The sequence below is a fragment of the Humulus lupulus genome, chromosome 2, assembly GCF_963169125.1.
Source record: "Humulus lupulus chromosome 2, drHumLupu1.1, whole genome shotgun sequence".
In the NCBI taxonomy this organism is placed as follows: domain Eukaryota; kingdom Viridiplantae; phylum Streptophyta; class Magnoliopsida; order Rosales; family Cannabaceae; genus Humulus; species Humulus lupulus.
In genome coordinates this window covers 236067139-236138793 of record NC_084794.1, presented here as the reverse complement: position 1 = coordinate 236138793, position 71655 = coordinate 236067139, and the positions used below count along the sequence as shown (strand labels likewise).

At 39.2% G+C, this 71655-nt stretch overlaps 4 protein-coding genes across 5 annotated transcripts in view; all 4 read left to right on the top strand.

The window, feature by feature from the left end:
* The window catches only part of LOC133819073 (putative ion channel POLLUX-like 2), a 15872-nt gene extending 3882 nt beyond the window's left edge, over positions 1-11990 (top strand). The window contains exons 6-24 of one of the 2 annotated variants that reach the window (XM_062252232.1): positions 1-6; positions 5517-5615; positions 5693-5847; positions 5950-6054; positions 6458-6544; positions 7414-7498; positions 7584-7731; positions 7903-7979; positions 8053-8133; positions 8373-8567; positions 8665-8778; positions 9926-10018; positions 10161-10287; positions 10379-10455; positions 10582-10629; positions 10728-10797; positions 10903-10976; positions 11415-11525; positions 11602-11990. The exon at positions 1-6 is cut by the window's left edge and continues 70 nt beyond it. In XM_062252232.1, the coding sequence (XP_062108216.1) occupies positions 1-6; positions 5517-5615; positions 5693-5847; positions 5950-6054; positions 6458-6544; positions 7414-7498; positions 7584-7731; positions 7903-7979; positions 8053-8133; positions 8373-8567; positions 8665-8778; positions 9926-10018; positions 10161-10287; positions 10379-10455; positions 10582-10629; positions 10728-10797; positions 10903-10976; positions 11415-11525; positions 11602-11703 (1854 nt within the window). In that variant the 3' untranslated portion in view covers positions 11704-11990. Of the gene's footprint in view, positions 7-5516; positions 5616-5692; positions 5848-5949; positions 6055-6457; positions 6545-7413; positions 7499-7583; positions 7732-7902; positions 7980-8052; positions 8134-8372; positions 8568-8664; positions 8779-9925; positions 10019-10160; positions 10288-10368; positions 10456-10581; positions 10630-10727; positions 10798-10902; positions 10977-11414; positions 11526-11601 lie in introns of those variants that run through there. The other variant, XR_009886264.1, reaches the window with a different exon arrangement.
* A 1425-nt stretch (positions 11991-13415) lies between these two features.
* On the top strand, positions 13416-17707 carry LOC133819072 (rRNA-processing protein EFG1). Its single transcript, XM_062252231.1, has 8 exons — positions 13416-13789; positions 14233-14362; positions 14505-14623; positions 14894-15032; positions 15552-15666; positions 16169-16301; positions 16400-16687; positions 17314-17707. Exons 1-8 carry the CDS (start codon positions 13652-13654, stop codon positions 17317-17319), a joined length of 1068 nt encoding a protein of 355 aa, XP_062108215.1. The 5' UTR covers positions 13416-13651; the 3' UTR covers positions 17320-17707.
* A 25841-nt stretch (positions 17708-43548) lies between these two features.
* Positions 43549-65607, top strand: LOC133819071 (alpha-mannosidase I MNS4). The gene is made up of 17 exons (XM_062252230.1): positions 43549-43785; positions 44321-44440; positions 44546-44638; positions 45209-45295; positions 45648-45738; positions 45865-45920; positions 46085-46157; positions 60147-60256; positions 60366-60416; positions 61318-61406; positions 61508-61589; positions 61688-61801; positions 62296-62375; positions 62581-62716; positions 63918-63988; positions 64102-64345; positions 64654-65607. Exons 1-17 carry the CDS (start codon positions 43645-43647, stop codon positions 64897-64899), a joined length of 1884 nt encoding a protein of 627 aa, XP_062108214.1. The 5' UTR covers positions 43549-43644; the 3' UTR covers positions 64900-65607.
* Positions 46171-49520, top strand: LOC133819070 (uncharacterized). Its single transcript, XM_062252228.1, has one exon. The coding sequence runs from the start codon at positions 46756-46758 to the stop codon at positions 49405-49407; it is 2652 nt and encodes an 883-aa protein (XP_062108212.1). The 5' UTR covers positions 46171-46755; the 3' UTR covers positions 49408-49520.
* Positions 65608-71655: the final 6048 nt, after the last annotated feature.

The window sequence follows — 71655 nt, the reverse complement described above, 5'->3', positions numbered from 1 at the left end:
TTAAAGGTGAAATCTATCTGGTGAACTGATAACCTGATTGATATGTGTAATAAGAGGTGAAGAGAATTGTATTCACTTGTATTTCAATGAGAAATAAACATATATTTATATACAAACATAGGGAAGCTATTCTAGGAAACTATGAGAGAATAAGAAACTAATTAGTCCTAATTTATAGCTAATTTACAATTAATATGAACAACTAATATATATAGCTAACATTCCCCCTCAAGCTGGAGCATATATGTTAATCATGCCCAGCTTGTTACAAAAATAATCAACCCGCACCCCATTTAATGCTTTTGTAAAGATATTCCCTAGTTGTTCGCCGGTCTTCACATATCCTTTGGAGATCAAGCCTTGCTGAATTTTCTCACGAACAAAATGACAATCAATTTCGATGTGCTTAATCCGGTCATGGAACACAAGATTAGATGCAATATGAAGAGCAGTTTGGTTATCACACCATAATTTTGCTGGTACTGAAGTCTTAAGTCCTACTTCAGTCATAAGTGAGGGCTCTCAATTTAATTGGGAGGAGGTCAACCTTCATTGACCTCTGTCTCTTTTTCAAAAAAAAGTCCTACTTCAGTCAATAACTGATAGATCCACATTATCTCACACACAAACTGTGCCATAGCCCTATATTCTGATTCTGCGCTTGATCGTGACACAACATTTTGCTTCTTACTCTTCCAAGAGACCAAATTCCCTCCAACAAAAATACAATAACCTGAAGTGGATCTTCTATCCACTTTAGAACCTGCCCAATCTGCATCTGAGAAACACTCAATATGAGTGTGCCATGATCTACGTACACGATACCTCATTCTGGTGCTTTTTTAAGTAACACAAAATTTGCTCTAACGCTGCCCAATGATGAATTATTGGAGATGACATGAACTGACTGACAACACTAACTGAGAATGCAATGTCTGGATGTAAGATAATTCAACTTTCCAACCAACTTGCGATATCTTTCAGGATCTTCAAATGGTTCCCCATCTTTTGTAAGGTGCACATTAGGACTCATTGGAGTACTACAAGGCTTTGCTCCCAATTTTCCTTTCCCAGTCAAAAAATCAACAACATACTTTCTTTGAGATAGAAAAATACCTTGTTTACTCCGAGTTACCTCAACTCCCAAGAAATACTTGAGTACCCCCAAATCTTTCGTGTGAAACTGAGTATGAATGAAAGACTTAAGAGATGAGATTCCTCTAGTATCATTTCCAGTAATAATAATATCATCCACATACACAACCAATAAAATGATACCGGCAGTTGATCGTTTATAAAACACAAAATGATCGGACTTACTTTTCAGCATACCGAATTTCTCAACAGCCTGACTAAATTTACCAAACCAAGCACGAGGACTTTGTTTCAAACCATATAAAGATTTTCAAAGACGACAGACTTGCCTTGACTCCCCCTGAGCAACAAAGCTAGGAGGTTGCTCCATATACACCTCCTCCTGAAGATCTCCATAAAGAAAAACATTCTTGATATCTAGTTGATGTAGAGGCCAATGATGAGTAGCTGCCATTAAAATAAACAATTGAACAGATGTCAACTTAGCAACATGAGAAAAAGTATCACAATAGTCCACTCCATAGGTTTGAGCATAACCCTTAGCAACAAGACGGGTCTTTAATCGAGCAATTGATCCATCTAGATTGACCTTAACAGTGAATACCTATTTGCACCTTATGGCTCGTTTTCCTGAAGGTAAATTGACCAAGTTCCAAGTACCATTGTCATCTAAAACATTCATCTATTCTATCATTGCATCATGCTAACCAGGATGCGATATAGCTTCACGAACAGTATTAGGAATCGAAATAGAATCAAGGGAAGCAATAAAAGAACAAGAAGAAGATGACAAGTGATTATAAGAAACAAAAGAAGAAATAGGATAAGTGCACTGACGTTTACCTTTGCATAGCGCAATGGGAAGATCATCACTTGGGATCGGATCTGATAACGAAGAAGCAGGTGCAGGACATGAAACAGGAGGCAGACACCTAGTGTACACTTTAATAGGAGGCGGAGGCATGCCAGGAGCTGTGGCTGAGACAGGGTGTGTAATAGGAGACTCATAGTGAGTAGTGTTTGAGATAGGTTCAGAAATAAGAGATTCCTCAGGAAGTGGGTCAGGGGCAGAAGAGGTGATAGAATATACCAACAAATCATCATCATCCTCCCCCTGACGAGTAGGAATAGAGGAAGATGAAAAATAGGGTGTGTTTTCCATGAAGGTAACATCAATGAAGACAAGATACTTGTTGAGATTTGGACAATAACACCTATACCCTTTTTGAAGACGAGAATAGCCAAGGAATACACACTTCAACGACTTAGGATCTAATTTTGTGACATTTGGACGAACATCTCGAGCAAAACAAGTACTACCAAATATCCTAGGATTATCAGGAAATAATGACTTGTCGGGAAAAAGAATTTTATATGGGATCTCACCATTAAGAACAGAAGATGGCATGCGATTGATAAGAAAACATGTTGTAGAAACGGCATTGGCCCAAAAATGTGATAAGGTCTTACTGCTAATTCAGATTAGATCACGTAAACAATAACAGATAGTAATGAAAGAATGAATGGAAGAAAAAAGGAAATTCGTTTGTATTGAACAAAATGGCCAGGTATTCCACAGCCTGCCTCTCTCCCAAGGAATACAATTCCACTCCAATTCTTTACACCCATAAAATGAATCTTCCTTAGCTAATAAACCTTTCACTAAACATCCTCCTCAGCTAGACAACTCAGCACACCCATCACCACCCCCACTAACTAACTCTCCCCTGCTGACTTGGCATTCTTATTTCCCCTTCTTGTATACACATAGGTGAGGGGAGGCCTATCAAAATGTTTAGGACCATGCATTTGAAATAAGAGGGCTCGTGCAGTTTCAAGAAGATGTCTGTTTTTACGTTTTGCTATACCATTTTGGGATGTAGTATCAACAGAAGAGGTTTCATGAAGCATGCCATTAGAGACCATATAAGAATGAAATAAAGCAGATGTATATTCGTTGGCATTATCACTTCAAAAAGTACGAATAGAAACATTAAATTGATTCTTAATCTCAGCACAAAATGCAAAATATAGAAAACAACTCAGAACGATTTTTCATTAAATATAACCAAGTTACACGAGAATAATCATCAACAAAAGTAACAAAATACTTGAATCTAGGTTTAGACAAAATAGGACCCCAAACATCATAACGAACTAATTCAAAAGGAACACTAACACGTTTATTGACTCGTGGACTCGAACTAAGACGATGGTGTTTGGCAAATTGACACGACTCACAATCTAATGAAGACACCTTATGATATTGCGGACAAAGTTTCTTGAGCAAAGGAAGAGACGGATGACCCAATTGATAGTGAGCCTCAAAAGCGGAAGTGACACTCGAACAAGCAAAAGAAGTTGGTGGCGGTATGTCAAGAACATAGAGGCCTCTAGATTCATGTTCTTTACCAATAATCTTCTTCGTCATAAGATCCTGAAATAAACAATGATCGGGAAAGAATGAGATGCAACAATTAAGATTAAGAGTGAGTTGACTAACAGAGAGCAAATTGAAGGATAAACTAGGTAAATGCAAGATAGATGACAAAGTAAGCAGGGGTGTAGGAGTAATAGTGCCAGACCCACGAACACAAGATGGTGACCCATCAGCTAAGGTAACAGTAGAAGTTGAAGTGTGAGAATGAAAAGTGGAAAAGAGATGGGAATTACCTGTTATGTGATCTGTGGCACCAGAATCAATGACCTATTTGGAGAATGAAGAGAGAAGACATGTATTAGATTTACCTGAATCGGCAATAGCAGTGACAGAAGGAGATGACGACTTGAGTGATTCCTGATATCGTGAGAACTTGGCAAATTCATCAGCAGAAATAAGGACGGATTTATCAGTGGCATCAATAGTATTTGCAACATTAACAGAGTGTTGTTGCTGATTTTTAAACTGTAGCTTGCTACACTCAAACTTGGTGTGACCTGACTTTTTACAGTAGTTGCAAATAATGCCTCCAGAATCCAGTGTTTAAGTTTTAACTCCTTGTGAATGACCTCCTTTGTGCCCAGTTAGAATAGAAGATTTCCTAGGCGCATAATTATTACGACTTACCAAAGCACTATTAAGAGGAACAAAAGGAGTAATTTCCGTGCGAAGAATACGACTAAAGACATCTTGTAAAGAGGAAACATCAGAACCAGAAAGAACCTGTGCTTTTGCAGAATCAAATTCAGGTGAGAGCCCTGCTAGAAAGCTCATAATAGCCATCTACTCTCGTTGGCGTTGTGGAACCTTCACATCAGTGCTAAATGCAACAACATATTAAGTTCCTCATACGTCTTCTTAAAGGACATAAAGTAGTTCATAAGGGACTGATCTTGTTTCTCCACACGGTAGAATGCTTTGCACACCTCATACATACGGGAGAGATTGCCTTTTCCAGAATACAAAAATTCCAAATAATCCATTTGTTCTTTAACAAACTCATAATGATTGATCAAACCAATTACCTCACTGCCAATAGAATTCCGGATTTGAAGGAATAAGCGAGCATCCTCCCTGAGCCACGTCCGTCTTGAATCATCTTTTTCTTTAGGAGGATCATCAGTCAAGTGGTCATCTTTGTCAATACTTTGTAGATAAAGTCAAATAGTCTTACACCATTCCAAATAATTCGAACCAATCAGTTTATGGTTCGTGATTTTAGACATCACAAGAACCACATCAGATGAAACCACAGATTTTGTCTCTGATTTATTCTCAGCCATAACTCCTTAAAGAAACACAACAGAAAACACGAAAAACCAATGTAGAATCACAACAAAGATCCTAGAACAAACCTTGACAGTTGTAACTACGGAAACTAGGTGTGCAAAAACGAAGCACTGATCAACCAGAAACGCAGTGGAGACCAAACGGAACAAAAAGGGCCGTCGGAGACGATGCCACACGCTCTCACGCGCCGGCGCGTGGGCCCACGCGCAGGGGATCTGGCGGTCGGACTTCTGGGGAATGGAGATCGGCGGTTGGGGAATCCTTTGGTGTGGGCGGTGAGAATAGTAGACCAACAGAACTAGGGTTTCCGAAATAAACCCTAAAATAAACTAAACCCTAATTTGTGTTTATGGAAAACCCCAAAAGAAAAAATCCTAATTTTGTAGCAAAATTAGAATTTTATAAACCTTGACTCTGATACCATGTAATAAAAGGTGAAGAGAATTGTATTCACTTGTATTTCAATGAGAAATAAACATATATTTATATACAAACTAGGGAAGCTATTCTAAGAAACTATGAGGGAATGAGAAACTAATTAGTCCTAATTTATAGCTAATTTACAGTTAATATGAACAATTAATATATATAGCTAACAATATGTGATGATAATTTCTTGGTTCTTATTATGCTTAGATGACTTAATGTCATATGGAATGTTCTAACAGAATGTCTCTCTGGTGAAATGCAGCAAAAAACACGCGTTGAACGTGTTATTGGCTTTATTCTTGCTATATGGGGCATATTGTTTTACTCTCGTCTACTTAGCACAATGACTGAAGAGTTCAGGGTAAGCCTCCTTTAAACAAGAAACATTAGCATAAATGCTTTACATACATGGCATCCTGTTGACCATCAGCTGGACAGAATAATATGTACAAGCTCAGAGAAGGGGCACAAATACAAGTTATGGAGTCTGATCATATCATAGTTTGTGGAGTCAACAGTCACTTGACTTTCATACTGAAGCAATTAAACAAATATCATGAATTCGCTGTCCGCTTAGGTTCTGCTACAGCTAGGTAATTTGTTCTTGTTCTGCACAACCTCATATTAGTTTTTATATTAGTCTTCTGAGGCTAACTTACTGGTTTCTACGACTTTTCTTATTTATGTAAACATAGGAAGCAGAGAATTCTTCTTATGTCAGATCTTCCAAGAAAGCAGATTGACAAGCTAGCTGAAAATATTGCTAAAGATCTGCACCATATTGATGTCCTTTCAAAGAGGTATGACTACTAGGTAATTTTCTTTCTGCTTATTTCAACTGTACTCTCTAGTAAGTAGTAAATACCTACTTTTATCTTCTTTCAAACAATGCATGGAGTTTAATGAGTTATTTCTTTATCATTATTATCTTATTATATATGTATATATATATATTTGTGTCACAATGTGTTTCGGTCATTTTTTTTATAGAAGCTGATTCTGATAATTAAAAACAAAGAAAAGGGCAAAATTTGTGGGGTGAATGTAAGAAGTAGGGCCTATAACTTTAGAACTTGTTACTTTTTAAGTATATTATTTCTCTGGATTAAGACTTTTTGCATTCTACAAATTGTAATTGGATTTATAAGGATTCTTGTGCATAGAATACTGCCATTTTGATATATTGAGGTTCTTTTGTTACAGTTGCAGCCTTACCATGACAAAATCATTTGAGAGAGCTGCTGCCAATAAGGCACGTGCCATAATTATATTGCCAACAAAGGGAGATCGGTGAGAACTTGATAGGAGAATTGTAACAAATTAACATCTTCTATCTTTTAGCATTCCCTACTATTGTAATGTACTGCTGTCTATTTGAGAAATTATCTATAGCATATGAGGGTGTATTGAAGTTGCTTCATAGCGTAGTGATTGGTTAGTTCTTATCATCGGTGTGCTGGGTTTATTTCTTCAACACATGTTTGCTAGGAACCTTAGAGAAACTCTGATATCTGATACATAGACACGAGTTCATGGTTCAGTTTACTTTGTCAATGCAGTCATAGGTTATGCCGATTACTATGCTCAAGGAATTTCTGGCTGTCTTTCTTCATATTAGCTTATATTATCTTGTCTAATCCACAGTTTTCTGTGTAAACATTCCCTTGCACAGTCAGTTGCCTTGGATGTCGTCAATCTTGATTTGTAAAAATCTGAATACAAAATAGTTGACTGTAATTTTAAAAGAGATTGTTCATAAAAATGTAGCTAAGGATATGAAATGAAGAATACAACTAGGATTTGTTTTTGATATTTTTTATTAAGAGATGATACTATAGATAAAGATTACAGAACAGGAGGATGAGAAGTCCACCATAACAAAAAATAGTTATGAATGGTTTGTCACAACCAATTACAGCACTTTGCAAGAAATATGCAAGGTCAAATCTAGGGTAGACATATATGAAAAGGAAGAATGAGAAGGATTGTTGGCTCCAACAGCAAGAAAAATCCTCTTTCTCTGAGTCTGACACTATTCTGATTAGAGAATGAAGGAATATTGTTTTTCTGTCTTTCTTTTTTAAGGTGTACAAGAACAACGATCAGTAATTATTTATTTATTTCAGTCGATGTGTGATTTGAGATCCTAAATTTCTTAGGTACGAAGTCGATACAGATGCGTTTTTATCCGTGCTAGCTCTTCAGCCTATTCCAAACATGGAAGTAGTTCCTACTATTGTTGAGGTATGGTCTTCCTAAATTTTTATAGAAGTCTGTAAAATGTTTGCTGTGTAAAAGAATGAAGTGAACATATCCTCTATAAATGCAGGTTTCAAGCGTGAATACATGTGACCTCTTGAAGTCAATCTCCGGATTGAAAGTTGAGCCAGTAGAAAATGTCGCATCAAAACTATTTGTTCAATGCTCTCGTCAAAAGGGTCTCATAAAGATTTACAGACACTTACTTAATTACCGGAGTAATGTACTAACTTCACTCAGAAAGAAAATTTTCTGACCCAATATGAAGTTCACAATATCAGTAGCGCTTTCAATGAGTCAACTGGGAGAAGATTTATTATAGTTTGATCTATATTTCACTAGTAGTTTCTTCTTAAGCACTAATTGATAATAATATATATCCATTGCAGAAAACGTCTTTAATCTTTTTAGATTTCCTAATTTAGCTGGAATAAGATATAGACAACTACGACGTGGATTCCAAGAGGTAACACAATTGATGAAATATAGATCTTATAGTAGAGTAGTTTAATACAGTTCTGATTTGGATGTTCTTCCAGGCTGTTGTATGTGGCCTCCATCGTGGTGGGAAGATATACTTCCATCCAAATGACGATGAAATCTTGCAGGAAACTGACAAAGTATGTTTTTTCCTTAACATAATTTAACATTAGTACTTTGAATTAAAGTAAGCAACTTAAATTTTGAGAACTCTAATGTCTTATAAATTTGAGTTCCCAGTTATTTACTCTTTAAGTATTGTGCTTATTTTTACCAGATGCTAATGTTTGACCAAACATGGTTCAGAATCAGATTACACAAAACACAAGTACTATTATATTGTCCTATACCTTTCAACAGTGTTCCCTTTCTCATGCAGATATTATTCATTGCACCTGTTCATAGGAGTAAGAAACTGAATATTGCTTTTACAAGTTTTATCCAAGAAGCTAGTAATGCTGTTCAGAGTTTGGACACTATAGAAAGACACAGTGACGATACAAATGGTGCGTTGGCAGCTACAAAAGTACGACTTGAAAATATAGTTAAGCGTCCTACCAAATCAGGTTCCAAGGTACACACTTCTGAAGCTGAACCTCCTAAAATGACATTACAGCTAGGGATATTTGGTTCTCCCAATAATGTTTTTTTTTTCTCTTATGTGAATGCAGGCTTCCGATTGGACTGTAGGACCAACTGAATATATACTTTTGCTCGGTTGGCGCCCAGATGTTGTACAGATGATTGAAGAATATGATAATTATCTTGGACCCGACAGTGTAGTGGTATGCCTTACTTTTCTTTAAGGAGCCCTTGTACAAGAGTCTTCTCTATGCTTTGAGATCATTGTTTAACTAGGATTTTATTAAGCATTGTATCTCCCAAGATGCAATAAGTCATTGGTTGGTTCGGTCGGGTTATAACATATTTTAATCAACCCAATGTAAAATTCGGGTTGCAAAAATCCAACTCTAACCCGTCCAATTAAGAGAAAAAAAACTAACTCGTCCAATGTTTTAGTTGGTTTGGTCGGGTTAACCTGCTCAAATCAATCTTAAGTATGTTTTTTAAATGTTCAAATAACTAGATTCAACTAGCTAAAAGTATAGTATAAATCTTCAAAACTTAGACATATTATTCTAAATTGAAACTTTAAAACATTATTCTAAATTCATTGTTAAAAATTTAAAAACAATATTTAATATTTGAAATAATATATGTAAATATAAATGAAAAAAAAACTCTTATTCGGGTTATATTGGGCGAGTTGGTATAATTTTCAAACCGATCAATATAAAAATTGGGCGGTTTGAATTTTTGTCGGGTTATTCGGGTTATATTTTTTGTCAATTTTTTCGGTTTGGTTTGGGCGGTTTATTCGGGTTAGGAGGTTTGCAAAGTTTTTTGCACAACCATAAATATAACTCAGAAATACCAAATTAATTTATTCTTAATCTAATCAATTATCCCACCAATTTTTAATAAAATAATTTGGAATACTAAGTTAAAATTTTGAATTAGATTATGTGTTAAATAATTATTTAATTGACATTATAATTAGTGAAACACTATTTTTTGTAAACATTACCAGCAGTTAGTACACTATAAGCATAATAACTTTAAGTTTTGGAAGGAAAGAGAAGGTATCTAATATTTTTTAATACGAAGTTTGGCATTACTTTTCTTTTGCTTTGTTGTTTATACACACGTTTGCACATCCAGGTCTTAATGCACAAGGGCATGAATGCATCTGAAAACACCATTAATCTGACATTTTTTTTTTTACTGAAATTGAGAGTTAGTAATACATCATTGTTTATTGAATGGAGTATTGTTTAATGCATATTGACTAAAACTAAAAGATATTGTAAATGCATTTTCTCCCACTCTATAATATATGCATCAAATACACGTATATACATTTATGTGCAGGAAATATTATCAGATGTACCAGTAGAAGACAGGAACCGGGCTAATAAAGTTTCTGGTCAAGGGAAATTAAAAAATGTCCATGTTTCTCATAGGGTAAATTCTCACGTAGACAACCAACATATAATTTTTCTCTTATTTTGCTCTGTTTTTTGCTGGTCTAATATCTTGTACTTTCATCTATTTCTGTCATAAAGTCCACTATTTATTAATTTTTTGGGTGTTCTGCATTCTGCAGATTGGAAATCCCATGAACTATGACACTCTACAGGATACCATAATGCATATTCAGAATTTTGTAAAGACTGACAAAGATCTTCCCTTGTCCATTGTTGTAATATCCGATAGAGAATGGCTTCTTGGAGGTGGCTGTGCTTTGATTTTCTTCTTTTCTCACTTGCGTTTACAATATTTCGTTTAGCTTGAAGTAGTTTTGCATTAACTAGCTTTCTTCAGATCCATCCAAGGCAGACAAGCATGCTGCATATTCTCTTCTCCTTGCTGAAAATATATGCAGCAAACTTGGAGTGAAGGCAAGTTTTTGCAATCCATATATCAGTCCAATTTGAGCTTTAAGTAATTAAATAAATCATTACAACTTTTTATATCTTCATTAAAGGAAGAAAGCAAGGTAAAATAAATGGTTTTGTTCACTACAGGTTCAAAATCTGGTTGCGGAAATTGTCAACTCAAAATTGGGCAAACAAGTAAGCCTCCCTTTTCTGTTTTGAAATGCCTGTGATTTTGTCTGGGCATTTTTCCGCATAAATCAAGCTTAACACAATCATATGCACAATGTCTGCAGATTTCAAGAATAAAGCCATCTTTGACATACATTGCGGCAGAAGAAGTAATGAGTCTTGTAACCGCTCAAGGTCTTAACTTTCTGTCACAATATATAATGTATTGATCTTTTTCTTTTTATATACAAATTCCATGTGTTTGTACTGATAAATAGTTATTCTGTCTTTGCGTGTCAGTTGCTGAGAGCAGTGAACTAAATGAGGTCTGGAAAGACATTCTAGATGCAGATGGAGATGAAATATATGTCAAGGTAATCACACCTGTTGTTTTTCTTCATTTTCTTATAATTGGAAAACAAGGTAATTTGGTCACCAAAACTTGATGAGGTATGAGTCATTGTGTTTGGTTACTTACAAACTAAAGATTTTGTCATGTCATACTCGTCGTAGCACTACTAAAAGTAAGTAAATCTTTATCGTCTGTTACAGGGCTGGTTTTGTGGTAAGTGAGGTCCAATACAAAAATATATAGTTTTAATTATTATATACAAAATGATAATTTTTTCTAAAAATTGAAGATTTTTTGTATATAAAAAAAGTATTTTTCTATAAGTTGGGGTCCTTTTGATCCAGGATGGATTCCAGAGTCGTGGGTAGTTGAGTCCTAGAAATTTCTATAATGACTATTCCGATCTTAATCCATTTATGCCAACCGAAGGAGTTATTTACCTGTTCGCTTCTTCTAACAGGATATAAGCCTCTATATGAAAGAAGGAGAGATGCCATCATTCTCCGAGCTTAGCGAAAGAGCATTTTTACGGCGAGAAGTCGCCATTGGTTATGTGAAAGACAACAAGAAGGTTGCACACCATATTCTATTTTAGATAAAATAAACTGTTTTTGACATTAAATTAACAAATCATGGTTGCTGAACAGGTTATTAATCCGATTCCCAAGTCAGAACCCCTCTCCCTCCAAATGACGGATTCGCTAATAGTGATATCTGAGTTAGAAGGAGAACAACCTATTGTTCTGTAAAAATGCTAACACCTAATTTTACTTAGTTCCATGTTTTGTGATCATGTGAACTGACGCTGAAAAAAAAGTGTTTGCAACACTAGTTGTTTTCCTTCTTTTATTTATTCACTCTAGCTCTTTTACTTAACCACGTGAATAATCAGTTTTGGAAGCAAAGAAACTGACTAGGGGGCACATTTTGTGCCTCCTAGTCACATTTTATGATGCCTAGTATGAATAATGCTAAGAGGCACATTTTGTGTTAAGCATTACACTGATATAGGTGTGAGTTTCGTGTTATAATTTAATATTGTAGAGCTCATATATATATATATATTAGTGTGTATTATGATGCCTTATAGCATTGCTGAAAGTGTTCTAAGATTAATTTGTGAAGCTAGAAAATAAGCTACTTTAAAGCTCTAGTATCTACTTTGACGTCACCCTTACTTTGGTAAAATGATTCCAGTTCTTTGAAATTATTTCCAGCTCTTCAAAATAGATTTTGACATAAAAGCAATAATGTTTTTCATGACAAATTTTTTAAAGATGAAATTGATTATGATACTTACTAATTAGTGTTTTCTTTGGACGAAGAATCTCTATCTCTCTCTCTCTCCAATTATTGTTTGTATTTTATTACAAAACATGATTTGCATGTGGGACCAAGACTACTAATGATTTTTTTTTTCAAATTTTCTCATGACATCAGACAACAAATTTCTTAACGCTGATCTTTATTCTACCAAAAGTTCAACTTTGTATTTATGAAAAAGTAATTTCACGTGTGTTATAATATAAATTTTCGATGGTCAATTTTCTCCTAGTTTATAATTGAATTAATTAAATTTTTGTTTGTAAAATGATTTAATTATTAAGAAATTGAAAATTCTATGATTGAATGGTTAAAATTAAAATTTTAGGATGTAACTAATTGTATAACTAATGGTAATGTCATTAAAATCCCTAAGTTATGTAAACACTCAAAATTACAAGACCAAAATAAATTACAATTGTTGAATATTACATGAACTTTTCTTTTAGTTAAATTTGATTAAAACGGTGCTTTAATTATCTGTTTTCATTTATAAAAAATATATATTTAATATAATGTTGTTGTTTGGTAACACTTAAAAAAAATAGTTTTTTAATTTATTAATTAAAAATTTGACAATTAAACAAAAAATGTGTTTGGTATCTCTATTTTTATTTATTTAAATTTTAATTAAAATTTATTAAATTTTGAAAATAGAATTTTTTCACTTTCAAAATTTTTTTAAACAGTTTTTCATTTTTTTTTCTTTTTGTTCTTCTCTTCTTCAAATCAATGTCTCGTATTGTTAAATAAAAAATAAAAATAAAAATTATCAAACGTGTTTATTATTTTTTATTTTTAAAAATAAAACACAAAAATAGTTACCAAATATATTTTTTATTTTTTAAAAATAAAGAAATAAAAATAAAATAATATTTCTATTTTTGTGTAAAATTTTATTAAAGGGGCAATGTCTTTTCTTTGAACATTCTAATTTGAAAGACTTCCTTAGAAAATCTAAGAGGAAAAAAAATCTAATATGAAAATAAATTTACTTTTTTTTAAAAAAAAAATAGAACTCCCGAACCAAGAAAAGAAAAAAAAGAAAAAGAAAGCAGGGCCCAATTGAAATAAGCCATCTGGCAAAAGCTCACAGCTTAGGTGGCAAGAATTTAGGGTCGAAGACAGAAGGGAAAAATAATAAAAAAAACACAGAAAGAGTAAAGAGGGAAGTGAGAGGTAGAAGAAGAAGAAGAAGAAGAAGCCGTTTCTTTTGGGGGTTTTGTGTTTTCAACACTCCAAAACCCAAACCCTGCTTTTCACCTCACACCAATTACGCCTTCATCTATACATATATATACACAGATATATAGCGAGTTTGAGTCTCTGGTCTCCATAGTCGCTTTTTGTATCTTTAGCGATTTTGGATAAAGCATGGCTCATGGAGGCTACGCCAACCGCAGGGCCAAACCCGCGGGCCGTCGATCCAAGTCTTTGGCCGCAGAGAAAAAGAAACCTAAGCCCGTCTCTCTCAAGAACCAGATTCGCTCCGTTGAGCGCATGCTTCGTAAGGTATGTTTTGCTTGTTTATTTTTATATAAATTTATTTTCTTGCTCTCTCTTGTCTGTCTGGTTTCATTCCATGACGTTTTTTGCGGCCAGGGTTAGGTTGTATGCACAAGGGTTTTAAGACATTATAGCCGTTTTTGTTTTCTATGCATTTGAGTGATGGTTCTGATTATATGAAGTTCTGTATTATTGGTTTCTGTGGTTATGATGATTTGGGATTTAGCACCTGCTTTACTAATTCGTAATGGGCATGGGAATGGAATTAAGGAAACTGTTGTTCCATTTTTTGTCCATTTTTTGTGTGTGATTGAATGCAATGGCTGGTTGGTTGAAGAGATAAGTTTCCTAGTCTGGTTGTATATTTGATATGTGATCAACCATGTTACTGTATGGTTCATTTCTTACTAAGTCTTATTTTTTGTTCTTTTTGGGTTTTCTTTGAAAAGGATCTTCCGGCCGAAGTTAGGGAAGCTCAGCAAAAGAAATTAGAAGGGCTCAGAAAACAGCAGGAAATTCATTCCCGCCTTGCTATTGAACGAAAAATATTCTTGAGGGATAGGAAAATAAAGTTTTTTGGTAATAATTGAGAGTTTAGTTTCTTTACTGTTAATTTATGATTGCATTTTGGTCCATATGTTATGTAACTTGTTGCTTTAAGGGGTAGCTGGGAGGTTTTTGTTTTCTTGAATTGATAGTAAAATGTGTATGTCTTGTTCAGAGAGAAGAAAGATAGAGAGAAGAATCAGGCGTTTAGAGAAACTCCAACGTGCTTCATCTGGTCAGGCACAAGATGCTGAGCAGCTTTCTAAATTGAAAGAAGATCTTGAATATGTCCGGGTAAGCTATTTCAATATTTTATTTTAGATGTGTTTATTGTATTGTGAAAAGATATATAACGAAGTTGGAAATAGTTAGTTACTGAAAAAAGGTACGTTTTATTCAAATTTAAAGAGCTTGTATGTACTGGACTTGAGAATTTGAACTGTTATAAATTTGAACACTACTCTTCTTGAGGAGAAGCTATGTGTGCCTAATGTTATGTATAATACATGTCTACTGTTTATTAAAATTATCACTCTAGCTAATGGTTTTTGTTGGTTGTGGCAGTTCTTTCCAAAGACTGAGAAATACGTCGCTCTGTTTATTGGAAGTGATGATGCAGAACTGATTGGTAAAAGAAATAGGCTGCGTGAGCTGATTAAGGCCAATTTAGTTGCTGCTGCAGCTAGTGGAAAGGATTTAGAAGGTACTTCACTCATGCTGAAAAAATATATTTATGTGTGTGTGTGTATTTATAGTTTTTTTGAGTGTTTGGACGTTCTGTGTAATTCATCCAATGTGGGGGTAAGGTAGTGCTTGCTGGATGATGAGGTGATAAACTATATGGAGAGGAAGGTGTCACTAATGAGATGCATTATGGATATGTTCTATTTATTCACTCTAGCTCTTAAGTTATTCATCTGGAGGGTTTCCAAGAGGTAAAAGTTATACATCTAGGAGGCATCACTGCCTCCTATTCCACTTGTGTGGTCAGATGAAAATTTTATTTTTGAGGTAGACTGCAATACTCTTCTTTTATAATGTCTCTTCATTTCTGAATGCTTGATAAAATTTTGTTTGATGTCAGTGTTGACTGAAAGGAGTGCTTAATTTTTCTTGTTCACTCCTTTTCATTTTGGCTGTACATCAACAGTTAAACCTTTTGATTTACTTTACAATATAATTCAATTTACCGGAAAAATTCTCGTTCTTTTATTCTCAACAGAAACGGGGAGCGAGGATGATGGACTATTGGATATGAGTGAAGATGATTTCTTCCTAGCTGGAAGCTCTAGTGATGAAGCAGATGCAGATGATGAATGGACAGATAAAAGTACAAGGTATTTATTTTCCTTTGCAAATGATGATGGTATTTTTCAGAATTTTGGTTCGTTAGGATTAGAAGGGTTGTATTCACTCATGAGAACCATATTCAAGTTTCATTTTTTAATTTCCTACCATTCGTAAAAGTTTAACTTGGTGACAAGAAAGATGATGTATGCGGAAACTATTTTGTAGTTTTTTTTTCCGTATTATTTTGTGATAACTTTAAAGCATTCCAATTTACATTTAATTTTTTTTCACTTTTCCTAAACTTTTTTCCTTTTTTTTTTCTCTCTTTTTTAATAGAATCTAATTTCAAACACTTCTTTAATGACTCGGAAGTCGGAATATTGTAGGTAGTGTATTTCTTTAAAGCAAGCTAATTTGTAGTATTTAAACCGAGGGAATTGAATTTAAAATGCCTTTCTGAATTAATGTAAAGTATGTAATTTTAAGTTTTAAATGGATAACAAAAAGTTGTTTATAACGAAAAAGCTGCATCTTTAAATCTGTTTGCAGGGAGCAGGCTTCTAGTGCTTCTGGAAAAGCAGCATCTGCATCGGGCATGTCTAGTGATGAAAGAAAGGCTTCTAGTGCTTCTGGAAAAGCAGCATCTGCATCTGGCGTGTCTAGCGATGAAAGAAATCATCAGGTTTCTCATTTATATTGACTTTGTTCTGCTGTTTTTGTATGAAAATTTACGACAAGACATGGAAGTTGTGTTTATTTTTCTTGATCGGTTTATTATAGAGACATATCTCTGCAAGAGCCTTAATGCCTCCTCCACGACCATCGACTAAGTCTTTCTCAAACTCAGTTCGTGGCAAGTCAAAATTTGCTCCTTCATCAAGCAAAAATTTCTCTACACATAGAGGTGACGTGTCTACATCCAGTGCTACTTCAAATAGCCTAAGCGGTTCCTCCTTCAAGTCTAGGGGATCCTCAAACTCTGGAACAACTCAGGGAAGTAATTTAAGCTCCAACTCTGATGCTCATAAACCGCGAAGAAAGAGGAGGCCAAAGAAGAAAAAGCAGCAGGTTTGTGTTACATTACATTCTACAAGAATATAATAATGCTTTCATCTGTTTTCTTTTATATTCTAGCCTCTTTGACAATTTGTTAGAGACCTGATCTAACCTAGCACATTCACAATGCTTTCAGTGACCTCTAAAGCTGTGTTGTTAACAAAAATGGACTAAATTTTTTTTTTTTTGCTGAACCGAAAAATTCATTCAAAAGCTAAAATTGGCAGCCAAAACAGGGGGCGCCTCCCTTGGCAACAGAGCACCATTAAACTTAGAAATTATGCTCCATTTGGCCATTGCATCGGCTACAATATTCATAGATCCTTTAACAAAATAAAAGCTAGACACAAAGCAATCAAGCAGATCTAAAATAGAGTAATAGGTCTCAAAGAAAAGAAGATGAACATTTACATTTCAGTTTGACCTTTTAGGAGCATAGCATAGTCTAAAATTTCCAATGCAATTATTACCTATGCTGTATATGATTACATCTAGCCTTTAGTTAGCATAGAGCCTATACTAGAGGGCATTCCACAACTAATTCTATTTATGATTGTACTATGTTATATTTTTCTCTTATTCCAAAGTAATGGCTTTTTTCTTTTTTCTTTTTTCTTTTTTCTTTTTAATTTTGACAGGCATGATGATACAACCAGATGCTCATTTTGTGAGACCAGAGATCTTTATGCCCATTTTTAGAGATCAATTTTAACAATTCACGTTGTCTTAATTTATTGGGTAACAATCAGGAATGTATGGTTATACTGCTCTTGTAATAACTATAAAAAAATCGAATTATTTTCACCCCACAACGAGGCTTATTGGGTATAAGAATTGATCTGTAATTATGCAAGGTATGGTTGATCACGTTAGAACCCTACCCTGGGATTATTCTTAGTGCTGGTTACAGATTACATGTGATAGAGAATTATAATTTTGAAGGAATTTTTCGGTGTTTAGTGCAAGTATGAAGTATGATGATATTTTGTGTAATATATTATATTCAAAGAGTACAAATTTATTTTCATCTCATACATATTTATAGATATATAAACATATATATATATTTGTGGGGAGATGTATGAACATATTGGGTTCCTTTCAATCTGAATCATCTAAACGAAAATGATAAGATCATTTCATTTTAAAGGTTTGGGATGAATTATTTTACTTTTTTCTTCAATAAACTTGAATTCCCATGAAATGAAATTTATAATCATCAAGCTTAGTATCACTTATTGTCAAAAAAATCCTCTTCAAATTAAATAACTTTATACATGTATAAAATTTATTAATATTTTAGAGTATTGCTAAGGAGCACACCACAAGGAGGTATGCTGTTATCGATGAGTGATATCATTAACCAAGCTCGAAAATGTTTTAACATGTTAAATTTTTGAAATTTTCCAAATAAAAATATGACTCAATTTTGTATTTTAGATCCAAATTAGGTTACTTTGCATCAAACTTCCTAAAATTGTATTATTAATTAGTAAAAAAAATCTTAGTTATTATGTACCTTTTTTTTTTGTGCACAATAATTTCTATACTATAAAAAATAACAATCTAGACAGTTGAATTTGTTCCTTTTCCTTTATTTCCTTGCGTATTTCTTCTTGGTCAACATTATAAAAGGAAAATTTGACTTTTGATGCATTAAGTCACACTGTATTTAAAAAATACCCAATCACTATATGAGTCATTTTGGTTCTACTAATTACTTTACTACCCAAAATACCCCTAGCATTTTTTCTCACGGACTCTCCGTATTCTCTCGGTCTCTCCCAAAATACCTTAGTCCCGAAGGAAAAAAATACTCAAACCCAATTGAATTCGTCAGAACCCAAGCATTGTCTTCCATGACCACGAACAAGGGCTCGGATATTGTCGAAGTTTTTAATCGGAGAAGGCGAAGGAGAAAACGTCGAGCAAATAGACCAAACTTTGAGGAAACAACCCCAAAGAAAGCGAAGGTGAGGGATTTCATTTTTAATCTACAATATGTGTATGTGTCTGGTTTTTTTGTTGATTTTTGTTTATAGGATAGATCGGGGCTGGGGAATGAAGAAATCTGGATTTTTTTTCGAGATTTTTTATGCACCTCGATAGAAATCGATAGTGTATGTTAGGGTCTGGATTTGATTGTGCCTCGATAGGACTCGATGATATTTTAGGCATATAGAAAATTTTAGCATATACCTCGATAGGACTCGATGCTATTGCCCAAATGGCTGATTTAGTCTTTGCCTCGATAGGACTCGATGCTATTGGCCAAATGGTTGATCTAGTCTTTGCCTCAATAGTCCTCGATTGGACTCGATGATATGGGTACATGGCTGATTGGAGCACTTGCCTCGATAGGACTCGATGCTATTGGCCATATGGCTTATGCAGCCTTTGCCTCGATAAGAATCGATAGGCCTCGTTAGGACTCGATGATATGGGTTACATGGCTGATTTAGCACCTTATTCGATAGGCCTCGATAGGACTCGATAGTAACCAGATGATATCATGCTTTGGGATTGTTTAGCACCTACCTCGATAGGCCTCGATGGGACTCAATAGGCCTTGATAGTAACTGCCTCGATGGGACTCGATAGTAACTGCCTCAATAGTTACCAGATTGTTTTACATTTTTAACATTTTTTTTTGTTTTTTTTTTCCAGATGCCTGACCTTATTGTGCCATTGGAGAAGCACTATCCTGGTCGTGTCACTTATAGGGGTAGTAGTGCCTACTTGGATACCCTTATACAGCAGTTTCAAAGGCATGGTCTTATGGAAAGGGCACAGACATGTCCGTTGGGACAGTTCTTTAAGGCGAAGCCGTTTAATTTTTCTGGGGTTCTGCTGCATCAGCTAATGTTGCGTAAGGTAGAAAGCAAGAAGCCTGAAGAGGGTCAGTTCTACATGGGAAACACTCTGTGTAGATTTGGTATTGCAGAGTTTGCCCTAGTTATCGGGCTAAATTTTGGGAAATCACCGTCCCCAGATGAGTTGAAAGAGCATCTTGATCATTCAGGAATATTTTAATGGTGATTCGAAGGTTAGTTTTGGTCAGTTTGAAGATGCTTTGAAGGCCTCGACTAACCCAGGAGATGCATTTAAGCTGGGTTTGTGCTATTTGATAGAGGGAGTACTGAATGCCCCAGAGAAGACAACGACGATGTAACATCCCGAATTTCCTAATATGGCTTAGTGCATGGATTAGGGGGCCGAGAGGCAATAATTGAATTATTATGTGAATTATATTATAATATAATCATGCTTGTATGTTAAAGGTATTGAATATGTGTATGTGGGCTCGTTTCTTATAAGAAGAGTATATTAGTAATTTGACCCGTTTGGGGTATAAATGCAAATATGAGTTTGTGTGATTGAGACCACATTATTATGTGGATATATTTGGGTTACTCGACGAGAGGCGGTCCCGATGAGCAAGTTAGCGAAAAAGTCACAACGGGGTTTAAATACCCGGTTCAGGGTATTTTAGTAATTTAGTACATTACCGGGAATTAGTGGGTAATGGGAATTTATTGGTAATTGTGTGAGAATAATGGAAGTAGCGGGAATTATAGGATGCAAATTGCGGATAGCGGGATTTAAGGCAAATGACAAAATTGCCCTTGTGAACACTTTAGGAATAAGATAAGGGCAAGGGGGCAACTTAGTCATTTCCACTGTGGTTTAAGACTTAGATGGCTGGGATATACTTAGAAAGTTTGAGAAATTACATGAAAAAGAATTCAGCAGCTCCCTTTCTCTCTTTCACATTCTCTAGGTGCCATAGAAGCTTGAGGAGGTTTTTGGAAAATTGAGGAGTAAAGCTTGGGAAATCAAGGTGTTAGGCTTGGGGGAAAATCAGAGGCTGGGTTCAAGGGTTTCATCACAGTTAAGGTAAGAGTTATGAACTGAAATTACTTGGTTAGCTTTGTTGAATATTTAGAGAAAATATGTTTATGCATGCTTGATAATTGAAGGGATAGGTTTGGGTAAATTTGATGTGTTTCACTATGATAATTGGCTGGGTTTGATTGATGAAAATGATTATATGAGTTTGGGAATTGAATTGGAGGAGTGGGATGGAATTGGATAAGTTTTAGTTGGATTCGGTTGAAGAAAAACCCAGAAAATTCTGGGTTCGTGATGTTGAGCCGCGGCCTGCGAAGAGGATTTTGGAGCCAGTAGGGTTCGGATGCAGGGGCGGGCCGCGGCACGCGTTGGTTTTCAGAGAGGCCGAGCCTCTGGAATTAGAGGCAGGCCGCGGCTTGGATTTTTGGGGCCATGGCCCATAAGGGGAAAATTGACCTTAATGGGATTTTTAGGTTGGAAACTTAACCATTTGGGCTCGGGATCGATCCTACTTCCTTGTTAAGTCGAATTCGATGTCCCGGAGGCTAAGAGTTGGTCTGGAAGTTGTTACTTACTTGTTATTGATGGGAACTTCCTTATCGTGGTTGTGACTAGGTTTTCGCTAAGGGCTTGAATCAGGGATCGTGCTCGGAGGGTTGTCGCTAGTAACCCGCATACGGACCAAAGGTAAGAAAACTGCACATGTTATGTGAATGCATGATTAGAGCATAGTGAAGGTGATGAACATGATTATAATTATGTTATGAATGTCTGATTAGATACGCTGTAACGTGCATGATTATGATTATGATTATGCTTATGACTGTTGAGTGAATGTATTATAATGCATTGTGTGATTATCTGTTAATTATGCTATATGAAACATGTGGTTGTCTGTTATGTCCGTGAGGCTTAGTTTATAAACTAGGGTATCATTAGAGTGTTAAATGGGGATCAACTTATTAGTTGAGAATATGATGGGCTCTGGGAGATTCTTAATAGTTAAGAATCCCAAGGCTTCAACTTATAAGTTGGAGGCACGTGGTGGCTTGACTTATAAGTCAAGGACATAAGGAACTTAGTTTATGAACTAAGAATGGCATAATGCACGTGGAGTGCAGGCCACCATGGCTGGGCCACCCTGGGAGTGCGACATGCACTTGACTGGCTCGGATGCCAACAACTTGAAAGAAAGTGTGACATGCACTTGTGTGACTCTATGGTCTCCAATTGGGTTTAATGAATGCACTGGATTCAGTTATTACTGTTTGATGGTTGTTTTATTCACTGAACTATTGATTAAGTTTTCTTGCTGAGTCTTCTGGCTCACAGGTGCTTTGTGATGCAGGAAAAGGTAAAGAGAAGCTCAACCAGCCATGAGTCGGAGGGCATTAGCAGTGGTATGTACATATGCAGTCCGCTCGACCACCACGACCGAGATGCTCAGAGGAACTAGGATTAAACCCAGCTTTTGCCGCTTAGGACGGCTTAATGTGTAATTTGAGTTTTGTAACAGGCTTTTAAACCAATGTTTTTGGGATCCCATGTAAAGAACTGGTTGTTAACTTAATGGAAATGTTTAGGAAATGATCAAAAGTTTTTAATATCCAAACCTTAGTGGCTTAATCACATGTTTAGTCCAAATGATTTGTTAATAAGTCCAACACTGGTTTCAAAACACACCTGGTAATGGACCCTAATTAGCAGGGCGTTACAGACGATATGGGGTGATTCCCTAAGGATGGTTGAGGATCTTGATTACTTTTTCAAGCATCCATGGGGAAAGTTTTCATTTAAGAAGGTTAGCAAATGAGTTCAGAAGGACATGAAGAAGCAATTGAAACACTACGAGGAGAAGAAGAAAGAGGGGTCAAGCAAAAAACAGAAGGAGGCGAAGTATAGTTTCTATGGCTATGCACCCGCGCTTCTTTATTGGGCTTTTGAGGCCATGCCATCTCTCGGGAGTATGTTTGGTGAGAACAGTGGGAACCAGATACCGAGGATGCTTAGCTGGGCTACGAAGACTGATATCACTATTTCGACAGCTCAGTTGGTTCCTATATTCGCCAACCATCGAGTAAGTTCCATTTTATCTTGTTAAATGTCACAAATTAATTGATTAACAATTTATTTTATTAAAGTTTTCCTGACACATGTTATTCAACCATGCAGTTAGTTGTATTTTCCATGCTGATGCCACGTCCCAGTGAGGTAGTCTACTACAATAGCCTCCCAGAAGTTGATTCCAGGTTATTCCCTGAGTTGGAATCAACTGTGGGGGAGGCTGGGACTGCAGCAGAGGAAGTAGTAGTACCTGAGAAGGAGGCGGAGAAGCTAGCAAAAGTTGCAAAGGAAGCCTCTATTTTTTATGAGGATGTCCTGAGGGTTGAGGAGGGCACTTCACAAGCCTGTGCAGCTTCCTCTAGTCAGGTTGCCCAGCCTGATTATGAGCAATTGATGCAGAGGCTCAAGAGGGTTGAGGAGGGCTAGGCAACCTTACTTCAAAATCAGACTACGATCATGGCTTAGTTGGCGCAGCTGCTTTCAGTGGTCTCAGGTCGATCCACCGACGTAAAATCAGATATAAAGTCTGATATCTTGCCTGTAGACTACGAGCTCGGTGATCAACCCTCCACTCCGCTGGCCTAGGCATCTGTAGTTGCCAGTGATGCTGACAGTCCCAGTGTACGAGTACTGTAGCCTGAGGAGGCAGCTGGCCTTGAAGTTTTCAGGAAGAAATGTAGGGCCAAGCGTTTTGATGACTTCATCGACCCAACGAAGAGGATGAGACAAGATAAACAGGGGCTAGTTGCAGAACCTTTGAGGAAGTGCGACCTGCAGCAGGAGAAGAGCTTCCATAAGTGGATCATCGGGAAGATCGACAACAAGAGAGATCGAAACGTCCATACTGGAACGCATGGTGTGGCATGATTCTTGCAGTTGCACACAGTCCAGACTTGGCTTTGGGATTCTGTATGTTAATTACATTTATGTTTTCAATTCAATCTTAAAATATATTGATGGTACTAACAAATTTTCATGTTTTTTCAGCATATTGATGCCGCTTTTCACATGCTACGTCGCCGATGCCACTTTTATCATGCTGCATTTTGGCAGGATGCTGCGATCATGAACACCACATTCCCCTAAGTGTGCCTAGGTCGTTGGAATCATTTCAGAGAGACCGGCACTAAGTATACATGGGATGATGATGTGCTGAAAATGTTTAAGGGCGATGATAATCAATTCCTCGTATCATGGCAAAATATGAGTGAAGTATATTTTGCCTTGCACGTCGAGAAAGTCGCACATTGGATCGCCATTGAAGTCTCCATTCCAACGTGACGCATTAACATTTATGATTCCAACCATAGCGTGCTTAGTCAGACTCTGTTGGAGGAAGTGATCAAGTCTTGGTGCTTATTATTGCCTTCGTTGTTATGGTGTTCTGGCATGTTTGACGACCATGAGGACCTCCAGGTATTTTCTACGCAGAACGCAAAACCTTTTTCATATTGTCGTATTCCTTCGGAGGAGTGTCCTCAGACTAAGACAAGGTATTCCCCTATTTAATTAGTGTATTTTGAAATATCAAAGTTATTTTTATCTTGTATTGACACAAAATCGATTATATGCAGTGGGGATTGTGGTATGTTTGCCATCAAACATATCGAGCATTTGGTTGCCAGGCTACCACTCGATACCGTTATCGATGAGAACATCCAACATTTTAGGACTAAGTGGTGTGTGGACCTATTCTATCAGAATTTGTCCCCGTGATGCTCCTTACATTTTCTTGATACACATCTTGTATAGTATAGCATATTGTTAGTTTTGTATATTATTTTTTATGAAACAATATTTTTTGAAAAAGTTATTAAATAAAAAACTACTAAATTCACATAATGTGTTTGCCTCGACAAAACGCAATGGGTCAAACCAAATCTGCCTTGATAGCTAAATAATAATAAATGCATATATTTAGATCAAAACCAACAAAGTATCAAAATCAATTGAATAATTACATAACACAAATTTTTAAATCCTAGCCTTACATGACTTCCTATTGTGCCCACTACTACCACATCTGCTACACTTACGTGGCTTGACGATCTTTTCCTCCCATGAAGCATAGCGGTTTGTCTTTTGCCTACCCACTTTCTGCTTCCTGGGCCTTCCTACAGGGGTTTTCTCAATGGGGACGCCGACAACCGTATCTCTGATGTGATCAGGGATTACCCATTCCTCCTCGTTCCCAACAGGGTAAATAGTATATTTATAAGTGTCCCTCAATGCCTCGATTGTATAGTAAGGGGAACACAATGAGTAAATGTTTATGCTTCTTTTTCTGGCTGCAGCAAAAGCATGTACACAAGGTATCCCAATGGTTTGGAACATGCCATAAGAGCATGATTTTGTGGCCAAGTTCACCTCACCATCACCATTACCATTGACCACAAGAAATTCGTGATGACTAAGGACTTGGACATCCAGGAAAATTGCTTTATCACCTATTTGCTTCAAATCCTTTTCCATCTCAGGTGATAACACAGTTGTTGCTTTTGCAGCTCTTTCACGTCTATCTGTAAACTAAGACTGAAGAGTGAATCTTATGAATTCAAGAAAAGTGGCGACTGGAAAGCTCCTTGCTTCCTTGGTTTTATTGTTAAAGCTTTCTGCGTAGTTACTCGTCATGATATTGTATCGGTTACCAGGAAAATAAGTGCTACTCCACCTTTCAAAGCCAATTCCCTCTAGATATTGAGCAATGGGCGGATCAATTACCTTAATCTTTTCAAAGAACTTGTGAAATTTCATTCTTCAAAATGCGTACGATGCACACCCCATGATGTCTTGCACGTGGTCAGTTTTAAATTTTGCCACCACATTCATACAGATGTGATGGTAACATGCACCGTGATAGGCATCTGGGAACACAAGCTCCAAAGCATGATTAATGCTTTTATGCCTGTCTGATACAAAAGCAAGGTTCTCAACGTCCCCTATGGCTTCGTTCAATTTTCTCATGAAATAAGTCTAAGAGTTATGATTCTCACTGTCCACCAATGCAAACGCAATTGGAAATAAGTGGTTGTTTGCATCCAATGCAACAGTACAGAGCATGTGCCCACCATACTTATTCTTCAAGAATGTGCCATCCACACAAATTACAGGACGACAGTATTGGAAACCACGCCTAGAAACACCGAGGGAAAAGAAGCAATACAAGAAACGACCATCTTCTGCTACAAAATCAGTAATTGTACCTGGGTTCTTATGCTCCAACTGACAAAGGTATCCAGGTAACTTGGAGTATGATTCCTCAGGTGTCCCTCTGACATACATAAGAGCCTTTTCTCTGCATCTCCACGCCTTCTCATAGCTCATTTCAACCCCAAAATGGTGCTTCATGTCCTCCCTTATGTTGTTTGCCATGTACCGAGTACCATCGACAACAAATTTCCTCTTGATTAGGTGCCCAACAACCTACGGTGATGCTTGACGGTAGTCCTTATCTCGAATTTCTTGTGAGCAAGTGTGTACTTCGTTGTATACAGTAATCTCGAACATTTCAGATCACATTTTTTTCTTACCCCTCAATCTCCAACCACAATCAGGATCCTTGCAGGTAATGTACCACACATCAGTCCCAGATTTCTTCACCATAAACTCAAAATTATTCTTCATCGCAAATATGGATGCTTTGGTTTTCAATTAAAGCTTGTTCTGAAAGAACTTCCCAAGGTGCAATTCTCCTGAAGCTTTGCTGGTTGAGGAATCATGTTGATGTGAGGCCTATATATCCTCTTTGGTGAACATGGGAGCACTCCATGTTCTACGATCTTCACCTAAGTCCAATGGAGAACTCCATCTAAAACTATCATCGGTTCTACTTGGACCTGGACGATTACTGCTGGTCCCAGGTGTTTGCCGATCTTCTATTCTGCGCTCCTCATCTACCATAACATCTGAACTCGTTGTTGGCAAATTTGCCCTAACATCTGGCTCACCAAGATCTGTTGCATCAGCAACAGGATCATCGTTGACATAAGGATCGTAGCCATAGGGATCGTACTCCGCCGTGTCATGCAAATATGGCGGATCTCTAACCGGGATATCATCATGGACTATGACGTCTGGATTTGTCTCGGGAACACATGTTCCAATGTCACCTTGAGTTCCTTTGAAACCATGACATGGAGGAGAAATGTTCTCTTCAAATCTAACTTCTTTATTAACGTTGGCAGAAGCCGGTGCATTTCTTATACCTCCATTCTTAATCAATGTCACACATAGAAGAATCAACTTCTCTACAGATTTCGATGCTAACCCAATGAATGCACGCACATGCCTATCATTTTTTATAATGGTAGGTTTGATGGATTGTGATAGGCATGTGTACGGGACCTCAATTTTCAAGTCATGCACACATTTATCCACTTCAAGCTCATCGTACAGAATTTCAAGCAGTTGCTCATAAGTCACACCCTTCTCCACGGGCAGAACTTGATTTTCAGCATCCCTGAAAATCCAATCCCTATTTTCGAGTTCCCAAACACCATTGAATGCAACAAATATGGAAACAATTGAATCTGCAAAAAAAAAAAGGGTCAAAAAGTTAAACTACAACATAAAACAGCAAAATATCGATTCATATTGAGGTCAAACTATCAAACTATAGAGGCCAACCCATCGAGGCCCATCGAGTCCCATCGAGGCATACACTGCATAAATTAAGTTTTATGCCTCTATCGAGGTCCATCGAGGACCATCGAGTCTCATTGAGGTACCCATTGTTCCTAAAGTCTGAGGTTTTTATCGAGATCAATCGAGGACCATCGAGTCTCATTGAGGTAGCCATTTCCCCCTTATGTGATGGTTTTATCGAGGTCCATCGATGACCATTGAGGTAGCCATTTCCCCCTTATGTGATGGTTTTATCGAGGTCCATCGAGGCTCATCGAGGCATATAAATATGTGAGGGTTTATCGAGGTCCATCGAGGCATATCGAGGTAGACAAATGATATAAAAAAATGAGGGGTTTATCGAGGTCCATCGATGACTATCGAGGCAGACAAAAAACCTAGAAAAAAAAACTAAGAAAGGAACGAAAATCCATTCCGACAGTGAAAAATTACAATGAAACATGAAGGCATACACAGATTTGTTCGAAATAGCAAAAGCAATGTTGATAAACAAGTTTCCTCACTACATATAACAAACATATACTTACCCATACGATTTTTGATCCAAAATCCAAAATGAAGTCCTTGCCTTCAAAGGATTCACAACTTGCTCTGAAATAAGCTCAAAAATTTGTATAGATTAAGCTGCCTTATTTTTTTTGTATACAAGAGCTTGAGAGATAGAGAGGGAAAATGTGAGAGATAGAGAGAGAGAAGACAATGGGAGAAAAAGAGAGGGAAATTTATAATAGGGGCATTTTTGGGAATCCAAATAATACTAGAATAAAAATGTGAGGTTTTTTTCGGTTGGTATAATTTTATTATACAGTGTGACTTAATGCATTAAAAGTCAAATTTCTCTTATAAAATAAAACTAATCAATAAAAAAATAATAATACAAATTTACTTGTTTTTTTTTTTTGGTAGAAATAATTTTACTTGAATATGAATAACCAAATATTTGATAATTTATATCATATTCACTACTTAAAGATGATAAATTTGGATATTCTCTTCACCCAATAATTTTCCTTTTAATAATGAGATTTTTACATAATACACTATGCTTTAGTCAAAATTAACTTTTATATTGTTGAACAAATTTTTTTTCTTTTTTACTTTTTTTAGTTATTTAATTTCATTTATACGGTTTTACCTTACACACCCCCAACTAAATTACTATAACTTAGACTTTGGTTAACCACCGCCGCCTCTCTCTCTTATTTTATTTGTCTTTCCTTCAATCTCTCTCTCTCTCTTTCTCTCTCCAAAATGCCATCACCGAAGTCTAGAGAGCATGCAAGCTTGAAGTAAGCAGTACAAATCTCATAATTCTCTCTGACAAACTCTACTTTTCCACCTCACTACTGTGTATATATATATACACACATATTGAAATTAACTTCTACATGGACATTATTTCTCCTTCAATAATATTTCTTTTAAAAAAACACTTTATAGTAATTACTTCATTTATAATAAGCGTTAATAAACATGTATGCTTATATATATATATATATATATTTGTAAATGATTCTATGATAAATGAATATGTATGATTTCTCTGTTTATTAATCCTCATCATCATCATCTGATTTTTATATTAGGGAGATATTTGATGAGATGAAAAAGTAGATAAAGAGATAATCGTCAACATATGTCTTTGGAGAGTCAAAAAGTGGATGCGGCCAATAGTCTTATTTATGAAGATAACGTGAGGCCAATATATATACACTAGGCTTGTGGAAAACAAAGTACATTACAATAATTGATATTGCTGATATGTTTTCCAAAAAAATAGAACACTGAACAATCTGAACTAGAAGTCTCTTTGCTCTTTGCTTTTTGCTGGGATTGATTAGCATCAATGGTGGAAGGAAGCACATGAGAATAACAAGAAGAGAAATATAAATAATATATAATTTATATATTAACAAATGTTAGTATGTTGTAATTCGCGTTTGAAATTTAACAGATTTTAGTCTTTAGACTACATTGCTACAGATTGGAAAATCCAAGAATCTAATTGCTGGCCAAAAAATAATTTCAGGGACTAGTTCGTCCATCTAAGAGGAATTCATGGGTATTCATGTGAAAAACCCTTATATTTTTTTAAAGTTTTAGTATGTCGTGGATTGAAATCTAGTAGATTTGTAGTATCTTTTTTGACACCGTGTTGTTTTGGGTTGATTTTTAGTTATTTCTTAGTTTATTTTGGGTATAATTTTAGTTAATTTGAGATATATTTTTATTTTATTTTTAAAACATGTTAAAACGCAGGGGTTAGTTCTTCGATGTTGATTTTTTATTTTTATTTTGGGGTAATGTCATAGTTTGATAAATAGTTGATTTATATTTGATTTTGCGACACTGTGTTGCAGTGAGGTTGTGTACGCCCTGCTTTTCCCACGGGCTGATTAGCAGGCCGAGCTTCGGACTAATCATGGTTAGTCCATAAACATCCCCCAGGTCGGAGATCCTGTCTTGAGGTTGTACCCCCTTAGCTCGAGGAATCCTCAAGGACTCGCCAAGACTCCCAAGACGAGCAAGGAATCGAAAGGCCGAAGGTCGGGTCAGATGCACAGCTCGTGGTACGAGCTGGATATGGAGGCCATGGCCCTTTGTAAAGTCAACACACGCAAGGTAAACGTGCATATATCTGACATCACGTGTCCGATATCTCCCTGACTTCTCGGACACGCTGCAGGAACGTGCGTGTTCAGACACCCACAGCTGGGTTGGGCCGTGCGGCCCATTACCTCCTTATCTATCGATTTGACCATACTTATGTGTCAGGTTTAGGAATTAATCATGAATGTCACAGAGTTGATATGACAAATAAGAAGGTCACGGGATGACCTCCTTACCAACTTCCAGGTGCCTTCTCCTATAAATATGGAGACCCTGGGAGTTGATAAGGGTTGGAAAAAATAGTCTCTGGAGAGATATACTTTGTAACCAAATACCCAGAATATATCAATAATATTGACTAGTGGAGTAGAAGGATTTTAACCTTTGAACCACTTAAAAACGTGTCTTGAGTCACATATTTCATTCACTAAGATCTTATATCTGTTACGGTTCTACATTCAGCACTAATCCCTTCCTCTCTTTCTCTTAATTACCTGTTGCCGAAGAACCGCGTCAACAGGTTGATATCTAGTTTATTTTAAGTTGCTTTTTCTAGGTGATTTGTAGTTGCTTTTTCGAACTGTATATATTACAATGGATAAATATCTAGCTGATTTTCAGTTATTTTTTTAGTTGATTTAAGGTTTATGTATAGTTGTCTAATATCATTTTGTTTTTGAGTTGTTTAGATTTATGTTTAGTTGTTTTCATGTTATTTAAGTTTATATATAGAGTTGTTGTGTTGATGTCTAATTGATGTTTAATTATTTTCCGATATATTTTGAATCTTTTTTTTAAACGTGTTAGTATGCAATGAGTTGAATTCTAGTTGTTCAATTGTTGTTTTTTAGTTTTTTTTTAATGCAATGGGTCTGTTAACCGAGATTTTCGGCAACTATATTAATAACTATTATTTAATGATAATTATAATGAAAGCAGAAAATTAACACAAGGTTTTTACGTGGTTGGGGAGTTAACTAGCCTTAGTCCACGAGTCTATATTATTAGAGCTTGAAGAACCTTTTACAATGAAGTTTCCCTCTATATTTTGACAGAGTCCCTGTATCTTAGATGAAGAGAGAGAGATCTTTACAGTGTTCAGTAGCTTGTATTTATAGGCTTATGGGAACACTGGATCTGGGCCGGGTACGACCCGGGCCCACCAGAGAAATGGATATTCTTGGCCTTTTCAGCGGAGACCCAATACAAAAAGTTACGACGTACACGAATTCCAGACCAGCTAAGGCCCAATAGGTTGACTCAAGAACTATATCTCGCCCGACAAAACAGTGCTTTTGGTCTGGACAGTTCGAGTTACGAGGCAGATTTAGGAGACAAGACCAGTCAGGGTACTTGACAGCGCAGACCTGAAACAACGGCGTGCAATCCCGAGGTGGCCTTTTCTGCAGGTGAAAAGTGGGGACAGCACCCACGCGGAGTGAGGCGGCTTCAGGATCCCGGACGCTTGATCCCTTCAACCGGGGGTGAGGTGATCCGGGTCCGTTTACCTTTGTCCCTCTTCATTTACCACAGGCCCGGACCGTGCCAGGGTCCGGGAACAGGACGCGTAGGCTGAGGGGTCCGAATGATCTGCACATTACCCGAATGACCGTCCCGGAGGACTGACCCCGGAGAACCATTCCGAACCCCTCAAATGGGCCCAGACGTGCACTCCCGGTCCATGCCCCTCCTCTCGGACATTCCCGTACCAGGAGGCCTTGGGCCGGGCCCGCAAGCTCACACGACCCCTGACTGTGGGCCTGGACGAAGGCCTTGAGTCCATGCAGGAAATGGGGATAACATTTACCACCCAAGCCTTCACCTAGGCCTGCCAGGAGGAGGGTTGCATTGTTTCCAGGACGCCCGCACGGTTGCCTCCCCAGTTCCTGCCCGGGATTGAGGGTCCGTGACAGTGGGCCGAGGCGTTGGCCGCATGTTTGGCCCGGATCGTTTACCATTATCCGGGGACGTTTACCGTTGTCCCGCTTTGTGGCAGGGACACACGTGTCATCAGGCGATTGCTACACAGATCTTGAAAGATCGCCTAGCCCTCCCAAGGGTCGCTAGGCCTAGGCTAAGGTGTCAGCGCACGTCACGAAGCGTCCCCTCCGCACGGGGGTCCATCATTAATGTCCCTGGGACGAGGTGGACCGCAGGATGAGGCGACCTTTGGCCTCCACCCCTCCTGGGTCGTTGGATCTGAGATGGTGTGGATCCAACCTGAAAGGACTCATAAATGTCCCTGCGTGACTCCTGACCGTCCGATGATGAGACACCTGTTCGTTGGATCGGGGGCTAGGACTTGGGGCCATTATAAATACCCCACGAAAACCAAATTTGGCACTTTTACACCATTGAACCAGTTTAAGAACCGACAAACACTACTCGAGCCTTGCATGTCCGATATCGCCAACGACATATATCCCCATCTGTTGACTCTGCGCCATCGCCTGTTCCCCAGAACCCCGACTTCTGCTCTTCCACCTGAAGACGCATCTCGGGTTTGTCTTGTCGACGAACTACTACACCGGCTGCACCACTTCAAGAACGAGGTTCTGCCGTCCTTATAGTCGGACAACCATCATCTTCTACAGCCGACACCTCATAGTAAGTCCTCTTGACTCTCTTGACAACTTTATGAGCCTATGTTCTTTTGATGCGTGCGTTTAGGTTTTATGCTTAGAAGTTGTTAGGAAGGCCGCCCAGTTTGGGTTGCTCTGTATCCGGATGCTTCCCGGACAGAGGGTGGGTCATAGTAGTCTCCTCTCCCGATCAGGGTCCCGGGGCTCTCCAGAGTCCTGGACCTGATCCGACGGGGCTCCAACCAGTCCTTAGGAGACTCCCCGTACCTTGACCGACTTCCTTGGGTTTAGGTACTGACTGCTCGGTTTTCTTTCTTTGTTCCCAGATCGTCAGCTATGGCAACGGGCATTACGCTCCATTCTGAAGAAGAGGTCAATAGGGCCCCTGTCGTCGTTCCCAAATCCCAGACGCCTAAAGGCAACAGGTGGGAAATGGACGTGACGCCCAACTCGTTCCGGAATTACCGGATGATGCTGCTCATGGAACAGCGTCTGGGCATCGAATCAACTCCGGGCCTCTTTCACAACCGCTTGGCCAGGATCGACGAGTGGGCGCATACGTCCGTGGAAGGATTCAGAGCCTGGAGTGCTGGCCATATTAGCGCGGGAGCTATGCTCCCGCTTCACGACTATTTCGTGCGGTTCTTGACGTACGTGGGAATCGCACCGTTCCAGCTTCTGCCTCAAGCGTACCGTCTACTCGCTGGATGGCGGGTGTTTTGCGCCGCGAAGGAGATTGCGGAGCCCACCCCTGCAGGGGTCTTGTACTTCTACAAGCTGGAGCCGCAGGTTTACGTCAAGGACAAGACCATGGAAGGCTTTTATAGGCTGAAGCTGCGGAGTAGCTATCCCGCTCCTACTAGCTCCTGGAGGCATCCCCCGGACGTCAGGCATTACTGGTTCATGACGTCCGGGTTCCTCGTGGACAAGAACCCCACACTGTTGCTGGACTTCCAGCGAGTGGGTAAGTATTTTTCTGGACCTCTCTTTTATTCCTCATCTTTTCGACCCGTCTCTTATCATATCTTCCGGGTGGCAGGCCCTTCGCTCAAACTCCCCTTACCGAGTTCATTCTGGAATGGAGGAGATTTTACTCCAAGTTGAGCGTGGAGGATCTGGACGTCGGGGGCTACGTCACGGACGACAATCTTCGACTGGTTGGGATGCTCGCGGCCACCCAGACCATTGTTATCCCGAACCTTCGGGGCATCCCCTACGAGAAGAACGTCGACGTCCGGGAGCAGATGGCCCTGGATCACATTGCCACTATGGTAAGAGCGGCGCGAGCCGACGCGGCCCGGCGCAAGAAGGACCAGGCCTCGGCAGAAGCGGCCACCTCAGAAGAGCTGGAGGAGCTCTTCGAAGATGCCCTACCAAACGTCGGGACCCCCGGGGCTAGCGTATCGGGGCGAGGTAACTCCCCTTTAATCTTAACTTATGCTCCCCGAGTCGGGGACTTAGCTAGGGATAGGCTAGTACCCCCGGACCCCGCGCTTGGGGCCGACGGGGAGATGAGACCTTCAATTCCCATCCCCGTAGGCTCGGAGGTCCTCATGTTCTTATCCGGGTTCCTCCAGTACGGGGGGCTTCTTGAATCCGGACGACATAGGGGATCGGGTCCATTCGTTTGCTTTAGAGGAATTGAGTCATGCCCAGGGCATAGACGAGGGTTCGTCCCGGGTCATTTATAACTTTGATTTGTGTCTTTATCTGATTGGTTTATCGTCCTAACTCCCTTTTTTTCTGTACTTTTGCAGGGGACTCCGATATGTCAACCCCTGCCAGCGAAATGAGGCGGCTCATCAAGGAAAGGGTGGCCAAGAAGGTGGCCAGGAAGAACAGCGAGGCGACGGGCCCGAAGCTCCACCTTGCCAAGGAATTGTCCGGGACGGAGCTCCGCCCCGGTGAAGATGCCCTGGCCGTGGTCCCCTTCCGGGCCGTGGAGCCTGCCGCAAACTCCGCCTCCACCCCGCCCCCCGTGATTGAATTGGAGGCGGGCGCGACTGTCAGCCGAAGCTCCGGGAAGAGGGGCCCGGATGCTGGCTCCGAAGAGGGCAACACCGGGAAGAGGACCTGGACGAGGCGGGCCGGCTCGACTGAAGAGTCACATGGGGAGAGCCGGCTGGCCGCGAAGGAAATCCCTGCACTGCCAGTTCTCCCCCTACGCCCGACTCTTCTCGAGGAGGGGGAGTCAGCCCTGCGGGATGAGCAGTCCCGACTGATCAACCGGACCTAGGAAAATGGCCGGTGCTGGAGGGACGAAACTTACAAGGCCCTGACGATCCGTCGTCAGGTTGAATTCGCGGAGCGTCCTACCGAGTTCAGCGCTTCTCAACCGATCGTGGACCGGCTAGCCGCCGAAGCGGGCTTCCGCCCTAAACTCGGCCAGGACACGGCCCCCTGGCGGCTGATCTGCTGGACTAGGTTGGGAGCACCATGTCCAACCTTCAGCTCAAGAGGTACGCCACGATAGCCAACCCGGACGTATTGTGCATCTCCCAGGCTCTCCGACACCAGGCCACCGCGGTAACTTTCACTTCTCTTACACTCCTTCCCTTACTTGTTGATGAGGGCTTTATTTTCTAACTTTTCTTTGCTCCAGGTTGACCTATTGTCCCAACGGAGTGCCGATCTGGTGGCCGAGCTTGCCATAAAGATGGAGACGACCAAGCTGGAGTTGGAGGCGGCCGTGAATCAGAGGGAGGCCGCCAAGGAGGCTCTTGGCCGAGAGACGGCCCATGTCCAAGTAGAGGTGGCCCGTGTAAAGACAGAGCGCAAGGAGCTCGGCCGCGCCAAGGCCGGGTTGGAAGAGGAGTTGTCTCGGATGACAAAAGAGGCCGATGAACAGGCGACGCTCTTGGAGACGGCTGCGGCTCAGTCCGTCCTGGACAAGGAGGAGATCCAGGCCTTGAAAACCCGAGTCTGCGAACTGGGCGATTCTCTGCTTCAGGAGAAGGTGGCGCACGAAACGACTCGTTGTGAAAAGGAGGAGGCCGAGGGCCTGCTGGATGTCACCTTTGATGAGGCCATCTACATGGCCTGGTGTAAGGATAAAAGTATGAATCTCCTTGTCTTCCTTGACCCTGAGTCAAAGCGGGTCGAGTACGAGGCCAAGGAGAGGGAGGATGCGGACCTCCGGGCGGATGCGTTGTAGGCCCGAACCCTGGCCTTGTAGTTTTATTAGTGTTTATGGCTTGTAATTAAATTTAAAACACTGCTGCCTTCTTTGGTTTTTATGAAGGCTTCCTTTCGTTGTTCCAAGTAGAAATTTCATTTTGTTGCCGTGATTAACTGATTGCAAGGGTTTAGTTCCGGTTCCAACGGCCTGGACTAGACCCAACGACTTAACTTTCCAAGTTTTTAATCCTGGCACCCAGTCCAGGGCCCTCGGGGCTTGGTTTAACTTGGAGTTCTGTTCTCCTTTTATCAGTTTTAGGCCCTGGCTTTGCCCTGGGGCAAACCGGATGCTTCTGTCTCTCGGACATCAATTGTCCGAACTAGACGAGCCTTGGGCTCCGTCCTCTTTACTTTACTTCCCCGGACGTCGTTCGTCCAGGGTGGGACCGACCTTGGTTCCGGTCCTTTATTTTATACCCCCGGACATCGTTTGTCCGGGGAGGGACCGGCCTCCGGGTCGATCCTCTTTTTACCCCTGGCCATTGTTCGTCCGGGGTGGGACCGGCCTTCGGCTCGGTCCTCTAATTTATACCCCCGGACGTCGTTCGTCCGGGGTGGGACCGACCTTGGGCTCGGTCCTATACCTTATACCCCCGGACGTCGTTCGTCTGGGGCGGGACCGACCGTGGGTCGATCCTCTTTATACCCCTGGACATCGTTTGTCCGGGGTGGGATAGGCCTCCGGCTCGGTCCTCTTCTTTTTATCCCCGGACGTTGTTCGTCCGGGGTGGGACCGGCCTTAGGCTCGGTCCTCTCATTTATACCCCCGGACGTCGTTCGTCCGGGGTGGAACCGGCCTTGGGCTCGGTCCTATAACTTATACCCTCGGACGTCGTTCGTCCGGGGCGGGACCAGCCTTGGGTCGATCCTCTTTATACCCCCGTGCATCGTTCGTCCGGGGTGGGATCGGCCTCTGGCTCGATCCTATAATTTATACCCCCGGACGTCGTTCGTCCGGGGCGGGACTGGCCTTGGGTCGATCCTCTTTATACCCTCGTACATCGTTCGTCCGGGGTGGGATCGGCCTCCGGCTCGATCCTATAATTTATACCCCCGGACGTCGTTCGTCCGGGGTGGGACCGGCCTTGGGCTCGGTCCTCTAATTTATATCCCCGGACGTCATTTGTCCGGGGTGGGACCGGCCTTGGGTCGATCCTCTTTATACCCCCAGACATCGTTCGTCTGGGGTGGGATCGACCTCTGGCTCGATCCTATAATTTATACCCCCGGACGTCGTTCGTCTGGGGTGGGACCGGCCTTGGACTCGGTCCTCTAATTTATATCCCCGGACGTCGTTCATCCGGGGTGGGACCGGCCTTGGGTTCGGTCCTCTAATTTATACCCCCGGACGTCGTTCGTCCGGGGTGGGATCGGCCTCCGGCTCGATCCTATAATTTATACCCCCGGACGTCATTCGTCCGGGGTGGGACCGGCCTTGGGCTCGGTCCTCTAATTTATATCCCCGGACGTCGTTCGTCCGGGTGGGACCGGCCTTAGGTCGATCCTCTTTATACCCCCGGACATTGTTCGTCCGGGGTGGGATCGGCCTCCGGCTCGATCCTATAATTTATACCCCCGGACGTCGTTCGTCTGGGGTGGGATCGGCCTTGGGCTCGGTCCTCTAATTTATACCCCTTGCGTTGTTCGTCCGGGGTGGGACCGGCCTTGGGTCGATCCTCTTTATACCCCTGGACATCGTTCGTCTGGGGTGGGACTAGCCTAAGCTTGCGCCCTGCCAGGTGTTTGCTTACACCCGGGATACCCCCCACAAGTGAGCGGAGACGGGTCTGGGGTCACTTGAGAAAGATTAGCATGGTTTCACAATATTTCTTTATGACGTTTTGCACACGTCATTTTCATTGTTTGAAAAAAGGTTTGCCCTGAGGCGTACATTGTTTACAACGAAAATACTAAACTGGGAAAGGCTTCCTGACTACTGATAGTATTTACGGAGATGCTCCGCATTCCAGGCTCGCGGGACTTCCGAGCCATTGAGCCGCTTTAAGCGGTACGTTCCGGGACACACCTCGTGTTGGATCTCATATGGCCCCTCCCAATTTGGGCCCAGAACCCCCACTCCCGGATCTTGAGTGGCAGGGAAGACTCTTCGCAAGACCAGGTCGCCGGTTTCAAACTTACGGTTCTTGACTTTGGAGTTGAAGTGCCGTGCGATCTTGCCTTGGTACATCTTCAGCTGCACCTGCGACTCTTCCCAGATCTCTTCGATGAGATCTAGTGATTCTTGGAATAAGGCGTGGTTCCGGGTGGGGTCATACGTGTCACGTCGGTGGGACGGGACGGTCATTTCGATTGGGATGACGGCTTCGCATCCATAGATGTTGAATCCCTAAACGGGGTGTTTTAATATTTAAACTCGCAAGTGCACGAATCGTTTCAGAATATAATGTTCATGTAAGTACGAGGTCGAACCCATGGGAGTTGACTAACATCAAAAGAAACTATTTCAAACAAAGCAAGAATATTCTAACCTAGTTCCAAATATTTGATGAGGTTTTGTTTTAGAAAAATAAAAGACAAGTAATAAAAAGATTTAAGATTAAATAGAAAAATGGTTTTCAAATGATATATGTAAAATAAGATTATTAAGATATTAGAATCCACAAAATGCAAGTTCAATAGTATTTATAAGTATATTGATTCCCAAGTTTAGATATAGTTGAAATAAATCACACTATATATTTTCAAAATATATTTTCCATTCAAGCACAAGTTACTTTAAAAAATGTAGGATTTTTCTTCACTTATATAAGATATAATTTCTAAGCATTAGTTGTGTTACAATCTAATGAAACTACAAAAAATCAAAGAGATTATGTTTAGGCAAAATATGATACTTATGCTCTAAGAATTAGATGTGAACAATTTAATGAAAAACATTTAATCAAAGAATATCATATTTTTGCATAATGAAGAACTAAGTGTAATATGCTTTAACACTCAATAATAGATGAAAAATGCATATCTTTGATAGAAAAATCCATAAACAATGTTGTACAAATGGGAAATCAACATACAACAAAAAAATACTATCTAGTTACATTTTGCTTCATCATCATCTTAATAACCTTTGAAAAAGATTAGAAGCTCATAACTAGATTGAAATAAAAATTACAAAATAACATACTTGACATGCTCTTCAAAAGATGAAAATGGTAGAGAAAATAGTGAAAAGAAGAGAGAAAAATGTGTAGAAGATGTTGAAAAGATGAAGAAGAAGAGCTCCCCAAATGGTTTTACAAGACTCTATTTATAGGCAAAATATGGAGATTAAATTAATCAAATTAAAATAAATAAATTGATTAATTTAATTGTGTTGGGAAGTGGTAGGATAAATAGAGTAAGTGTAAGAGTATTGGAAAGATGAAATGTTTGGTTGGGTAAAAGATTAGTGAAAAGCTAGGGTAAAAAAATGAATTAGGAATGTTTATTTAGGTAAGAAAAATAGGGAATAGTGAATTGATATTTGAGTAAAAAATATTGGGAATGAAAATGTGATTTTTGGGTCTTTTTGTGGCTGTTTTGGAGGAAATGGCAGCAGCTGAATGTTGGGCCTTTTTGGAGCTGGGCCCAAGTTGGTGGAGAGGCAGCAATGAACGTGGGCCTTGCTGAATGTTGGGCCTTGGATGTAAGGCTGGCCCACGTTGGTGAGGCACTTGCTGGAAGAAAGGAAGTGCATAAGTGATATGTGCATATGTTGATGCTGATGCTGATGCTGATGAGTTGGAGACAGGAGGCGTGAAGGCTGGGTGAGGCACTTGCTGAAGGAGAGTGGACAGGTGGCGTGATGGCTGGTGAGGAGGGCAGGTGGGCCACGGCTGGGCTTGGGCCTGAAGCTTCTGGGCTTGTGGAGCTCTAGTTCTCAAAATTGCCATTTTCTTCCTTTCTTTTATGTAAATTGTCATAGTTCTTTCATTTTTCTTGCTTTTCAAGAGCAAATAAAATACAACAAATTCCCTATAAAATAAACATAAATTAAATATTTTCAATAATAAAATATACAACCAAAAGTTACATGAAAATATTAATTAAAACTTAATTTTCTTAAACATTCAAGCTCAAAATTGCATATTTTTACTCCTAACTTAACAATATTATTTTTAAATAATTAAACTATAACATTTTTCAATAATATACTATAAAAACACACAAAAGTATATAAAAATCAAAATTAACCTAATAAATTCAAAATCACTTAAAAACTTGATAAATCAATTAAAAACTCAAAGATTAAGCAACAATTAGTACATAAAAAGTGGTAAAATAACTCTATTTTATAGAGTTATCAATAGACCATAGAATAGGGGGTGTGTCCGGTTGACGTCCGCTCGGTCGTCCGGTAAGCCCACAGTACGCGGGGGAGTTCCTCGGGCCATTTGCTCTTACAGGCCTGGAGCTTTTTCTTCAGTGTCCCCTTTAGGATTTTGTTCACGGCTTCTGCCTGCCCGTTTGCCTGGGGTCTGGCAACCGCGGAGAAGCTCTTTACTATACCGTGTCTTTCGCAAAAATCCGTGAAGTGGGCGCTGTTGAACTGCTTCCCGTTGTCGGACACGATTTTGTAGGGGAGGCCATACCGACACACTATGTTATTGATGACGAAATCCAAGGCTTTTTTGGACGTGATTGTGTTCATGGCCTCCGCCTCAACCCACTTCGTGTAATAGTCGACAGCCACGATGGCGTACTTTACCCCTCCTTTCCCGGTCGGGAGGGATCCGACGAGATCGATCCCCCACACTGCGAAGGGCCAGGGGGTATTCATCAAGGTTATCTTTGTCGGGGGGGGGGCCCGTGGGACCTTCGCATACCTCTGGCACTGCTCGCACTTGCGGACGTAGTCAATACAGTCTTTCTTCTGGTTGGCCAGAAGTATCCTTGGCGCAGGATCTTCTTGGATAGGCTGGGCCTGGCAGTGTGATCTCCGCAGAAGCCTTCATGCACTTCATGCATGATGGTGCTCAGCTCAGTCCCGGATACACACCTAAGGTAAGGCATGGATAAACCCCGGCGATAGAGTTTTCCGTCTATCATGACGTACCGGTGGACCTGGTACAGGAGTTTCCTGACTGCGGCCCGGTCGTTTGGAACTTCCCCGGTAGACAGGTAGCGGATGAGCGGTCCCATCCAGGAAAGGGAGTGGTCGACGGTGTGGACGGCGGGGGCCCTGATGCTCGGGACGGGGAGATGGTTGACGGGGACCAGCCCGGCCAGCTCGGCCTCTGCGTCGGTGGCCAGCTTTGACAGTGTGTCCGTGAAGACATTCTGCTCCCGGGGGATCTGGCGGATGGAATGTGCTGCGAACGCCTGTAGCATTTCCCTCGTTTGAGTCACGTATGCCGCCATTCTCTCTCCTTTGGTCTGATATTCCCTTGAGATTTGTCTGACGACTAGTTGGGAATCGCTATAGATTTCTAGGTTAGCTGCCCCTACCTCCCGGGCCAAGCGCAGGCCGGCTAGGACAGCTTCATGCTCCGCCTCGTTGTTCGACGCTTTGAACTGGAAACGGAGGGCATTTTGTAGCTGGTTCCCCTGTGGTGACACCAAGATGATCCCGGCCCCGACCCCATTCTCGTTCGAGGCTCCGTCCACGAAGATTTTCCACACGGGCGCCGCAGGGGCTTCGGGAATATTGTCTTCCGAAGATATCCCGGAACATTCGATGATGAAATCGGCTAGGGCCTGTCCCTTGATGGACACCCTGGGCACGTAAGATATATCGAACTGGCTCAGTTCCATGGCCCACTTCAGGAGTCTTCCCGATGACTCGGGCTTCTGTAACACCTACCGCAGGGGATGGTTGGTTAAGACCTTTATGGCGTGGGCCTGCAAGTAAGGTCAAAGCTTCCGGGACGCCATCAGCAGGCAGAAAGTCAGCTTTTCGATCAGCGGGTATCGAGATTCAGGGCATGAGTGCCTGCAGGGCATGGAGAGACTCTTGCATCCATCGATGCGCCTCCGCTTGCTCAGCGATCCTGGCTTCCTGATCCAGGACTTGCTGCCTTAGTCTGGTCACCTCCAAGTCTTGCTGATCGGGCTCTCTCTCGGGGGTCTTGGGATTTGCAGCTTCGTCGCGGTACTCCCCCTCGTTTTCCTCTTCATAATACTCCTCCTCGTTTTCCTCTTCGTATTCTGTCCCACCCTCGTAGTCTTGTGACTCATCTTGGTGAGATGTTTGAGGAGGCGCGTTATCGGGCAGATCCTGAGGGATATGCTGTGAAGGCAGTGGGTCTCCGTTGCCCTGCTCTGGATTGGTAGGGTCGAAGGTGGTGTGTCGTGTGTTCACCATCGTAGTAAAGGCCTGACGTTAGCACTAGCTTCCTTCAGCTCTCAATGAAAGCACCAAACTGTTAACCGAGATTTTCGGCAACTATATTAATAACTATTATTTAATGATAATTATAATGAAAGCAGAAGATTAACACAAGGTTTTTACGTGTTTGGGGCGTTAACTAGCCTTAGTCCACGAGTCTATATTATTAGAGCTTGAAGAACCTTTTACAATGAAGTTTCCCTCTATATTTTGACAGAGTCCCTGTATCTTAGATGAAGAGAGAGAGATCTTTACAGTGTTTAGTAACTTGTATTTATAGGCTTATGGGAACACTGGATCTGGGCCGGGTACGACCCGGGCCCACCAGAGAAATGGATATTCTTGGCCTTTTCAGCGGAGACCCAATACAAAAAGTTACGACGTACACGAATTCCAGACCAGCTAAGGCCCAATAGGTTGACTCAAGAACTATATCTCGCCCGACAAAACGGTGCTTTTGGTTTGGACATTTCGAGTTACGAGGCAGATTCAGGAGACAAGACCAGTCAGAGTACTTGACAGCGCAGACCTGAAACAACGGCGTGCAATCCCGAGGTGGCCTTTTCTGCAGGTGAAAAGTGGGGACAGCACCCACGCGGAGTGAGGCGGCTTCAGGATCCCGGATGCTTGACCCCTTCAACCGGGGGTGAGGTGATCCGGGTTTGTTTACCTTTGTCCCTCTTCATTTACCACAGGCCCGGACCGTGCCAGGGTCCAGGATCAGGACGCGTAGGCTGAGGGGTCCGAATGATCTGCACATTACCCGAATGACCGTCCCGGAGGACTGACCCCGAAGAACCATTTCGGACCCCTCAAATGGGTCCAGACGTGCACTCCCAGTCCATGCCCCTCCTCTCGGACATTCCCGTACCAGGAGGCCTTGGGCCGGGCTCGCAAGCTCACACGGCCCCTGACTGTGGGCCTGGACGAAGGCCCTGAGTCCATGCAGGAAATAGGGATAACAAGGTCGATGTCTAGTTGTTGTTCAATTGTTGTTTTTAGTTGTTTTTTAATGTGTTAGTATGTAGTGGGTTGATGTCTAGTTATTGTCCAATTGTTATTTTCTAGTTTGTTTTTTATATTGTATTGTCGTATGTTGCTTTTTTAAAATGTAATAGGTTGTACTGTGTTGTTGTGGGGTTGTTGTTTAGAGTTTATGTATAGTTGTTTTCATGTTGATTTTTAGTTGTTTAAGTTTATTTATAGTTGTTCTGTTGTTGTGTTGATGTCTATTTGTTGTTTAGTTGTTTGCATATATATTTTAATTTTAAATAAAAAAACATGTTAGCATATTATTTAGTTGTTGTCTAATTATTGTTTTTTAGTTGTTTCATTGACATCGTATTTTTGTAAATATAATACTTAAAAAAAAAAAGTATTTTTCAAGATAATAATTTTGAAAAAAAAAAATAAGGACGTTAAAAAAAGTAAAATTTTTTTTTTTAAAAAAAAAACATCTTTAATAATACCAAGCACTGCTAAAAAAAAGTTGAAATCTTTGATAATTTTTTTTGGCTGGGAATGAAATCTTTGATATTTAATAGTGTAATTTCTATTAAAGAAAAAAAAAGTATTATCTTAAATAAAAAAGGTGACAAAAACAAAATAGCTGTACTTTCACTAAAAAAAAAAGAGTTAAAAACGGTGCCGGCCCGGGTGCTCTTGCTTGCCCAACCAACGCTGTCAGAGAAAAAAAAGTTCAGAAGAGAGCAATGGAAGCTCCGAAACCCAAGTTTGGAGTCATCTCGTTCCTGTTCCTATTCCTATTCGTCGTTTTATATCCTAACGTGGTTGTTTGGAGAACTCTGGCAGACGGCGTAACTCCGGAGGAAGCTAAACAGCTCAGAGACGAGGTAAAGTAGTCCCAATTCAAGACCTCTTTTTGGCGATTTGTGAAAACTTACCTTTCCAAGTTACTATTTGATTTCATTGCCTTGATTTGAATGTATTTGTGTCTTTCAATTTCCAGTGATCTGCATTTAGGCTTTTACAAGGGCTATTTATTTATACTTTAATTGAACTATTAGTGTGTATGTCTATACTGATCAGAGCGATTTGGGAAAAACCAGATTCAGAGGCTCAAATGAGGAAACCTATTTTCGAAAGACTGGAATTTTCAATACCCCAGAATTCAGTTTTGTATAAAAATAATTGCTTGTTGGCTTATGCTTATGAAATGTTTGAAAACCAATCGTTTTGTGTTGTTTCTTCTAAGTGAATTCGATAGATACATATTTGACTGGTTATTTCTCTATTGTAAGAGGAATGTGTCTATTTTGGTTCTGTGTAGGCTTTATGACATTTAAGGTAATATATCACTTGATATACGCATATGGCATATGTATTTATGTACGGTAGCTAGACAATTTTAATGATTTCACAATGTAGGTGAGAGAAATGTTTTACCATGCTTTTGATGGATACATGGATAATGCCTTTCCACTCGATGAATTAAGACCTCTATCATGTGGGGGTGAAGATACCCTTGGTGGTTATGCCTTAACTTTGGTAAGAAAAATGAAATATCCTTTTGGTCAGTTGTACTTTATTCAAGTTCTCAAATCATGTGTTCAAGTGCTTATTTTTAGTGTTTCTATCATGCCATTGTCTCAGATTGACTCTTTAGACACACTGGCTTTACTTGGTGATCGAGATCGGTTTTCTACATCTGTTGAATGGATTGGTAAAAACCTTCGGTTTGATATAGTGAGTAATGTTTTTTTTACTAGTTTTAGAGCTCACAACTGTTATTTATATTGTAGCATATTCAAGTTGTGAGAACCATGCTAAGGAGTTTCAAGGGCGTCCATTATCTGATTTATTTAGATAATGAAAAATATTTTATGTAATTGTTTTCTTCATTCTGTAATTTTTCTGAGTGTAGCGACTATTTTATCCACATTTGCTTTTATTATTTCACTATATTAATATAAGCTGAGGTTTTGTTTTAAAAAAATTGTGAGGCCCATGTTTTTTTTAAAGGCTTCTAATTTATTGTATGAGTTTCTGTCAGACATATATGTTTAGCATCCATGACTTTGGATTTCTTTTTTGTTTCAATCTGATCTATTTCCATCAGCATCTATGACTTTGAATGTCTTTGTTTTTTGGTTATGCTTGGCTTAGTATGTGGAATTCTTTCTTGTAATTTTTCTATAGCTCATTTATATAAGTTGAGATATATTGATAAGCTTCTCTGGTTAGTATCAATCATATTTTCCGGCTGTAAAACACTAAATTTTAATTTATTTTGTTTATTTGTTAACCTCTTTGCAGAATAAGACAGTTTCTGTTTTTGAGACTACCATCCGCGTCCTTGGTGGCTTACTATCTGCACATCTTATAGCAAGTGACTATGCTACGGTGCGAATTAAAAAATAATTTATTTTATAAATTCTAAATATCAGAATTAAGACAATTTAAGATAATCATGCAAGCCTTATAAATTTTTTTAAAGAATTAAAAGGTTGTAGTTAAGTTGTTACAACTCACAAGGACACGAAAGAATTATGACAAACTGTGTGAAGTTCTTTTACTTCTTGGTAATGATTTGGATACTGAATTAGTTGTAATTTTTTCTGAGACAATTAGAAATGCCAACAAATAAGTAATTTTTGGTTTTGATCTTTCTTTGCTTTGCATTGCATATTGCTGTAGCATGTGGTGTATTCTGAAGTTTTTTTTTTTAATTCATTTCTCAATATTTCTTATACAGGGGATGAAAGTTCCAACCTATGACAATCAATTACTTAACTTAGCTGAGGACCTAGCCCGGAGATTGTTACCTGTGTTTGACACTCCTACAGGTATATATACCACAGATTTTCTTTTTACTACGTGTGCATAAACGTGGATATTGTCGGCTCACAGTCGCACTTTATTATTTATATGTAGGCGTCAAGTAATTTTTTCCAAATTACCATCTATTGCAGGGATTCCGTTTGGATCTGTCAATCTCTTGCATGGAGTTGATGAACATGAAAGCAAGGCAATACTCTTTTACTACACTTTATCGTTATGTGCAAGCTTCCTTTTCATGATTACTTATTAACAGACAAGAATGATAACATGCATTGTTTGATAAAATAATGTGTATGTCAATTAAGTAAATTTTTGCTGGTCTTCTTCTGAAAAATGTCAATGGTTTTTTAGATAACATCAACAGCTGGTGGTGGGACTTTGACATTGGAATTTGGAGTGCTTAGCCGTTTGACAAATGATCCCAGTAAGTGTCACTATATTCTATGTCTAGATTTTAGTATGTAGAAAATTAGCCTTTATAATCTTTATTGATGGAGAATAAGGCCTTTAAATAGGCACTGTACTGTACAGGTATAAATAAATCTAGTATTTAATACCGAATATTCTAGAGTAATTACAAATATTCTAGGATAAATCAATTGGCCTAAAACTATATAATCTAATTATAGTAACTTTCTAATAATTCAGCTTGGTTTTTGATAGGCCACCATTGACCTTTGTCTATGCTAGAAGACGTTAGAGTAGAGCTGAGAAAGGGTAGTTTGGGGACTGAGAAAGTAGTTATAACAGCAAGTATTATGTAAGGGAGGGTGTAGGTTTATTCAGTGGGTACCTAAGTATATAAGGGGCCCAAAAAGTTAGAATGAGGTGTGGAATTTGTAAACAGTAATTGGAGAGACTAGGCTCTCGAATCCTAGAGTTTATGGAAGGAGAATTCTGACTATTTTCTGTTTCTGTTTGGCTGTGCATTTTTTTTTTTTTGGTTCCCTGGCTTGTTGTTGCTGTATTGTTTGAAACTGACAGGTTGATTCTTACCAAAGTGGTATCAGAGCATTCGTCTCATGGGGCCAAAAAAAGATCTGCAAACGGAAGTATTGGAGGAGAGAATGGAGTTGTTGCAGTCGGAAGTTAGGAAGGAATTGGATGGCTTCAGAATTGAATTTCAGCACCTTCCCAAAGAGCTGGAATCGATGAAGACAGAGGTTCTTAGGCTACCAGCTATGGAGAAGAAGATGGATTTCTTGGTGGCTCATTTGGCTCAGCTGTTACAGGCATCGGGGAAGCCGACGGGGGGCTCTATGACCATGGAATCTGACAGGCAGCGACGCACGATGGAGGAGGAGCATTCACCAGGCGGCCAGAATTTTTCCCCCACACCCCCGATCATTGGGGAACCTTCCAGCCAGCCTCACGATCAGCAACAGCCATCATCGGAGCCGCCGTTTGCGGGCCAGACCTTCAGCCATGATTATCGGCCACCTCGAATAGAGCTTCCGCTGTTTTCCGGGGATAACCCCGACAGTTGGGTTTACAGAACAGAGAGATATTTCTTATTGATGCATTTGACGGAGCCACAAATGTTGGAGACGGCAATCATCGGACTCGATGGGGATGCCTTAACGTGGTTCCAATGGGAAAATCAGAGAAGGCCGATCACTTCCTGGGCAACGCTGAAACGGCTAATTTTACTGCGATTCCGTGCGGCACCGATTGGGTCATTGTCTGAGGAGCTTCTGTCGATCATCCAAACGTCCACAGTCAAGGATTATCGGGTGCGTTGGGAGGTCCTTGCTTCACGTGTTCCAGATATCCCTGAGCATATTTTGGAAGGCAGCTTCATGAGAGGTCTGAAGGATGAGATAAAAGCTGCTCTGCATATTCTGCAACCCATTGGGTTAGCCCAAATCATGGATACAGCACAGAGGGTTGAAGAAGGAAACCAGTTGCTGCATTTGGGCCTTGGGTTTCGGCCCAGTTCGACTAAATCAACTCAGTCCTTTCCAGCCCATTTGAAACAAGCCCTAAACCAGTCTGCTTACCGTGTGCCTCAGTCGCACGCGTACGGACACCCAGCCTCAAGTGCGCCGTCCTCGTCACCGCCTACATGCACGATCGTTCCCAGTTCCGTCGCCGGTCAACCACCCAAACCGCAGCAGTTCCGACGGCTTACAGAAGCCGAATACCAAGACAAGCGCGCGCGGGGTATTTGCTTCAAGTGCGATAAGAAATTTTTTCGCGGTCATGAGTGCGAACAGCGAGCATTACAGGTCCTTTTATTGTCAGATGAAGAGGATAATGCGAACACAGATGACTCCCCGCCACCTTCGCCAGATTCAGAGGAACTTACAGCCGGCGAAGAAACTTTGGCAACCTTGTCCCTCAATTCCTTGGTGGGCATTTCATCCGCCCATACAATGAAGTTGGCTGGCCATATTGGACAACAACCAGTAATGGTACTCATCGACAGCGGCGCGACCCATAATTTTATTTCTATGGATGTTGTATCGGCTACAGGGATACCGATTACAGCAACTACGTGTTATGGGGTGTTGTTAGGCACCGGTGGGAAAGTGCGGACGGAAGGAATATGTGCACAAGTTGAGCTGGATTTGGGAGCTTTGCGGGTGGTGACGGACTTTCTTCCGCTGGAATTGGGAGGAGCTGATGTAATTTTGGGGATTAAATGGCTGGAAACGCTGGGCAATATGCAAGTGAATTGGCGTACAATGATCATGAAGTTTGAAATGGCAGGAACTTGGATAACATTACAAGGAGACCCAAGTTTGTGTAAGTCGCCCATTACATTGAAAGCCATGATTTGTTCGGTAGAACGGGAAGCCCAAGGGTTTTGGGTTCACTTTGGGGCGTTAATTACAGAGGAAGAGACGGCCATTCCTGCAATTCCAGCAGCCATTAACTCTGTTTTACAGAAATTCCAGCAAGTATTTCAGTCATCGTCGGGTCTCCCTCCTAGCCGAGCTAGGGAGCATGTCATCACACTTAAGCCCGGGTCACAACCTGTTTTGGTGAGGCCGTATCGCTATGCTCAGGTGCAAAAAAATGAGATTGAACGGCTGGTCTTAGAGATGCTACAAGCGGGTATTATTCGCCCAAGTACAAGTCCATTTTCGAGCCCGGTCCTTCTAGTGAAAAAGAAAGATGGGAGTTGGCGTTTTTGCGTGGATTATAGGGCGTTGAATAGGGAGACGGTGGCTGATAAATTTCCCATCCCCGTGATTGATGAGTTGTTAGACGAACTCTATGGAGCCCAAGTGTTTTCAAAGCTGGATTTAAAGTCGGGTTATCACCAAATTAGAGTGGCTGCCAAGGATGTGGAGAAGACTGCTTTTCGCACCCATGACGGACACTATGAATTTCTAGTCATGCCATTTGGGTTGACCAATGCCCCAGCCACATTTCAAGCCCTTATGAATGAGGTTTTTCGCGACTATTTATGCAAGTTTGTTCTGGTTTTTTTTGATGATATTTTGGTGTATAGCAGCTCATTGGAGGAGCACATGCACCATCTCAGCTTGGTTTTGGACCGCTTATTAACTCACCAATTGTATGCCAATCACAAGAAATGTTTGTTCGCACAAGAGAGGGTGGAATATTTGGGTCATATAATTTCAGCCAAGGGGCGTTTCAGCCGACCCAAGCAAGATTTCAGCAATGAAAGAGTGGCCAACCCCACAATCAGTTCGCGAACTTAGAGGATTTTTGGGTTTGACTGGCTATTACTGTAAGTTTGTGCGTGGGTATGGAGGTATTGCAAGGCCTTTGACAGACCAGCTGAGAAAAGACGCGTTTGGGTGGTCAACGGAAGCCCAAGATGCTTTTAATCGGCTTAAGGAAGCCATGAGTTCTGCCCCTGTTTTGGCGTTGCCCAACTTTGCGGAACCTTTTGTGGTGGAGGCGGATGCTTCAGGCGTGGGATTGGGGGCTGTTTTAATGCAACAAGGACAGCCAATAGCGTATTTCAGCAAGGTATTATCAGCCAGAGATAAGCTTAAGTCGGTGTATGAAAGGGAATTGATGGCCATAGTGTTGGCGGTGCTTAAATGGCGCCCATATTTACTTGGAAGGAAGTTTTTGGTGCGGACTGACCAAAAAAGTTTGAAATTTCTGTTGGAACAACGGCTGGTGGCGTTAGAACATCAAAAGTGGCTCACAAAGTTACTTGGATATGACTTTGATATCCAATACCGACCCGGGTTAGAAAACAAGGCTGCCGACGCGTTATCAAGACTCCATGGGGAGCCCATCCTCGCTGCCATTTCGGTTCCAAACCTCATTTCTATTCCGGACTTACAAGCACATGTTGCAAGCGACCCAACGTTGGCTGGAATCATAAAGGAGTTATCCATGGGCAAGCCGAGTGGGGGATTTTCTTTATTTCACGGCTGTCTCAAGTTTAAGGGGCGGCTGGTTTTGCCATCCTCTTCACCATTTATACCATTGCTATTGCAAGAGTACCATGGCAGCAAAGTGGGGGGTCATTCGGGAGTTTTTAAGACATTTCAAAGACTAGCCGCTGACTTGTATTGGAAAGGAATGAGGAAGGATGTGCAGAAATTTGTTATGGAATGTTCGGTGTGTCAACAAAGCAAATATTTGGCTCAATCTCCTGCTGGGTTGTTGCAACCTTTGCCCATTCCGGAACAAGTTTGGGAAGATATTTCCATGGATTTCATTGAGGGGCTGCCCACATCAAATGGGTTTGATTCTATATTGGTGGTAGTCGACTGTTTGAGCAAGTATGGACATTTTATTCAGTTGAGACATCCTTATTCAGCAGCATCAATAGCGGCTGTCTTTGTGCGCGAGGTGGTGAAACTTCATGGCATTCCGCGGTCCGTTGTCTCCGATAGAGATAAAATCTTCTTGAGTTTATTTTGGAAAGAGTTGTTTAAACTCCAAGGGACAGCACTCAAGCAAAGCACCGCTTATCACCCACAATCCGATGGCCAAACGGAAGTGGTGAATCGTTGTGTGGAAACATACCTCCGCTGTTTTGTGAGCTCTAAACCCAGCCAATGGGTGAAGTGGCTACCTTGGGCTGAGTATTGGTACAATACTTCCTTTCATTCGGCAGCGGGAATGACTCCTTTTAGAGCTGTCTACCATCGGGACCCTCCACCATTGATTAGATTTGAGTATAACAGCACTAAAGTCGCGGAAGTGGAGCAGAATTTGACGGAAAGAGATGCTGTTTTGGAACTGTTAAAACAGAATTTACAGCGGGCACAACAGAAAATGAAGCAACAAGCGGATAAGAAACGGCGGGATGTTCATTATGACGTGGAGGAGATGGTGTATGTGAAGTTGAGACCATATAGGCAGCGCACCGTAGCTAAACGCGTTAATGAGAAGTTGGCGCCTCGGTATTTTGGGCCTTTTAAAGTGACTGCACGAATTGGGGCTGCTGCTTACCGCTTGGACTTACCAAGCACCGCTGCCATTCATCCAGTTTTCCACGTCTCTCTCCTTCGGAAGGCCTTGGGTCCAAACCAGCAAGCAACAGTTCTTCCAGCAGGTCTCACGGCCGATTTAGAGTGGATGTTGGAGCCCGAATCAGTTCTGGAAGTTCGGCCAGGTTCACATAAGGAAGCTCCCCAGGCGTTGATTAAGTGGCGTCACTTACCAGATTTTGAAGCAACATGGGAGGACTTTGGCGTGATTCAAGACCAATTTCCGACATTTCACCTTGAGGACAAGGTGAAACTCCTAGCGGGCGGTATTGATAGGCCACCATTGACCTTTGTCTATGCTAGAAGACGTTAGAGTAGAGCTGAGAAAGGGTAGTTTGGGGACTGAGAAAGTAGTTATAACAGCAAGTATTATGTAAGGGAGGGTGTAGGTTTATTCAGTGGGTACCTAAGTATATAAGGGGCCCAAAAAGTTAGAATGAGGTGTGGAATTTGTAAACAGTAATTGGAGAGACTAGGCTCTCGAATCCTAGAGTTTATGGAAGGAGAATTCTGACTATTTTCTGTTTCTGTTTGGCTGTGCATTTTTTTTTTTTTGGTTCCCTGGCTTGTTGTTGCTGTATTGTTTGAAACTGACAGGTTGATTCTTACCAGTTTTCTTATTGGAAAGATACTAAATAAATACTTAATATACAATATTTTCTACACCCTCCCTCAAGCTGGTGCATAAAGATTCCACATGCCCAGCTTGCAAACTAACTCGTTGAAACTTTTTGTTGATAGCCCTTTAGTCAGTAATACAACCTATTGTTGCTTGTTAGGAATATATATAACACATAGTTCCTTCCATCAATTTTTTCTGTAATGAAGTGTCTGTCTACTTCAATATGCTTGGTTCTGTTGTGATGGACTGGGTTGTGTGCTATGTTGATTGCTGACTTGTTGTCGCTGTACAACTTTAAAGGCTCGATCCTTTGGTGTTTTAATTCTTCAAGTATGCGTTTGGTCCAAATTAATTCGCATACTCCTTGAGCTAGAGCTTTGAGTTCTGCTTCGACACTACGTCGGGCTACCACTTGTTGCTTCTTACTCCTCCAAGTAACCAAGTTCCCTCATGCTTTAGTACAATATCTAGTTGTTGATCTTCTATCTTCAACTAACCCTGCCCAATATGCATTTGTGAAGGCCTCAACACCTCTTTCCTCATTCTTTTTGAATAGTAATCCATTTCCTAGTGTTTTCTTCAAAAAGTCTGTACACAGCTTCCAAGTGTTCTTTGAATGGATTGTGCATGTGTTGGCTAACCAAGTTCACAACAAATGCAATATTGGGCCTTGTGTGGGATAGGTAGATCAATTTTCCCACTATTGGCTGTTACATTCCCTTGTCAATTGGCTTCTCTTTTGTTAGTTTATACTTGCCATTTGGTTCAACTGGTGTTGTCACAGGTTTACAACCACTTATTCCTGTTTCCTTGAGTAGATCTAGGACATATTTCCTTTGAGACAACAATTCCTTGTTTTGTTCTTGCAACCTCAATTCCTAGAAAATACTTCATTGGTCCAAGATCTTTTACCTCGAATTCTTGTGCTAGCAAGCCTTTAAGTCTTTTTTACTCACCATAATCATCATCGATGAGTACTATGTCATCAACATAGACAATGAGAATAGTTACCTTACCTTCTTGTGAGTGTTTGAAGAACAAGGTGTGATACGATTGAGCCTGTTTATACTCGTACTGTTTTACTAATAGGTTTTCCTTAGAATAGGATCAACCTGTTTTACTCAATCACACAATTGCTGAAAATTCCTCTTAACTTTTATTGAAATAATAGAAAAAAGAATTACAGAACTCTAGACTTTCGAGAGGTCTGGAACTCTCCGACTCCAAACTTTCAAGGGGTTTGGAAACACTCCACAAGAGACAACTCTCATAACTTTTCTCATACCCCCTATTGACTCTTTGACCTCCTATTTATAACCCCCCAACCGTGACTTACTAAAGCCACCTCAGCAAAATGTAATTACAACTTTGACCTCCAAAAGAATTCAATACATAAGAATTAAGGAATTAAATTCAGCTAACTAAAATAATCCATATCAACTTATTTAAGTCGCCTATGATAGACTTGCCTAATCATAGGCCTATCAATACCCCCCAAAGACCTTCACCTTGTCCTTAAGGTGGAACAAAGGAAATTGCTCACTGATGGTGGAGAAGGGTTCCCAAGTTGCTTCAAATTCTGGTAGTGAAGTCCACTTGATTAAGACCTTTGATGAATGTTGATCACCTGGAGTAGGGAATCGCTGCTGTAAAACGACCTCCGGCTCTACTTGCAGCTATAATTCTGCTGTCAAATTGGGAGGAAATGTGGATGACGACTGCTGAATCCCAATGGCTCTTCGAAGCTGGGAAACATGGAAGACAGGATGGATCTTGGCGTGATCTGGCAGCTGAAGTTTATAGGCTACCGGTCCAATTTTTTGGAGTACAGTGAAAGGTCTGTAGTAGCGAGGTGACAACTTTTCATTGTAGCGTTTGGCCAATGACCGCTGCTTGTAGGGCCTAAGCTTCAAAAAAACTTGGTCCCCAACGCTAAACTCTTTCAAATGCTGTTTAGTATCAGCTTGTGCCTTCATGCGGTGTTGTGCCCGAAGAAGATGCATGCGCAAGTCGTCTAACATACTGTCACGAGCTTCCAACAATTCCCCCACTGTAGAAACGATTGCTGAACCTTTTTTGTATGGAATAATAGTAGGAGGATCTCTACCATACAAAGCTTTAAATGGTGAACATTTAATAGCTGTGTGGTAAGAGGTGTTGTAGGAGTATTCTGCCCATGCTAGCCACCTTGCCCATTGTTTCGGCTGCTAATTTGTAAAGCATCGGAGGTAGGTTTCGAGACATTTGTTCAAGACTTCAGATTGCCCATCCGTTTGGGGATGGTAGGCCGTACTCTTCTTCAGCTGAGTTCCTTGTAGTTTAAAAAGATGGCGCCAAAAGTTGCTCAAGAAAATTCGATCTCTATCAGAAACAATGGACTGTGGTGCACGTGGAGTCGTACAATTTCTTTCATGAAGTTGTCGGCCACTGTGAAAGCAGTGAATGGGTGTTTAAGTTTAAAAAAATGAGCATACTTTGTTAGTCTGTCGACTACAACAAATATTGTGTCCCATCCTTCTTATTTGTGGAGTCCTTCAATGAAATCCATAGTGATTTCATTCCAAACTTGAGCTAGAATTAGAATGGGTTGATGTAGCCTTGCAGGAAAAGTGGTAAGCATCTTATTTTGTTGACAAACAGTGCAACTGCGGACGAAGTTGTGAACATTTGCTCGCTGTCCTTCCCAGAAAACCTCAGATGCTAACCGTTTATATGTTTTGTGCTCACCGAAAGGGCAACTAAAAGGAGTGTTGTGAAATTCTTCCAGAATTTTTGGAATAATTTTGGATTTCCGGGGTATTATGAGTCGGCCTTGGTGCACTGTAAATCCGTGGTGATGCTTGCTGCCTGATTGAATATCTTCCTTGAGTTGTTTCAGCACCTGATCTTGGTCCAATTCCGCCAATAATTCCTGCCAAAGATGCCATTCTGTGGTAGTTAATGCATTGCAATCAGCTACATCTATTTGCTAGAAAGGTCATCCGCTATTTTATTGGAGGCTCCTGACTTGTACTCAATTTGAAAATTAATTCCCATCAGTTTAGACACCCATTTCTGGTACTCGGACCCTATTACTCTTTGCTCTAATAGAAATTTCAGGCTCTGTAAATCTGTCCTTAATGTGAAACTTCGCCCCAATAAGTATGGCCTCCATTTTGAGATAGAAAAAACTACTGCCATTAATTCCTTCTCATAAATGGATTTTTTTCTAGCCTGTACTCTAAGGACTTGGCTGTAGTAAGCCACTGGTTTTTGATCTAGCAACAAAACAGCCCCTAAGCCATGGCCCGATGCATCATTCTCTATCACAAAGGGCTTACTGAAATCAGGTAATATAAGGATAGGCACCTTTGTCATTGCTCGCTGGAGTGCTCTAAACGATTCCGTAGCTGCTGGTCCCCATGCAATCTAGTCCTTTTTAAGCTGGTCTATTAGTGGTTGGGCTATTCAGGCATAGTTGGCCACAAATTTTCGGTAATACCCCGTCAGTCCAAGAAATTCGCTTAGTCCCTCAATGTTCTTCGATAACGGCCAGTCTAGCATTGCTTGTATCTTGTCAGGATCGACAACCACTCCATGTTGGGTAATAATATGACCGAGGTATGATATTTGCTCTCTACCAAAGGCACACTTCTTCAAGTTGACATATGATCAGGCACCATTAACACATTAATCTCCTTTTTCTTGCAGCGTTGCCCAGGCTGCCATATGTCATCACACTTGAAACACAACCCTTTTTGTCCTTTATACCAGATTTGTGCATCTGTTAGCCTCCTGACTTTAGCCCCAACTTTGGAAGATGGATCTTTGACTGGAGCAGCTTCTGGAGTAGCGTTAGAGTCTTGTAGGGCTGCTCGATGGAACATGGCTGCTCTCTGTTTATGTTGGGTGGCTGTCCTTAATTTTTCTTCGATGTCTTGGGCAATATCCATGGCTTCGTCAATGTTTTTTGGGCATTGTACCCGAAGCTTCAAGCGGATAGGCGACTGTAAGCCATTGATAAAAGTGCTGAGTTGTACTTCTGAAGAAATGTCGTCCAAAGGTGCCAGTAACCATATGAATTGCTTCTTAAATTCAGCAACCGATCCCTCTTGCCGTACTACCAAGAATTGGTCATATAGAGATCCCGACTATGTATCCCAAAAATGTCGCAAGATCAACCTTTTCATCTCTTCCCAGCTGAGAATTGTCCTCTTATTCTCGTACTGATACCACAGCAGTGCATCCCCAGAAATCGATATAAAGGCTGCCTTAATTTTCTCTTGTTCATCGTATTGATGGCACGCAAAATATCTTTCTGCCTGCATGATCCACCCGTTTGGATTGTTACCTTCGAAGGTTGGCATTTTCAACTTTCGTAGTCGCTGGTCATGGCGATAAGATCCCCCAGAATACGTTCTCTCTGCTGCGTCGCCTTCCATTGGCCTGCCCTTCTTCGGATTGTCCCCTGCTACTACACCCATGTTCCTCTCCTGTTGCACCGAAGCATTCTGTGAATTGGCAGGTGTTTCTGGCCCTTTAGCTGCACTTTCTTGGGATTCTTGATGTTCTTTTGAATGTTGTTGAGCTTCAAAAATTCGCTGGAATTGTTGCTGCATCAATTTTCCCAGTTCTTGAATGGAATCTTTAACTGCCAACATCTATATCTCTAGATTCTCCACCTTATCATCCATGGAAGATGTGGAATCACCCTTCTCAATCGCCTTCTTGGGACCCATGCCCGCAGCTCACCGCACCAATTGATAAGTTTTCCTTAGAATAGGATCAACCTATTTTACTCAATCACACAATTGATATAATAGAAAAAAGAATTACAATACTCAAGTCTTTCGAGAGGTCTAGAACTCTCCAACTCCAAACTTTCGAGGGGTTTGGAAACACTCCACAAGAGACAACTCTCCTAACTTTTCTCATACCCCTATTGACTCTTTGACCTCCTATTTATAACCCCCAACCGTGACTTACTAAAGCCACCTTAGCAAAATGTAATTACAACTTTGACCTCCAAAAGAATTCAATACATAAGAATTAAGGAATGAAATTCAGCTAACTAAAATAATCCAAATCAACTTATTTAAGTTGCCTATATTAGACTTGCCTTATCATAGGCTTATCATTGACCACCCAGTTAAATCTTTCAAACCATGCTTGTGGAGATTGTTTTAAGCTGTAGAGAGATTTTTTCAGATGACAGACATTCTCTTTTCTATATATTTTCTCGAACCCTGAAGGGATTCTTATGAAAACTTCCTCTTCCAAATGCCCATTAAGGAAGGCATTTTTGATGTCTAGTTGTTGTAAGGGACAATCGAGATTTGCAGCAACTGATAGCAGAACCTTGACTGTGTTTAACCTAGCGACGGGTGCAAACGTCTCATTGTAGTCCACTCCATATGTTTGGATGAATCCTTTTGCAACTAGTCTCGCTTTGTATTGGTTTATCGTTCCATCAACCTTGTGTTTAACCGTAAATATCCACTTACATCCAACCACATGATTATCTCTAGGTCGATTGACTTTGTCCACGTTATTTTGGTTTCTAGTGCCCCAATTTCCTCGTAGACTGCTTTCTTCCATTCTTTCTGTGAGAGGGCCTTAGTTATGTCCTTAGGAACTACCACTTGCTCGACTTCTACTAGGAAAGCTTTATATTTTGGAGTTAGGCTACTATAGTAGACATATCTGAACATTGGATGTAATAAAACTTCGAACTCCCTTCCTCTTGGCTATAGGTAACTTAGACTCAGGTTCCACCATACTAAAAGGCTCAACATTAGGAATATCATTAGGCAAGATGGGATTGCGAGAAGAATCACTTACATTAAGAACAATCTGTGGGTTAGACTCATGAGATGTTAGAGCAGTAGTTGGCTGTATTACCTAATGGTCCTTTGGCCGCCGAGAGTAAACTAAAAGTTCTTTAGTTTGGGGTTGAGATTGTTGCTCAAATGTTCCTATGTCAGATAGAGAAGGAGATGAGGGATTGATGTGAATAGTTTGATCAATTTCTGGGATAACTTTAGGTAAGCAAGTATCCCAATTAGAAACTTCACTCACTACCCCCTCCCTGAAGTGAAGTGTTGGGATAAAAAGGTTGTTCTTCATTGAATGTGGCGTCTAAGGAGACATGCATACATCGAGTATAAGGGTTATAACATTTATACCCCTTTTTGGTAGAAGAGTAGCCCAAAAAAACACACCTAAGAGCACGTGGATCAAATTTGGATCAGTTTGGACCTAGAACATGGACATAAGAAGTAAAACCAAACATTTTAAAGGGGAGATTAGAAACAAGATGAGTATGTGGATACGTTTTAAGAAGGATAGAGAGAATGGAGTGTGAAAGTTCAACACTCGAGAGGGCATTCGATTGATGAGGTAGACAGCGGTAAGGATAGCCTCACCCCAAAATGCTTAGGGACAAATGTGGTAAACATTAAGGCCCTAGCAACCTCCAACAGGTGTCTATTTTTGCGTTCGACAATCCCATTTTGTTGAGGTGTGCCTACACATGAACTCTTATGAATGATGCCATGAGATAGAAGATAATCACCCAAGATGGAGTTAAAATATTCAGTGCCATTATCTTTTTGCAATACTTGAAGATTAGCATTGAATTGATTTTTGATCATAAAATGAAAGTTTCTAAATGTCATGGAAGCATCAGATTTCTGTTCAAGAAGAAAAATCCAGCTAACACGTGTGTGTTCATCAATGAAAGTGATAAACCATCTAGTATTTGTGGTATTGGTTATTCTAGATAGTCCCTATATATCACTATGAATAAGATTAAATGGTTGAGTTGATTTGTAAGGTATAGAACGAAAAATAATACGGGTATGTTTAGCAAACTGACAAATGCCACAATTAAAGGAGCTCAGATTTTTATTTTGAAACAACTTAGGAAAGATATATTTTAAATAGGAAAAACTAGGGTGACCTAGCCTATAATGCCATTGCATAATATCATTATTACGAGAAGCAATACAACCAGAAACAAAAGTTTTATTTACTTGAGCATGAGGAAATAGATTAATGTTATACAACCCACTACATGCCTTCGCACTCTGAATCGTCTTCCCCGAGGTCATATCCTGAAAAGTACAACAGAGTGGTGAGAAAGAGACAAAACATTGTTGATCTCAAGTGACTTTACCGACAAAGAACAAATTACACGATAAATTTGGGACATGAAGGACATCATAAAGAGCAATAGAAGGGGATAAATATATAGACCCTTTACCAGCCACAGAGGAGAGGGAACCATCAACAATCTTAATTTTTTGAGTACCTGGACAAGGAGTGTGTGGTAAACTGATGGGACTGACTAGTCATGTGATCTGAGACCCCTAAATCCACAATCTAGGGAGAGTTTTGAACATTGAAGCCAGTGTAGGTACCTGGATTTGAAGAAGATGATGGAGCAGATGCAGTAGCATTCTTGGAGGTATTAAGCAACTGATGGAGTTGGGTGATCTGAGGTGGAGTGAATGGGAAAGGCTCAGATGGAGCGGCAATGAAGGGCTGGCCTTCCGAAGGGGCATGAGCAGAGGAGCGAGACTTCCAATCAGCAGGCTGAGTTATCATCGGAGCGAGGCTTCCATGAGAAGAGTTTTTGTTGAGAGTGGCCATAAGGAAAGAGAAGAAGGCTGAGAGAAAAAAAGGAGGCTTCAAAATTTCCAAGTTAGAAGGAAATCCCTGAAACCATGTGGAAAATTAGCTTTTGATAATTTTTATTGATGGAGAATAAGGCCTTTAAATAGGCACAGTACATGTATAAACAAATCGGTTATTTAATACCAAATATTCTAGGGTAAATCAATTAACCTAAAACTATATAATCTAATTATGGTAACTTTCTAATAATTCAGCTTGGTTTCTTAATTGGAAAGATACTGAGTAAATGCTTAATGTACAATATTTTCTACATAGTATGCTCAAGTAATTTCTAATTCTGTTCTTTAAGGAAATGCTTAATTTTGGGGGTTTTCTATTTTTGTTTCAGTGAGAAAAAATAAAATAATATCAGATACGTTCATCTGTAGTAAAATGCACAATCAAGCATCCTCAGGGAATGTAATCTATTTTCTATTTAGGGGTTGATTGTTCTAATAAGTGACTGTTATGTGTTTATTGTTGCATTTTTCCTAGTATCTTCCCTATACTTTTTCAAATTGTAGAGGAGCTTGTGAAAACAGGGCCGTCTATCATTATAACCGTAGTTTCCCTTTACTCTTTTCATTATTTATCCGTTTTGTTTCTTCTGCTTCGTGCTTCCCATTTCTTTCTTTTGGAACAGGGAAATTTGAATGTTTGTTTTGAACTTATATATATTATACCCATGCTTTTAAAATTACAGTTTTTGAGCAAGCTACCAAGAATGCAGTACGTGGACTCTGGGCTCGCCGCTCAAAGCTTAATTTAGTGGGTGCTCATATTAATGTGTTTACAGGTGACTGGACGCAAAAGGTAACGATTTTGCAAAATGATTCGACGTGCTAAGTAGATGATGATTATGCATTTCCCCCTCTTTTGTTTTTGTGTATAAACTGTGGTTGCTTGCTTTGCTGCTTTGCAGGATGCTGGAATAGGAACTAGTATCGATTCTTTCTATGAGTATCTTCTAAAGGTTAGTGATTTGACTTGCAGTTAAAGTCTTCTGGTCTTTATCTTGGTGCATTCAGCATGTATGGAATGAAATTTGTTCTTCCGTACGCACAGACACTCCAAAAGTCACTGATTTTTTCTTCCCTTCCTGCTGTCATGTTTAGAAAATTTCCATTTTATGTTAAAAACTTATAATTCCTCCTGAATCAATGAGATAGGCTAATAAATTGAATAATAAGAAGTCTGCCAATTAATCTTTTTTATTTTAGATCATTCTCAATTTCTGGACCTAAGTTGACTTCTAGCATAGCATGCCAGCTTGCTTAGCAGTAAATTCTCTTGAATTCTACCTGAGGCCTGTGGCTGAATTGTACCTTACTTGGATTAAGCGTTTCAAATAGAAAGAGAGGTTCGCCTCCTATTTTTGCATTAGGTCTAGTCCTACGAAGGATGCTTGAAATATATTTATATATAGCAAATAAATAAGTAGATAATTGTATTTTTCTTTGCTTCTTACAAACAGTTATGAGCTCAGTGTAGACTCTAATATATGTTTCTGTCAATGGATATAGTGAACACATGCACAATCTATTAAACCATGATGGATCTTTATTTAGTTATAGCCTTTTTTGGTGAGTATGATAGGATAACACTGGATGGGAATAAGAAAAATAAGTAAAAGAATAAGGAAGTTGCTCATTTGCAGATTATGAGAAAAGAAGAGAGATATGAAGATGAAGGATCGGGCATATGATATAATTGTCCAATTGTAGATTAATTCAGTAGTTCGATTAGTCTTTCAAAATTGCTCTATAATTACATGACCAAAACACACAGTAAAATTATCCAATCGTTATCCTCTCCTATCTAGCATTCCAAACACACCCTATATGTATTGTGGTTTACTAAGACACTCTTTTCAGGCTTATTTATTATTTGGAGATGAAGAGTATTTATTCATATTTCAAGAAGCCTATGCAGCTGCTATGCACTATCTTTACAATGATCCTTGGTAAAAGCTTGCAGCCTTTTATGTGTTAGTGGCGAAAATTGTATTCACTTTCCCTTGGTCATTTGGATTCAATAAGGCATTGAATTTGGTTTTGTTTGTAGGTACGTAGAGGTAAACATGGATTCTGCTGCTCTTGTCTGGCCATTGTTTAACAGTTTGCAGGCTTTCTGGCCTGGCCTTCAGGTTTTTTTTCTATATTACACTAAAATGAGTGTTTGAACTGGATAGCTTAGAGTTCATTACATTCATAAATCATATTTGATTTTGTAATCTTTTGGAAGGTTTTAGCCGGGGATATTGGCCCTGCAATTCGAACCCATAGTGCCTTCTTTAGTGTCTGGAAAAGATATGGTTTCACTCCAGAGGGTTTCAATCTTGCTACACTCAGTGTTCAGGTATTTTAATTATCTTCATTTGCAGCCCATACTTTTTTCTCTTTGTGATATTTAGCCTTTAGAAAGAGCATGCTGTTATAGAATAAGGTTTTGTATTTTTTTTTTTAAAATTTAAACTATTGTGCCATAAGGTGATCTTTTTCTTTATGGTTATTATCGTTCCAAGTTTATCTTTTGATTATGCCAGGTTTTAGTTAGTAATGTCATTGTGCTTTGAAGCTCTAATGATTTATTTTTTGAAGGTGTATGAACTTTTGGCCTCATGAAATGTTGAATGTTAAAAATAACTGGTCATCAGGAAAGATATTTAGACTTTTTTCTGCTTGGCAACCGAGCTTAATAATAAGTTGTTCTATTAGTTTTTCTTGGTTTTCTTTTCCTAAAGTCTCATTCTAATCAGAAAAATGTATGGTCTCGATAAACTAGTAGTCAATGTCTTTCGGGTTATTAATCAATAATTTGGTTCTAATCTTCCTACTCTTATGTATTTTTAGCACGGGCAAAAAAGTTATCCATTGCGTCCAGAGTTAATTGAGAGCACATACTGGCTCTACAAAGCTACCAGAGATCCCAGGTTAGCACAGTGATTTCTTGTTAGTAGGAATTTTTCAGATTGTCATTATTTTTTAAGGTGATTTGACCTATTGGTCATGCCATTGGAGGTGTCATTCCTTTCTCTCTTTTAAAATCCTCAGCCTTGTTGATGCAAGGAAAGTTTTGAGCTTTACATGGGTGCCTATGATAAATTGCATGTTTTTTTTCTACCTATATCTTTAAAGATATCTTGATGCTGGACGGGACATGGTGGCTAGCTTGCAATACAGTGCACGATGTTCTTGTGGATATTGTCACATATCTGATGTAGAGTTTCACAAGCAGGAAGACCACATGGAAAGCTTTTTCCTGGCTGAAACAGTAAAGACTTCAAAATTAATTCCTTTTTTTTTGGCCCTTGTAGTGGTTATATTGTCTTTGATATTGTCAAGAGTTGAGCATATCTTTCAAGTGACATGACTAACGCTTTGTTTGTTAAAGTAGAAAAATGGAAGGAAAGAAAGTTTTTGAGAGAAAAGCGGGGAGAAGTAAATAAGTGGGGTAGTTTGGTAAGAGAGAAGATAGAGAAGAAAAGAAAATTGGAAAGAAAAAATTTGGTGGGACCCATTTGAAATATTTTCTCTCCAAATCAAAGAGAAAACCGTGTGGAAACAAGTGTTTTGTAATTGATAATTAATTGACTAATATAACCTTGAAAAGTTGAGTAAACATAGGGTATTATATAGTTGACCAATGTAGGGGTAAAAGTGTAAAAAATAATTCTCTTATCTCAATTTTAATTACAATAATAAACAAATACATAAAATATTTTTTTTTCTATTTTCTTTCCACTCTTTCTAGCAAACATACAGGAGAGAAAATACATTTACTCTCTTTCCTTTACTTTTTCTTTCCCTTATACTTTTTCTCTCCATCATATTTTCTATCCACTCTACCAAACATAGGCTAAGAGATCACTTGGAGAAAGTAATACCTACAATTACTTGTAGGTGTTCTTTCTGTGGTATATACTAATGAGTAATGTATGATGAAGCTTGAAACTATGGTTCCATTGGTTTTATAGATAAATTGCTTGCTGGGTTTTATGGTTTTAAGAATTTTTATTTGGGAAGCCAAATTTATGTTTTAAACTCGCTTCCTGCTGTCTAGAAAATTATAACTCTAGAACAGTGAGTAGCCGTTCTGACGTCCATCATGTCCTAGATGCATGCATATTATGTGGCAAGGGATGGGGTTGGAGATAATTCCATTTTGGTTCCTGCCAAGTTCATGTGTTTTTTTACTGCTATTCCCTAACAAAAAATTATACTAAAGTGCTAGCAGATTCTGCAAATGAAAACTGCATTTAGTTTTTAAATTATGAAGTTTATAAATTTTAGCCTTGTGACTTACAATAGCACTTTCTATTCTTAATAATATATCTTAGGAAGTAGACTTGAGCTAATACTGTCTTTATGGTCCTTCCTATCAATGGTCTATGATCTTGAATTTCTGGTTTAATATCTGCCATGACATTATTCAATCACTTATTTTCCTTGTAATTGACATGTCACCATTTCAGATTAAGTACCTCTGGCTTCTTTTTGATCTGGCTGTGGGTCCTGATAACCTTGTTGAAAATGGGCCATACAAGTAAGTGTTTTGAACTCTTAAGCATTATGCTTGATGGAAAGTTTAATGCTTGATGAAGATGAACTGCATTTATGATAGTTTGGATGTATGCTATTATAATATCTTCTATACAGGTATGTCTTTAGCACTGAAGGCCACATATTGCCATCAACCCCACAAATATCTCTTTTGCATGAGCATTGTTCATATTTCGGCGCGTATTGTAGAAGTGGCAAAATCATTCAGGAACATCATAAATCAGATGTTGCTTGCAATCTTCAAGAAACTAATGACAGTAGGTCATTTGGTAGCTGGTCTGATAATGGATTTCCATCAGAAAGCACTTCTGACTCATCTCCTTTATCTGGATTTGTAAAGGTTAGTATTGGATTTCTATCTTTTAGGAAATTTTTATGTTCTTTTTTAACTTCTTTTCTTTTTCATTCTCACTTCTACTTGTGGTTTTCAAGAATATGAAAATATATTTTTACCAACTTATTTATTATCAGAATTACTTCCATATGAGGCTCTGTATAAAAACAAGAGAGATTCAAGATTGTACTTCTTTGATGATTGAATGCTGATTCATTACAAGGGGGAAATATGTGTCCCCAAAATCCATGTGCAGTATTAACTTATTGGTTTTTTTTCTTTTTCTAATGGAAAATATCTTCTCCACATGGCAGGGAATTTGCCCTGGACTAACTCATGGGCAGAAATTTGGAATATCATATGTCATGTCAGCAGATACACAATATACTTCCCGTACAAACAATAGAGATAGAGAACCAACCGTTTCTGAAAGCCATTCTGTTAATATTCCCAGTGAAAATTCTAATTATTTACAGCCAGCAAACAAGAAAAATGATGACAATGTTGAGGAATTGGTTGATGAGAGAGGATTAAAAAGTGATTCCCCCAACAATGACTAAGGCGTCTATGCCCATAGAACCTTCTCAAATTTTGGTGAATGGTCGGAAGGAAGCTAGGACTCATTCGGGTTTCAGCCCTTCTATGATATCTTCCTCCACAAAGATCATTGGTGATTGCAAAAGGGTAAGACATTTTTACTGGCGGAAGCCTGAAAAACCGTACGATGTTCTCTGCTTTCGAAATGTAATTTTTGATCATAGGTTAGAATGACTCAAGGTAAGGTAAGGTGGTGGATCTAGAGTGTTTACATATTAAAAGGGAGGAAGAAGAAGGGCCTGCCTGACAAATCTTCTATAGCTGGATTTGCTGTCCCACTTATCTGGAACCCTGCCCTTGTAACTTGCTCAACAGCATGATTATACATTTATTTTCCCCTTTTTCAGAGATGGAACGTGGGGTCATCATATCAGAGATTTGAACCATTAGAAGAAATCATGAAGAATAGTCAAAATGTTTGCTTAACCATGGATTTTTTTTTTTTGGTTTCATCTACGCCCTAGTGAAAACTTGTATAGGAGCCTGAAATCTCTTTTCTTACTAACCAAAATCTAAGATAGATGAATTGGCTTTCAGTTGATTCAAGCCAATAAAGGGAGAGCCCCTCTAATTTTTTATTTATTTACTTTTATTTATCATAAACATTCTATTTGATTGAAGACGTATTTATGTTTGTCTCAAAATTTTGAAAGAAAATTGTTATATCGTCATCTTATTTATGTGGATTTCATTGAATTGTTGTGACAAGCTAATTCGATTCTTTGATGGTAATTAATGGTGTTTGCGGTGCGTTTTTTTTTTTTGGTTTTGTGGCTAATTTATTGGACTACAACGCATGTGTGGCTTGAGCAATTTTCCAAACTTGCACATGCTACACCACATGAATCTTAAACTGCACTGTATTTTCGCATCACATGACATCATAAAAGTGTGATGTGGGCGGTTTAGATTTATTGCCAAATAATTTAATAAATTAAATAACAAATGAACATCATATTAAAATTCAATAGCTTGTAACAGATTTATACAAAAGTAAAAAAAATGGCATTTTTCTAATTGTGCAATGCGATGCGGTCTAAATTGTATTTATGAAATTTCAAATTGCATACTATTACGGTTTGAAAAAAGGAGCATGGTGCAAAATGACCTTTAATGTTGTGTGAAAGTAAGTAAATGTCTATGTTTTTAATTTTGTAGTAAAATAGCCTAATCATCTATTTAATATCACATATTACCAAATACACAATTTAACAAATTACTATTTTATTCTAAATATTTTAATATTATGGTATATGTATATTAGTTTTGTTTAATTAGTTTTTATTTTAAAGTTATTTTGATTTTTTTTCGTTTTTTATGGGTTGTTGAATGATATACCATATTACAAAATATATATACTGAGTTGAAAAATAATATACCATCAAAACTTACAAAATTATTATTCAAAAATGTATATACTATGCTAACAAAGTTATATACTACCATTAAAATGTATATACCATGATACAAAATTATATACTACCACTATGTATAATAAAATAGAAATTAAATATCACAAAAAAAAAATTATATACCATACCACAAAAAACATATACACTAATTGGAAAATAATATACCAACAACCTATAAAAAACTTAAAAAATCAATATAACTTTAAAATAAAAACTAATTAAACAAAACTAATATACATATACCACTATATTAAAGTCATACAATCATAGATAAATAAATAAATTATAAAAAAAGGTAATTTAGGTAATCAATAATATAAAATAGTAATTTATCTACAATTTTAAAAATGAGGACATTATCTTTTTGATGGCTTTATTTTAGGTCATTTCCTATAATTTCTCTTTGAAAAAAATACAAGTTGCAACTGCATATTTTTGTGCGGTGTGAACCTTTAAATAATGTTTAGTAACTGAAGAATTCATAAATAAATTCTCTTGTACAAAATGTGAAATGAAACCATGACATTTACTACAATGTTCTAACAATATATAGGAACAAGAAGAAAAAAAAAGAAAAAAAGAAACACAACTAGTTGAATTTCAAAGCCAGCTCTAGTTATATATGTTTTACATATACTATTGGTCGTTTCTTCAGTCGTAGATACATGATATATCTTAAGGGTAAGATTATTCAGTTGTATTAGTTGTCATAACCTAACGACACATTGGACAAGTCTTGGTCTATCAAAGAAAGCTTAGACTAGTATCTTTTATATATTCCCATGAGATAAATACTGAATTAATGGTCTAATAATCATATAATGACCTCTTTAACAAAATCCCAGTTAGTGGAACCAAACATATTGTCAAGCCTTACTTTCTCACATTTGTATAGATATATTCATACTATATTCCTAGATCTTATAGTTAGTTATACTCACATGGCTTTACAATCACACAATCCTCTCTTATATATTATTCCAAGGTAGTATATTTGTTTGAACACTAATAAAATCAAGAGACTTGGAGATTCACATGCATATAATAAGTCGTTCCATATGAAACAAAGACCTCCTAACTACTTTTGTGGTAGTTAATAAGATCATAGATATATTTGTAAGGACCACAACAACATGTGGTGTGTCCTCCCCGGGAAACAAATTTAATCTCAACGAGTGGTATGCCTTCATGCCAAGTTGCTAACCATAACCGATTTTTTTTTTTAATGAATCAGCATGTTTGACGAAAAAGAAAAACACATACTTATAAATATACTAGATACAAGCAACATGCAATGCACGTTTGCTTAGTTTTATTTATAAAATTTATTAATTATTTTTATTAAATTTGTATCATTGTCATATAAATTTCAAATAAATAAATAATATTATATATAAAAGAATAACATAAACATATTAACTTTGTGCATTAATTCCTTTTGTTTTATTGTGCATTTTAAACTAAAACATTATTTATATATATAATTTCATAACTTTTTTAAACATAAATGAATAGATATTTATTAATTATATTAATATTAATTCAAATATTATAAAATATCATTATTATAATAATATTTAATATAAGACTACATATATAATAATTATATTAATATAAATTCAAATTCAAATGATATAAAATATTATTATTATAATAATATATAATATAATACTAGATATTTAATAATTATATTAATATAAATTTAAATGTTATAAAATATTATTATGACAATATTATATAATTCTAATTTTTTACTAATTATATTAACAGGAATTCCAATATTATAAAATATTATAATTATAATAATATTTAATACAAGATTTGACATTTAATACTTATATTAATATAAATTTAATATTATAAAATGGAAAATTCTTCTATCATTCGGTTTGTTTTGAAGGACTTAGTTCTGTTTTGATTTTGAGCCTTTGGATTTATTGTTTTAGAAAGTGGATTGTTAGATTTAGTCGCTGAGTTTATTAGGTGTCCAAGTATCGTTATGCCCCTACTCACCCCTTAGTAACCGGCCACCTTTTCTTTTTGTTTTCGCCCGTTTAGGCCATTCTTCTCCTTTCAAAAGGAAAATTCCCTCCAAACCCGAATAATAATATTTTGGAAGAAAAATTCCCTACCATTTAGGCCATTCTTCTCCTTGATGAATTTGGGTTTGATTTTTTTGTTTAGAGTAGAGGAGATTTCGATTGAGCTTGGTAATTTTTGCCGGCGTGGGTTGGAGGAGGATGATTCTACGGGCGACGTTGTTCGCCGTGAGTTGGAAGGACCGAGTGCCCACTTTTCTGATGTAAAGCATCAATCCATGCATCTTTGTGTCGAGTTCTTCGGGTAAGTTCTTATAGTACATTTACTCAATATGTTTTGGGCATTAGCGATTTAGGCAACAAATTTTGTTTGACTCCTTTTTTATTTTGTAATGGTGTACTTGAGTATTCAATGCCTAATCATATATAATGGTGACAATTTGTAACGACCCAAAATCACTAATAAGGCTTAAGGGCCTTGATTAGTGTGCCGGGAGGACATAATTGGTATATGTGTGATTAAATGGTTAAAATGCATGATTATGTCGCAAGCATGTGGAAATATTATTGTATGATTATGTGATATGCATGTTTTTGAGTATTAGATATGCATGTGGGCCTTTATAGCTTATAAGGGCATATATGTGATTTTGGCCCGTTAAGGGCATAGATGTGATTGTATGTGACAAATTGTTGAGACCACATTATTATGTGGATATATTTGTAGCATATGCCTCAAGACGGTCCTAGTGAGTGGATTAGTGAAATAGTCACATCGGGGTTTAATACCCGGCTCGGGGGAGCCTAGGGGTATTTTTGGGAAATTGGAGAATATTTTGGGATTTATTAGATATTGAATAAGTATTTGGTAATTAATGGGACACGATGGGGTTAATTATTTAATAGTACAAACACTCGAGGAATTAGAGCGAAATGACTATCTTACCCTTTAAGTACCCTTGGAAGATTAGTAAGTTTAGAGGGGCATGGGGGTCATTTGCTAAAGTTGGGGATGAGCTCAGTAAGTCTTAGGATATACTCAGAAACTTAGAAAAGTAGAGGTAACTAGAAACTGAAGGAAGGTTCAGCTCTCTCACTCATCTCTCTCACAATCTCTCTCTCTCTCACTTATGCTTGGAAGTTGAAAGAAAACACAAAAGGAAAGGCTTAGGAATTCTACTGGGGGGTCTTGAGGAATTACAACATCTGTCCAAGAGGTTCAGCTGGGAAAAAGTTGGATTTGAAGCTTAAGGATTAGGAACATGAAGCTGGTAGAAGGCTGAAGCTTGTGGGGAAAATTAACAGGCAATTGGGGTAAGCTTTAGTCATTGAATTTGTTGAAGAATTCAGATTATTGGGGTAAAATTTAAACTGAGTAATTAAATGATGATTTCTACTGAATTGGGGTATTGATTCTAGTATAATTGTTAGGAATTTTATGATTAAAGTATGTGATTAACGGTCCTAACTCGTATCTAGGCTTGGTTGTGGTTCGGAGGTTTGATAAGAATGAGATTCTAGAAAAATTAGCTGGAAAGGGTTAGAGAAAACCCAGAATTTCTGGGTTCAAAGGGGGCGCGCCGCGATCCAGCTCTGGGGCGCCGCGACGCGTGTGCCCAAATCGGCCTGGGTATGCTCTCTGACTTGGGGGCGCGCCGCGACCTTAAGAGGCAAGTTGTGGCTCGCCTCCCCTATGGCTTGGGTTCTTGGTCTCTGACTTAGGGGCAAGTCGCGACCCTAGGGGCCAGGTCACGGCTCGCCTTGAGGTTTTGCCCTAGATTGGTTTTTAAGGTTGGTGAGGCTTGGGGGTTCGAACCTAAGCGCTCGGGACAATTTCTATTACTCAGTTTAGTAGAAATTGAGGTCCCGGAGGCTAGTTTTTATCTCCTAAATATTTATTTGGATTATAAGTTGATAAATACCTATTGGCCACTGTGACTAGGTTTATCGCCAAGGCTCAAGACTGAGGATCGTGCTCGAGAATGCTCTATTATCTCTGCTTGGAATTCAAGGTAAGAAAACTACACCCTGTGTGGTTGTGAATGGGATTGAGATTCCCAAATATTGATTGCTTGTATTATGTGTTTGTAAGATTTACTTGTCATACAAGGAAGATCAACCGAAGGGAGCCAGGGCTAATGGTAAACGTACTAAGCGCGGCCCGGCCTAAGCGAGCTGGGGCCAGCTAGATCAACAGGGGGCTCGGCCTAAGGGTGCCAAACTTGATTACTTGAGATATGTGATTGTCATTGATTAATTGAATATCTGTAATTTGTTTTATGTTTATATGAGATAAGCTTGATTGAACATTCTTATTGTTACATGCAATTGTTGTTTTGGTTTTCTTGATGGGCCTTGGCTCACAGGTGCTACGTGGTGCAGGTAAAGGCAAGGGTAAGCTGGATCAACCATGAGTTGGAGAGCTCTTGGGGCGAGGTGTACATTGTCAGCTGCTCGTCCACCACGATCGAGGGAAGTACAGGGACAGAAGCCTGAAACTTGTATTTTTCCATTAGAGTGGCCGCTGATTGTATATAACTTTTGAGAGAGTTTGTAAATTACACTTAAACCTTGTTTTTGGGATCCCATGTACCAAACATCTATTTTCATGAAAAATTAACCGTTTATGATCAAAATCTTTTAACCCTATTCCAATTGTTGACCTTAGGATCACATTTTTAATAAAATGACTTGATTAGCAAGTCCTGCACTATTTTTACTACACAGTGTAACGGTCTTGGTTATCTAGGGCGTTACACAATTAATGTTTGAATTTTTCTTTGAGTGAAATTATAATACCAATCATATGATTGTTAAATATAACAACGCGTGATCAAATTTATGTTATAAAAGTTTTTAATGCATTTGTTTCATCCAATTCTATGTTTTCTTATGTTTATTTGTAACAGTTTTAAAAGTGCTTGCATACTGTTTGATAAAATGTCTCGGTGTAGAATTTATTGGAAAAGTTATGAATTTTTGCTTGCTATATGAAAAGTTAAGAATTTCTTGGAAAAACAATTCAATCCATTGAATTGAAAAGTTATAAAAAGTGCTTGCATATTGTTTGATAAAATGTCTAGGTGTAGAAGACTCCTCAATTAAAGATGCAGTTGTCACTTGTAAAATGGGCATATGAATTTAAGTAGAGTGTCTGGAAAAGAATTAAAAAATTTACAGAAATAGAGAAGGCAAGGGAATCAGTGTACTAAAGAAGAGACTCGTAGAATACTCAAGTAATTTCTGACTTTGGGTGTGCTTCAATTGG

Coding starts and splice junctions, on each gene's coding strand:
- LOC133819071 (XM_062252230.1), top strand. CDS start 43,645: ATGGAAGCTCCGAAACCCAAGTTTGGAGTCATCTCGTTCCTGTTCCTA. Junction 60,257..60,365: donor CAGGTGACTGGACGCAAAAG/GTAACGATTTTG, acceptor GCTGCTTTGCAG/GATGCTGGAATAGGAACTAG. Junction 62,376..62,580: donor AAAGCTACCAGAGATCCCAG/GTTAGCACAGTG, acceptor ATATCTTTAAAG/ATATCTTGATGCTGGACGGG.
- LOC133819072 (XM_062252231.1), top strand. CDS start 13,652: ATGGCTCATGGAGGCTACGCCAACCGCAGGGCCAAACCCGCGGGCCGT. Junction 14,624..14,893: donor AAGATCTTGAATATGTCCGG/GTAAGCTATTTC, acceptor TGGTTGTGGCAG/TTCTTTCCAAAGACTGAGAA. Junction 15,033..15,551: donor TAGTGGAAAGGATTTAGAAG/GTACTTCACTCA, acceptor TATTCTCAACAG/AAACGGGGAGCGAGGATGAT.
- LOC133819070 (XM_062252228.1), top strand. CDS start 46,756: ATGGGGCCAAAAAAAGATCTGCAAACGGAAGTATTGGAGGAGAGAATG.